The sequence below is a fragment of the Schistosoma haematobium genome, chromosome ZW (assembly GCF_000699445.3).
Source record: "Schistosoma haematobium chromosome ZW, whole genome shotgun sequence".
Taxonomy (NCBI): domain Eukaryota; kingdom Metazoa; phylum Platyhelminthes; class Trematoda; order Strigeidida; family Schistosomatidae; genus Schistosoma; species Schistosoma haematobium.
In genome coordinates, this window is record NC_067195.1 from 741,122 (window position 1) to 791,713 (window position 50,592).

Genomic DNA, 50,592 nt, shown 5'->3' on the forward strand with positions numbered 1-50,592 from the left:
AACACAGATTGCGATTTGACCTAATAATACTTTACAGTATAAGGAAAAATGATTCAGATATCAATTCACCACGCACTTTTCCTGAGCTAGAACTAATCATTTTAGATGATATTCTCAGTGCCTCAACTACGACAAAGTAGTTCTTTTCTAAAGTTTCTTTACGTGGATTAAGTGGCAAATCACTCGACTGCTCCACCAGATTACGTAATTTCAGTATCTTCTGCTGACGGATTCATAAAGAGATTAGATATCCACAATACTAATGATTCTGAGAATTGAATCGTCGCTTGAAATCCTATCTTTACTTTTAAGAACCTGAGACTGACATCAAAAATCAATTCGTTTAGAAGTCTTTCTTAAAAAATGACGCACTATCTGAGGCGAAATAATTGAGGGATCATGTTTTGTTTTTTTGTATCAATGAGTAGCCTTGTTCACACTACCGCAATACATAAAAGTTCTCATCTTACGGTATAGACTCTGTTGACTGTTGGATAGTACACATATGGATGTTGTGATTGATAGTCGGGATTCAGTGAGTAATCTCGATCAATCCCGTTGGGGCATAAATCTAGACAATTTACTGAATGATTCTGACGGTGTGGAATTTTTCAACAAATTTCTTTCCTATAAACATTCTGCAAGTCATCTTCTTGATTTCTGGTTTGCCTGCAAGGGCTTCCGGTCAAATGCTGACTTGTCCAATCCTGACAAGCTTTTTCAAGTCGCTAAAGTTATTTATAGGACTTATATAAAGTCAGGTGCTTCACATGCAGTTCCGCTTCCTTATATTTTAAAACAAAACATTAATGAGTGCCTGTCGTCCTACCATCATGGGTACAAAAAAGGTCTTTCTTCCAATGCTTCTGTACAACCCCCTGATCGGTGTCTGTTTGACTCAGCACAGAATGTTGTAAAAAGTCTTCTGGAGCAAAAATATTATCCCGAGTTCCTTACTTTCATTGCATGTCCCAGCAATTTATTATGTATAACTTCAAGTGGACCACTCTGTTCTGACAAAAAAACACGAAACAAGTACCTCGAGTTTCTTTATTCAGACTATAAACTGGAAAGTCGTCGATCAAATCGCACTAAGCACAAGTCATTTTCTGAATACAATAGGTTTTCTGCTGATCAGTAAGTCCTATAATTGTTTTCTCAGTTTTATTTATCCTGTTGAGCATGAATGTTTAGTGTGTAGGTTTGCCATATCACTCCTTGAGTACTACTTAGTTGCCGGTCCATATAATCCATCTCAACCCTCCGTCTAACCAACTGTTTCCGAATCATCATTCGTTTACTATGATAAAGTCAGTTCTATCACTAGAGTTATTGGGATGTTAGATACTAGGTTTAAATGGACGTTTTACTAAAGCACAGGACTCAAATTTATTAACTAGCTCCTACTTAATACCCATGTTCATATTTTCAGATGAGATTAAAATTCCACTTGGGTTTTAGGTATTGAGATTCATGTTTAGAGTCGAGATTCGCCAGACTTTTCAGACTGTTTTATACATAAATTCACATGGTTTTGCAAACCAGCTACGATTTTTTTATCTGACTTACTGATATTCACAATAACATTAAAATAATAAATATAGCCATGATATCTTTATGTTCGCTTCCAACGTTTTTTTTCGATGGAAAGCACTAAGTTGATTAGGCAGGGTTCTGGTTTTAACTTAGTTGAAGGCAGCGGTTCAACCCGTAAGATCCCTTTATACAGTTCAATAAGTACTTGTACTTGGCTTCGCGCTGCCATAAGGTTGAATGATACTACCTGGTACCAATATAAATTAGTTAGGATATAGTTTTAACCTGTGATTTACTGGTTAAAAGTGACTTAACTAACAATTTTACAGTAGTAAAAGTTCAACAATCAATCCGTAACTCAAATTTTAACTAACTACGTCATAATTTACTTGCCAATACTTTACGAAGCTGAGTTGTATATATGAAGGGTTAGGACTCCTTGATTGATACTTAGTGAGGTATACCTCTAATCCTGGGTTATATTTGCATATTATACCATCTTTGGTGGCCAATGTATGATTTATTTAACTTACTGTTACTAAATGATTCGATATTTCAAAGACCGATTAATGTTAGCACCATAGAAATGCCAGAAATATTTACGAAACTGTTGGTAAAAAAGAATAGGGAAGAATCTCTTCCTAATGTTTAGTCATTTTGAATCCATATTTTATTTCCACCAATCAATTACGGATTGAATATAATCGATACCAACTCAGGTCGTAAATTATATCGCTGAAACATGAACACATATATATTGTGCGAAAGAAATGTTAAATATGATCTCAGGTTTAGAATAGAAACACTAAAGAGTGAGTAATAGCCCAATACGTGATTATAAGCGCAAAAGAAACTAATTCCTGGTTTTCTTAAAAACTAAATTATATGACGAACTTTTAGCGAGGTTGATGTCTAACCAATAAACACTAATAAAATATCCAAGTTTTTACTGGGTAAAATTAACCGAACTAAAACTAGACAACCATTTATTGGAAGTGTATATTTAATTATTACTTATTTGAACACATAAATATTGGTACAAGGGGGAACTAAATATATATGCGCCACACAAAACAATGAGAGTGGGAAAAGAAAAAAGAAGGTAAAGTGCGTATAAGGAAAAGAAGAAAAACAATAATAACGACCACAGATTAGTGTAAGGTGGTGTAATAATAATAACGGAGGAGACAGAAAGGTACGACCACAAGAAATCTTTCGGTTAAGGAAGATACAGCCACTTTTTACGAAGAAAGTAAAAGAAGGTTACAGCAGGATCGCCACTGACTTCTATTCTGAGCCATATCTTATAAAGTCTCTAGCCATTGTGTTGCACCATCTCTCGGACCCCAACCAGGGAGTCGTGAAGGACTAACAGAAGCCAGTCCTTTGCGGCTTTCTTTCATACCACGACACCATGTCATGCACTGACCACCTCTCCGCTTCTTCCAACCAGTCCCAGAGTCGGCAAATAATGCACGACGTGGAATTCTCTGGGACGAAATTCGGAAAACATGTCCAAGCCACCGAAGTCGGTGTTTCAAGATGGTGACACCAATTGAATTATCATCTCTGTGTCCGAACACACGATGCCGAACCTCTGCATTACTGACATGATGTTGCCACTGGATGTCAGCAATCCTTCGGAGACAACGATGATCGAACACAGAGAGTCGTCTAACGTCCTCAACTCGGAAAGACCAGGTTTCACAAACATAGAGCAAAACTGCTCTCACCGACGCGTTGTAGATCCGACCTTTTACAGCCAGACTGACATCACGAAGGCGCCAAAGGTGGCCCAGATTGGCATAAGCCGCTCTGGCTTTCACTATACGTGCATTGATCTCATCACTCACGCCACCACCAGCACTTATGCAGCTACCTAGATACACGAATTTCTCGACTACTTCTATCTGCTCACCATCCAGGGTGAGTACAGGATTAGAATCCTGCCAGTCTTGTAGAAGTACTTTGCATTTCGAAGGTGCAAAGCACATACCATACCCACGGACATTGATTGCCAACTGATTAAGTGCGAATTGCATGGCTTGGGCATTATCGCACAGTAAGACAATATAATCCGCATACTCAAGGTCGAGAAGTCTTTCTTCAGGCAACAGATCCACACCGCTATTACTTGCATCCATCAGAGCTGTTTCCAGGATGTCATCGATGGCAAAGTTGAAGAGGAATGGTGAGATTGGGCAACCCTGTCTAACCCCACTGTTCGAATGGAACAATGGTGAAAGGTGGTTGTATGCCCTCACTCTGCCTGAGGTGTTTTTATATAGGGCTTTTAGGATGTTAGTAAACTTCTCAGACACACCTTTCTTCAATAGACAATCCTAGAGAACAGTTCTGTACAACGAATCGAAGGCATCCTTGATGTCAAGAAAAACTACTACGGTTGGCCTTTGGTAAATATGACGGTGTTCTAACATTTGGCGGAGGGTGAAGATATGGTCAATACATCCTCGACCAGAACGAAACCCAGTCTGCTCCTCGCGAGTCAATCTTTCTCGGGTTTTGAACAACCTACGAAGTATGACGAAAGCCAATAGCTTGGACGCAATCGGAAGTAGACTCATCCCCCGATAGTTGTTACAGGAACGACGTGAACCCTTTTTAAAGATAGGGACAACTATCGACTCATTCCATGACGTTCGTACACTCTCTAATTCCCAGACTTTTGTAAACAACATTGTCAATTCCTTAGCCAGAAAGTAACCACCATCTTTAAAAAGAGCCGGAGGTAAGTCATCTGGGCTCGATTGGAAGTGTATACATCTCATTAGACGATTGTTGGAGAGTGGCGGCTGCAGTGGTTAGTGCAGTCGACTTTCACCTATTGATTCATATCTTTGAGTGACTTCTCACGTACTTTGGTTTGGACAACCGTTAGCCTTCACATTTAGTGTAGCTCATACCCAATTATCCGGTGAATAAATTAGTTTAACTTATTGCTGCTGGGTTTAACAACTCAATTCCTATTCATTAATTTTGCGTAACATTAATGTTGGTATAACGATATTAGCAACAGTCAATTGTAAAGGTAGTTCTCGACTAGAATGTAGCATTCGGTAAACCCTAAAATACTAAAAAGATTCCATTTCACCCCATGTAAATACGATGAAATATTTAATCTCCATCATCTAGTGGAGTCCGTCAGAATTGTCCAACTATATCCAGAAATGTTTCTAGAGGTAATGCCTTCATTAGATGACTTTCTAAAAATCAGTCACTTCCCTGGAGAATTCATTAGTTTAAAACAAATGACATAGCTCTATTTACTGGATATTCTAGTATGATGCAAAGTTTCGAACTCATTGATGAACAATATGGGGACGTTTTGGCCACGTTTCGCTTCTTACAAATGGAAAATCCCGCATCTGAATCTGTCTCCATTAGTGATCTGTCTGATGACGAGTAATAAGGTAGCAGAAAGAGTCAACCACTTTTACTGTCTTAAGAGTTTTGTTAGCAGTGATTTGTTGTTGAGTGGATAGTCTAGTTTTATCATGATTGTGAAGATCGTGTTTGGCTTTTGTCAGTCTATGTCACGTATAATGCAGTTGGGATATTTTTTCGTTGCGCAACAATCATTTCTGTATTGCTTAAAGTCTGGGACAGTGTGTTTGAAAGTTTTTAGCATTTGACCACAAATGTCCTTAAAGCATATTTCACGTACAATGGAACTACCAAGCAAGTAATACTAGAGTTTTTTTTCATTTTGTTAATTTATGCGAATCGTGGTAACTTGTGCTAGGTCCTGCATTAATTAATGACTGATTGAGTCTAATATCAGCTGTTTTACACTTTAAACTGTAAATTAAAATATCAACTACTTAACATCATCACTTTTTATAAAAACAAAAACCAGTTACTATAATTCTAGCCTACGAGACAAAATTTTGTATAATGGTGGTTTACTGGTTTTAAAACACAACTTATAACCACCATGTCACTGGTTAGAACCCTGATTCTCCTTGGATCGAGGCAGTCAGTATTATTAGCCCTTACAAAAGCAATGTAGGTTGAAACTAAATGTTCTAAAACTCTTACTTAGTGAATGGGGTACTATGAGACTGAACGTTCTTAGTTTGGCTGATACTTGTGTCAAGGGAATACTAATCGATATGGAAAGAGTAACTAACAGATTTTCACTAGATTAGTGACGAATATGATAACGGAGTGAGATACTGAAATTAGGCCAAGTGTTTTGAATGTTATATGTTAGAGACTTTGAGGTGTTAAGGGATTTAATTGATGAATTCAAAAGTAGGACTAAAAGTTTTCCTCGATTTTTATATCCGATATCCAGACATATGGGAATGGTAGTTAAAACTAGTTTCTTGCTGAAACATTCTTACTTTTGTATTGTTAACAAAATTTAATGAATTGTCCAGTAAAGAAACAGTGAGTCAGTCACAAACAACGTAAAACGTAACGTTGGTTCAAGTTGCCACACTTATCAGCACAGTGAAATGAAATTATCAGGATAACAGTCATAATAGTAGAAATGGTAACAGTATCATGTTAAGGTAAGAAACGAATGGATATACTCCATTGTAAATGATTTTAAGTCATGTTACCGAATATCTCCGACTATTAATTACCATAGTTGCTTAGAAATCAACACAGCTTAATTCAGCAGTCAATAACAACTTCATAAGCCTCTTTTACTCTAATCCATTTTTTGTGAGACGGATAAAATTATTTTTATACTAATTCTGAAAACATCTTTTGTGTGATTATTATTTATCTTGCTTAAGTGAACCAGAGTGGAATGTGGTTCGAACTTACAACCTAATTGAAGATATATTGTATACTGAACAGGTTTATGCCTAGTATATGTAGGCCAAATGAACAACTAATTTCATTTTACTAGTATAGGGGTTGTTGAGATTATTAAGTTTTTGATTAAAATCATGAACCGATTGATGTTGGATCACCGTTAGAAACCCGGAAGCACTGGACGGCCGTTTCGTCCTATTGTGGGATTCCTCAGCACTGCAGACCCACGATCCCGCTCGCGGGATTCCAATCCAGGGCCTTCGGTCTCGCACACGAGCACTTAACCACTAGACCACTGAGCTGGCCGGCATCCAATGGTGTGAATGTCTAACTTCAACTAGTCCATGGAATTGATCGACACATCCACCATTGTCATCAGTGAGTTACTATTTCACAACAGACCCAGTTGAACTCCAGTGGTCACTACTTCTCACTAGAACTCCAGGATATACCTCGTGAAGCCAGTCACTAGTGAGCATATGAGCATATAATATCCACAAAACCCATCTGATATATATATATATATATATCACTTACGGTTTTACATATAGTTTATGTAAAATTAAGGTCATTTGACAAAAGAAACTAATCTCTTCATAATTCAATTTTATTCTTTGATCTAAACATGATTTTACCATTTAACTTGTTTCTACACTTTTTATGTGTTTCTTTTACTAATGTGTAATAGTAATCGGTGTAATAAGCAAATAGTGAATAGACACACATAGTTAGATACATACACTAAATTAGTAGTATCGTATTGAAAATAAGTAGTAGTAGTAGTAGTAGTAGTAGTAGCAGATAGTGACTACAGCAACAACAACAACAAAAATAATAAACGCTCTTTTACCTAACATTTACGCTTCTGTTTTTTTTATATCAAGAATATCAACATCATAAAAAAAGAACATTTTATGCCGAAATGGAAACTTTCGACGCTCACTCACACACACACACAAAGACATTTATACATATATGTATGCATACATGTACGATCAAACAAATTTTATGTCAGTACACTAGACATAAAAGCAATGAATGTTTTAAGTGCACACGAAAGTATATGCGGGGGGGGATGTGAATGGATGCGTGTATGTGCATATGTTAAAGAGTAAAAGGGTTATTTTATAAGAAAACGTTGAATATTTATTGTCGGCATCTCACATCAAAAGACACCACCTATGATTCTATCTATCTATCTGTTTGAAGAAATGAGAAATCACACATCAAAGTAAACAACAAACAACAACAACAAAAAAATAGCGACAAAGCAATAAAACTAGAGAAAAATTAAGCGTAACGTTTTACAGAACAGAGAACATGCGCTTGTGTGTAAGGTAGTGCACGAGAAAGAGAGAGAGAATGAGAGACTCATAAAATTCCATTTTGTGTGAATGATATTCTCTTAAATAGAATAGAGGATTTTTATGACTATTTTTTTTAATATTTTGTTTGCTTAATTTTATGTAAAGGTATATTGTGATGATGATAACGATGACTTTCGTTTTATTTTTAACAATCTATATACAGAAATATATTTGTATCAGAAGGGATTTTGTGAAGATTGTAGTAATTTCAATAGTTGAGATCATGAGTCCATTGAAGCTAGATCATCATGGAAAACCTGGAAGCATTAGACGGTCGTTTTGTCCTATTGTAGGACTCCTTATCAGTGTGTATCTACGATCCCGCCTCGTGAGATTCCAACATAGGACCTATCATTCTCGAGCCGGAACGGCCGTCCAGTGCTTCCAGGTTTTTCATGGTGGTCTAGCTTCAATTAACTCATGATCTCAACTGTTGAAATTACTACAATCTCCACAAAACCCCTTCTGATACTAATCAACATATGTTCACTAGTGACTGGCTTCAAGTGGTATATCCTGGAGTTCTAGTGAGAAGTAGTAGTGACCAGTGGATTTCAACCGGGTCAGTTGTGCGATTGTAACTCACTGATGACAATGATGGATGTGTCGGTCAATTTCATGGATTAGTTGAAGTTAGACATTAACACCACTGGATGCAGGCTAGCTCAGTGGTGTAGTTGATTAAGCGCGTGGCGCGAGACTGATAGGTCCTGGGCTCGAGTCCCGTGAGGCGAGGTCGTGGGTGATCACTGTTGAGGAACCCCACAATAGGACGAAACGGCCGTCCAGTGCTCCCAGGTTTTCCATAGTGATCTAGCTTCAATTGACTCATGATCTCAACTTTAGAAATATATTTCTTCACTTTCTATGAAACAATTTGAAAAATCAACCAAATATTCAATATAAGGATGAAATTCAGAAAGCAGTTGGTTACTAAAAATGAGAGAAGAGGTTAAGTGGTCGATAGTATTTGTGTTATAAGTTTTGGCCTGTGTGCCCAATTAGAGAACAATGAATTATCGACCGGAGCAATGACGACGCATGAAACACGTACAATCAGTCTACAGTACTTGTCAGTCCTACTTCCTACCTAGCCCAGCCAGTTACGTCCAGAACACCAATCTAAGCCTCTGAGATGTTGTTGTGAAAAGAAATCTTCCCTATATACATGTGGTGATAATATTAATAACTAATCCTCTTAGAAACGATATAACTTCCTAAACTGATAAAAAATGGTTTATACTTTCAAATGCATAAAATCTCAACCGAAGTAGGGTAGTTTTCAGATATCGTCGATTGTGTTATCTACTTCTTGCTTCTATAAAGTTATCGGCAATTAGACTGAAACCTGTTGTTAAATTTAGACTTTCAATGATGGATCAGAATCAGTTACAATGGAGCAGATCCATTCCCTTTTTATCCTTCCTTAGATCTTATGCTCTTAATTAACTTTCATGTTTTATTTTCAAAACTCATTTTTTCTTCCCGAATCATACTGTCGGTGTCTAACCTTTTCTGCCAATCTGATACTGTTACCATTTCTACTATTCTTGCTATTGTTTTAATATTTTCATTTTGCTGCGCTGATGAAGTGTGCCAAGTTGAACCAGCTTTCTTATGTGTCAGGTTGTACGTTGCTTGTTAGGTTTAAATATTGGAAAATCGATATCATTGATATATTTGAATAATTCCCACTACTCTTTTGTAGTAGTGAGTTTGATATTTGGAACACATAATTCTGAATCAATACGCCAAAGATATTGGTATTTTATGGTAAACCTTTGGAAAACTGAACATTTGTAACTGTGAGGTCCCAATAGTCCTTGGTGATTTTGTTTTCCAGTGGTTCACTGTTTGATATCAACACGCGACTAAGAGGTTATTTCAAACACATAAAAAGGTAGTGCTTGTATGTCATCTTGATTATTGCTCTTTTTTGATATTCATTATTTTAACATGTCTCAATCACTTACTTCTTCAAACTATATTGTTGATATAAGGATTGAAGCCAGTAATTGTTTTCATTGTTTAAGCTTGGATTTGGTTGACTCTTTGAAAAAATATGTATTCCATTTGACTGTCTATCATAGGATGTGTCAATGGTTCAAAATATCTGTATCAAATCATAGTTTTTTTTTAGTTTTAATTTAGTTTACAAAGTCTATTTATCATTGCATATCATTTTTTTTAGATCTCCTGGCGCCAAGAATTTTCATCCCTTATTCACTCCAGATTATAACCTTGCCAATAATAATAATAATAATTGTAATATACCTTCAACTTCGGAACAAATTTCTACAAATCCTTTTGTTCGACTAACTACCAGTTGGACATCTTCAACAATCCAATCACCAATTATTCATTTTGCACAACCTGATTTTCACTATGATAAGTCAAGTAAATCACATCATCACCATCGATCAATTAGTCGTCATCAATTCTTTAATATTGACGATCATTCACTACCTGGTAATATTCCTAAAATGCCTGCAACAGCGAATGATTCCATGTATGTTGTTCTAGTTTTTATTGTTATTATTATTATCATCATCATCATCAGTAGTAGTAGGAGTAGTAATAGTAATGATGGTTGTATTGTACTATTTGTTTTTATACGTGATTATCGATTATGATGCCTTTTTTCCTCCTCATTTTGTTAATAAATATCTTTCTCTCAAATTGTTACTTATTACGTGGTGGTCATTTTGTATTCTATCCTTTCTGTCCGTAACTTGTCATGCACACTACCCATACATACATTTAGTACTTATCATCTCTTTGTATGTGTGTGTGTGTGTGCTTATGTGTATGTGTAAGATCATTTCATCTTTTCTTATGTAAATCTCACATATATACAAGAATAAATAAATTAGCCAGTTCCAAAAGTGTGTACAATAGTGGTATGTACACGTGTAGAAAAAACAATGTCCAATAAGAAATATCCGGCGTTTTATTCTCTTTTTTGTATGGAAAATTGGGCGAATAGATAGAGTTATATGTTTACACAATATAGCTTGACACCAATGGAAATTTTGTTGTTTTTGTTTTGTTAAAGAAAATAATGATAACTATCTATCATTTCAATGTTTTTCATGTATTCCTAGTTGAGTATGTGTTTCTTTTCTTGTTGTCATGATGATGATGATAGTACTTTATTGATATTACAAGTATTCTGCATTATATTGTCTGTCTGCTTCCGTTCTAAGTTCTATCACGAAGCCTTATCTATCGAATTATATAGAAGCTAAATTATAATATTTACTTATTTATTTAAACACATAAACATTGGTACAAGGAGGTACTAAATAGATATGCGCCACATAGATCATTCGATTTGTGTGAGGGCTGGGATACTGCCTGGGTACCCAGACCGAAGCAGGTGGTTTCCTTAGGGGGTCACACCCTAAGCCTTGGACCTAAAGGTCTAACCCACAAGGCAGTGGAGCATCGTGAAAAGATGCATTCCCATGGTAGCCAGTGACCAACGATTGGTTCATACGCTATTTGTTCCTCTAGGATACTGGAGCCCATGTGCACCGTTGGTTTGGAATCCGGTTAAATCGCTGGACATTCGCTTTTCGTCCTCTTAATTTCGTAAACAACAGTGATGCAACGAGAAGGCAGTGAGTAGGACTTCCCTGACAGAGGCTGTATACGCGTGACCACGTGAGAGCATTTCGAGAGGGGGGGAGGGAGGGCGGGCGGTCCCATCCCACTCTCAGCCATACCATGGCATTTGGGGGCCAAATCATAATCCGTTAAAAGAAAGAAGTAAACCAGTGAATGAATGTTTTCAATACGTTTATTGACTAGAACAATAATCTATGAATATTTCACACGTTCATATGAAGTCAGTTGTGAACTGAATAGTCCTAGTATATATACATTTCTGATTCATAACTGGATGATATAAGTTTTCAATTCTATCAATTCCATAAGAATTGATTGCAAATATACATTGCTAACGATTGTTACTGATAAGTCGATTTAAAATAATGTTGTATAGAATAGCTCTGACTGTACTATAGTCACTCATATTTGAAGTTTGTTAAACTAGTGAATAGAATGCCGTTCAATGATGTTCATATTTAGTGTCTGATTGTATCAGAATATATGTATTAAATAAATAAATACAATATAGAGTCAGTTGCCGACCTCGAATACGATTGAATTCCCGACGGCAAATCTCAACTTAACTAATATCTAAAAAAAAAAAAACACAACCAATCGTCTACTTATACTTTTACTACCTCTAGCACTATGGGATTTGATTCGACAATTGTATCTCTGTGTTAATGTGGTATGGCAACTCGAATTGATGTACGTACGTACGAAGTTCTGCGTTGTTGCCGACCGACTGACTGATCATCTAACATATATATATATTGGTGTTCCATCTAGTAGAACAAAAAATTTCTAGAAAAAATAAGCAAAATTAAATGTCACTTAACAAACAATTAATCAAGGTATATGAGTTTTGTAGGTCTATACATTTTTTAGCAGAAATTACACTTGATTATCAGCCCTAATTCTTCATTGATCATATTACAAAATATACCACAATGTCAAGTCAATGAAACGAATAGTTGTACCATAATTGATTCATGAATTGTTTCTTCGCCTAATGACTAACTTTCAAATAGATGCCTGATATTTCAATAAGGAATAGAATGAACAAGCTGTGAAACGCATATGAAGAAATTCAAACACTTTACTTCTATCTGAAGTTTGTGCTAATGATGTCGTTCAAAAGAACGATGAAAGCTCCACGACCAAACTATCCAGCTCAGAGAACAAAACTCCATCAAAATGGTTATTATCGATAACATTAGAATTGAGATGATTTATTTATTGAAGTTGAAAATGTTGTCAATTAAATCCTGACTAACTGAATTCATAATCTGGTATTCTTTGCAGAACGTAAACGTCATATGTATATACTGTTTTAGATACTATGACAACACAGGTATTTCAGTACTTTTTGATATTCAATGTTTACTCCAATTAATGTTAATCCCTTAGGCAAAAATTCATCATCTCTAAATTGAGTTAATCCTCCAGTATCAGTCACCATTCAACATAAAGGCGAGAGATCTCTTGATGCTATTGTCTCCCTCCCATATGAACCGTTGAAAAACTATAAAAAAACACGATTCATTTATCAACATGATTTGTGACTACTCATCAATAAGCATTAACTGTTGCATCTTGAAGTGGAACTCAGGAAATTCAGGTCTACGGTTTGTTTAACATTCAATACTCTCAAACAACTAAGTTTAAACTTATCAAAATTCATATTTTTAAGCTTAACTGTTTTATGGAATCATCCAATTTACCTTCATATAAGTATTGGAATGGTAAAACTGTAGTATACTGGTTCGTGTTGTTAACAAATAATTCCATTCATTAATATTAGTATTATAATTATGTCTAGTCAACTATGTACAGTCTGCTACTACTACGACTACTACTACTAAATATGTTTTCTCAAGGTGAAAAATGCCGCTTAATCTTTTGATCTTCAAATTTATTCGAATATGTACACGTACATATATATACATACCTTACACGTAACAGAGTAGTTCATTTCTTTCTCTATGTATTGGTTAGTTCAATTTTCTTTTATACTCCTTTATATGTAACCATAAAGTTTATTTGATATTGTAAAGTTGAATAGAACAATATAATACTCACATTGAGAAAAATCAGTCCTAGCATATACTACTATTATTACTATATTGATAGTAACTGATTATTAAGAGAATTTCATTGATTTACATACATGTGAATTGAGTGAAAAATTCTCACAGATTGAAATCATGAGTCAGTTGAAGCTAGACCACCATTGGAAACCTGGAAGCACTGGACGGCCGTCTCGTCCTAGTATGGGACTCCTCAATAGTGCGCGTCCACAGTCCCGCGCCCCGCGGGATTCGAACCCGGGACCTACTGGCTTCGCGCGCGAGCACTTAATCATTAGACCACTGAGCCGGCTGGTATCCAACGGTGTTAATGTCTAACTTCAACCAATCCACGAAGTTGCGCCACCATATACCATTGTCTTCAGTGAGCTGATATCTCACAACAGACCTGGTTGTACTTCACTGGTGACGGCTTCTCACTAGAACTCCAGGAGTATCTCTTGAAGTCAGTCACTAGTGAGCAGATGATTATTGTCAGAAGGGGTTTGTGGAGATTTTAGAAATTTTCACAGATTGAAATCATGAGTCAATTGAAGCTACTGCGGAGGAGTCCCATACTAGGACGAAATGGCCGTCCAGTGCTTCCAGGTTTTCAATGGTGGTCTAGCTTCAACTGACTCATGATTTCAATCTGTGAAAATTTCTAAAATCTCCACAAACCCCTTCTGATAATAATTTTCCTCGATGAATTTTAGTATCATTTAAGTCATCATCGTATTAAAAAAATATTGTGAATATGGTGTCTTTATGTCTCTGAGTAAGTTTCTATGTTTGTCGTCCATGTAGTAATAAGTAAACGGCTCTATATTATACCTAAGTAATACTTTTATTCATTCTACATCTATACTACTAGTAACCAATATTCTTTGGATGTATATCTTACCGTCTCTATATATGGGTTTCTGTGTGTGTGTGTGTGCGTTCCGATGCAACTATTCACTTTATTCTTATTATTGTAACTACAAAGCGATTTTCCGACACACAAATGTTTCAGTTATTCAAAGTAATTGTTTCACTAAGAAAATAGTGATATGTAACAAAAAAAGATTCTTTTTTTCTCTGGTTTTATCACAACAGAACACAAAAGATAATGATACATATTAAGTCAATATTTTAGTCATAGATACATATATAAACAATAAAGAGAAAAGAGAATGAATACCATTATGTATATACAAATAAAAAGATCAAAGGTAAATTCATTTATGTGGTGTGTATGTGTTATAAAACGCTTGCACCATATAGATTGACTAGAAGTTATTCTTTATTGATTATAGATTTTTAAACCGTTATACGGGTTAGTACATTAAATGGTTAAGACATTTTGGTTTAGAACCGAGTTGGTCATAAGTTTAAATCTTGCTTGTATGAATGATCCTCCTAGGGGAGTTGGAAAAGTCTTATTTCAAACCAATAGTGCAGATGAGCTACAGAATTTCGAGGTAACAAATGGTGCATGAACTAATTATTGATCACCGGCTACCATGGGAACTGCATCTCTTGACGTTACTCCACTGCCTTGTAGACTAGACCTTTAGGTCGAAGGTTCGTGGTGTGGTGGCCCTATAAGAAAACCATCTACTTCGGTTTGGACACCCGGGCAGTATCATAGCCCATACACAAATCGAATGATTTATATGGCGCATATGTATTCGGTGCCCCTTTGTACCAATATTTATGTGTTCGAATAAATAAATTGTATGAAATAGTACACAAGAATGTTCAAACCATCTATTCTTCCGATTCCTTAGTTGATTGTTATGTCTAGATATCACATAATAAATGTAAATCGAAGCGTAATTTATGTGTAGTAGCTGTCAATGTAATTCAGAGAGTTTGTTTCATCTGATCTGGAAATCGCTAACTGGGTGTACCTGCATCTCAGTGTTGATATTCAGACCGGGACTCCAAATCCCACTACCTTACGTTTCTAATGTCCGATTCGTTGTCCACTGAACTTTCTGAATCTCATTCCTAACCACTACCCAACTTTGCTAAAATCGTTGTGAATATCTAACAAAACATCGGCAATCTTCTCATGATGCACATATTTCTGAGATGACGGATCATTTGTAGTTTTTAGTACCAACGGGAAGACACATATGTATGTTTTATAGGATACGTTAAATATCAAATAATTCAGCTAGTTTTTTATAACGTGAACATCAGTCTTTCTGCATAGTACACTGTGTAATGTTGAGTTATGACCCAGTAAACTAGACACATTTCAATATTTAAGTTTACTGAACTTACTGAGTGATGTCTATTAAAAAGTAGTTTGAAAATTACTTTTGATGATTGGAATTTTTAACGCTTATTCAACAATATTTAGCATATATTTATACGTTATTCCAGTACTATTAAGTGGATTTTGTTACCTATCAATCACTTCATGGACTAATCTCATTTCTTAATTTGATTACCATTATCATCTCTCTGATATACTCGTATGTTGATCAATTAGTAATTGGCTATTGTGTATGTGTAATGCTTATCCCAAATATTCCAACAGATGTAACTTCATAGCACTACATGTGCTTGACAGTCTTACCTCATATGAGCAATACTTCTAAGAAACCTTCAAAGATAGTAATAAACTTCCCCTTTGATGATCAAGCAATTCAGGTTGACCAAAGCCAGACAATTTATTCATAAGCGTGATGAAATTATATCACCTATCTATTAACAAATGAAGATAGTAAAACTCAAGATTGTTAAAATCGTCAATGCTCTCCACTGTTTTATTTTCTGTTATCAGACTGGAGACACCCAGTAATTGCATATTGAACTTAGAGGGAGTGAAACGTTGTCAAAACATTCCCAGATTGTTAACTGGTGAACTTAGAACACTGTATCATCTTAGAATACATAACAAATAAAACTGTCGTTTCTATACTTAAAATTGATTAAAAAGTCTTTAATTAAGCTGTCAATAATCTATGAAAAGTTGTCTAGTGATGGCATCACCTTCAGGAAGATATTCATTAAGCAACTAAACATAAATATATATAATTGAACAACCTTGATGGATACTGATCGAGGATGATGGTCAAATCTTTTGTCTTATAGACATAGAATGAAATGAAACTGTCCTAGTGTTTTTGAGTGTATCAAGGAACACCTTTTACAATTGTTAAATATTTCTAATATGTATATATATAGATTTTTGATTTAGGTGGTATATGAAATTTAACTATACCGTACACATTGAGAGGACACCCCTTAAACTTACTTTAGGGCATTTATACAGGCGAAATACGTCTAACTAATTCTATTAGTTTTTGATTGAGATCGTGAACCGATTGATGCTAGACCACCATTGAAAACATGAGAGTACTGGACGGCCGTTTCGTCCTATTGTGGGACTCTTTGGCAGTGAGCACCCACGATCCCTGTCATGGGATTCGAAGCCACGGCCTTCAGTCTCGCGCACGAACGGTTAACCTACTGGACCACTGAGCCAGCATCCAGTGGTGCTAATACCTAATCTCAACCAATCCACGAAATTGCGCGACCATCTTCCATTGTACTGAGGTAGATACCTGTTTCTACCCGACACGGATCGGCTCCAGTGGTCACGGCTTCTGACAAAGATTATTTTTTAAAAAGAAATATACTACTAATAAACTGATTACGCAATCATTTTGTTGTTATGTTTGAGTTTAAAAATACATGATAGATCATGAACATTTATCACTTATGCTGTTTTCTTCTAACTTACCTTACCCTACCAAGTGTAATGTTCTTTGTACTTTCACAAATAAGTCTGTTTAAATCTATGTATCAAGCTTTTTTTCGTGATGAATTCGTTTTGTTTCATTGCTTTTTTTCGTTTTCTACAAAACTCTATCGATTTTACTTATTCAGACATACACTACCACTACTACTACTACTACTGTTAAAAACAATAATCATAATAATTTCTCTGCGTCTTTAATAATTTTTAACAGCTGTATTGTTGTTGTCTACCCTATACATTCATTGATATGTATTATGCATAGTCACGGAAGTGCATTCACTGTTTGTTTAAATGTTAGTATACACATATATACATATTGCCGCGATTAATCCTGTCATAACTAACTGATACACTGTCATTTACCAACACAAATTGGTTGCGTTGATCACTGCGGTATATGCAACATGCATACATACTCTATTCGTTTTAGTGTTTTAATGAAATGAAGACAGTTTTACTCTCTCTCTCTCTCTCTCTCTCAATCTAATAGGTCTATTGTTATTACTATTAGTATCATGAATATTATTATTTATATTGTTGAATGTTGTTACAAGCAGAATGATGATAGTTAAAGCTTGTTTTTCTAAAAAAAAAAGCGGTGATATGTGTATAATTCAATATGAAAATCCACGTACATAAATACACACACACACACACACTTCAACATCAAAAACAAATCTACTTTATTTTTATTTGTCGGTTAAAAGCGTCCTTTAACTATGGCGGCAATGGCGGCGACGGTACTTTATGACAAGCCTTATGTATTATCTATGTGTTTATGTGTATATATACATACATACATATATACACACGTGGAAAACTTTGCCTCTTTTGTCATCGGATTATATCTACATAACTGTTTCTATGTATGTATGTATGTATGTTTACTTGTGTTGTTTACCTATTGATTGTTTGTCCACAAAAAATCGGTTTGTTTGTTGTCTGTCTGTCTGTCTATCTATCCATGTTATGTTTTTGTTTTTGTTTCTGTATTATGCACATTTTCTATAAATGTTTCTATGTGAATGTGAATGTGAATAGCCTTTATAATATTTTGATTATTCTACTTTTCAATGGAACATGTACAAATAAAATCCCGGTAAACTTACAAAGGAATATTTTTTTAAATTTTATAGATTTTCTAATCGCATAACAATTCCACGTACATACACACACACACATACATACAGAGGGGATTCATACATTTGACCTAATTTATTAAAATGAAATAATCTAAAGTGTGCTTGATTAAGAGATAAGTGATATGATTTTGTCATAGAATTTTCTTTGTTTCGTCATAGTTCAGTATCGGCTTTTTGTTTTCTTCGGTGGAATCAAAATCGATATTATACCTTAATTGTGAATAATACCATATTTGGAAAAAAATCAAAGGCATTCAAAGGATGGTAGTCAGTAGGAAACTCTAATATGACACGCATGAAATTGATCACTATCCAGTGATCAGTCAATTGTCGATGAATTTCTTAATCCTTTGATTGTTTATTTACAGATTTCGGAGGAAATCAGTTGATTATAGGTTAGATTAATCTTTCCATAACTAGTATCGATGAGAATATAATTTATGGACGGACCAATCATGTATAAGATAACCGGTATCGGATTTTTGCGTGAAATTCACTCATCTATTTGGATAAATAGAGTTTTGGCATTATAGCTGATGTCAGTTCGTGATGAAAAACCGAAATTTAATTCCTAAACTTAATCATCAACTGTAAACTATAATTGTAATTCCCCACACAGGTTTATAACTCTCATTTGGTCCTACTTATTAAGTGGAAACTCTCAAGGTCAGTCTAATGTCGCTCAAAGGTTGTTCATAAATTATCATCTCACCCTAGTATCTAGTCTCCACGTCATTGAAACCTATGCGTCAACAGATACCTCAAATTCAGCTAAAAGTATAGAGAAAACAGAGAAATACAAATCATTACAAATAACGGTTATTTTGATATATTTCATGTTTACTTTCTCACTTAAATTGGTATCATTATTTTTCTCATCACTGTCCTAATATGATATGTAGCAACTTGGGCTAAAATATCTTTACATCAGGCCCACCGCTGATTATAACTGATGGATTGAATTCACTAACGAAGTATTTGTACGTTGTATCCGTCATAGAATAGTCTCAGTTACAGTATTATTAAAAACCAGAGAACACTAGATAGATGTTTCGTCCTAGTATTGGGACTCTTCTACACAGTACAATACACAACCACTCCAACTGAAATCAATATATGACAAATACAACCAGTCTCTTAGCTGGTAGCTGGAGGTAGTCAACAGGAAACCCTGGATCCAGGCTTCGTGCTACTTGGCACTCGTCAGCAAGGTGTACTTGTAATCTTGAGGGAACTGGTGCTCCCTGGCGCATTCGATCTCGTGTCACCCAGCTTCACAGTCAGAGACGTTACCACTGAGCTATCCGAACCGCGACCGACCTCTTGTAGGACTGTGATGTAATCACAATGTCGAGTCACCTAGACTGGTGACCACATTGCAACATAATCGATAGCATTCGATCTGCACTAATAATAAGAACTAGACACGCATGACATTGATCACCACCCAGTGATCAATCAATAGTGACAACCAGTCTTTATAAAACTTCATTTAACCAATCGTTTGTTTAATTCATTTATCTTATTACATCTAATTCTTGATAATTAATATTGTTGTTTAGATTAACTGATAGTCATCTACAACAAATAGACAATCATGCAAAAGATACAACCAGTTCAAAACGACAACATGATAACAACAACATTTGTGACAGTCAATCACAATTCACAAATCAACCGTGTTTTATGAATAATAATAATAATAATAATAATAATAATAATAATAATAGTAATGATAATCCACATCCTGGAAACGGTTCAAGTCAATTATTAACACAAGCACCTATCACATCTTCATCAGTAATAACAATGCAGTCAGTGAATTCAACATCAAATAATGTTGATTTACCATATGTGCATTCAATTAATTTACGACAAACACATCAATCGGATAATCTCATAAAAGAGTCTAATACTACTGCTACTACTAATAATAATAATGATAATAATCCTCCCAAAATAAACTGGACAATAAGAAAACAAACAAATTTAGCTGAATCAGATCCAGTTTCATTTGTTCAATTATTAACAGATCGATTAGAGAAAATAAAAGAATCACGTGGTAAATTAGAAAAATTAATGTCACTTGTTAATCATCAGGTAAGTTGTGTTTTACTTTTATTTTATTTTATTTTGTTTAAACACATAAACATTGGTATAAGAAGGTACCAAATAGAGGTATGCGCTACATAAATCATTCGATTTGTGTGTGGGCTGTGATACTGCCTGGGTGCTCAAACTGGAGTAGGTGGTTTTCTTAGGGGGTCACACCCGGAGCCGTTGACCTAAACGTCTGATCCACATGGCAGTCCCATGGTAGCAGGTGACCAACGACTGGTTCATACGCCATTTGTTCCCTCAGGATCCTGAAGCCCATATGCAGCATTGATTTGGAGTGAGGGTTTTCCAACTTCCCTAGGTGGACTCTCTGTATCCACCAACGCGGTTAGATCGCTGGACATTTGCTTTTCGTGCTCTCAATTTCGTAAACAACATCCCCGCCATGAGAAAGCAGTGAGTAGGACTTCCCTGGCAGAGGGGCTATATACGTGTGGCCATGTGAGAACATTTCGATAGGGAGAGCGATCCCTCCCCATTCTCGGTCGTACCATGGCATTTGGGGGCAGATTTAACACTATATGAAACGCTTCATTTACTGGCCTTTCTTCATAGTTGGGAAAGCTTTTACTGACTTATTTCGATATTTTGAATATCGATTTGGTGATTATTGATTATAGCATGTGCTGATATTGTCGATTTAATTTGTAAATTTTACAGTTCTACAGTATTATTAGTTCATTTTGTGTAGCTTAAGTGTTCCTTGGGACAAGTCTAGGTTTCACGAGAAGACTCTCTAATGTAGAACTAATCACAATCGCCACAACCTAAACTACAGACAAAATTCTATGTTCATTTAAACGCCCCTCAAATGCCCTGATACGGACGAGAGTGGGGAGAGTCAGTTCTCGCTCTCTCGAAATTCTCTCACATGCTCTCACACACAAATATAGTATTTTTAGTATCATCATTGAGAATATGCTTCGAAAAACGAATGGAAAGTCGTGTACGGAGGAATACTGGATCTAAAATGTAGGCTATGATAAAAAGTGAACTATTCTAAACTTAGTCCTCAATCTTACTGTGCAACCCAAAATATAAAGAGAGTGATTGTCTAACATGGAAACCCTCAAAATCGTCCAAAGAATGAACTCAAATAAACCATTTCAATATCAATCATCATGCGAAAAGCTCGGTAGAAAACTCGTCCGTTCTGGAGCATACATTTAGATTCGGATTATGCTCTAGTGGGAGTATGTGTTTGCATATGTCTTGCCCAACGCAGAAGAACCACAACGGGAAGATTCTTTAGGGTTCGACGCAACAATGAAAAAGTCAAGTGTTTATTTTATGGACAGTTAGAGAAACACTTAGTCGACTGTTAGAGAACCATTCAACTTTATATAACTTGATATGATGTATAACTTTAATATAAGACTACTTAAACACTATTGTACACCTTAAATTGGACGTCAAAGTTATGGCTTAGCCATTCATAAGAATATCAAACATTTCGGTTACATCATATCCTCTCAACCAAGTAGTTTGATTGTGAAGTTTTCTTCATTGTTATTTTTAACCTCATCAGTGTTTACTTCAAGTAGTTTTTTTAAAGAGAAAATCATTATTCTGTTAACCGATTCTTACTAATTATCTTCATAGGTCCCGTTAATTTCATGCAGATTTGCATATAATTGTTAATTGATTGGTGAGACTATAATTTATGGACGACTATTGAGCGACGCTAAAGTAACCTTGAGAGTGTCTACCTACTTACTAGGGCTAAATGAAGGTTATGAAGCAGTTTGAAGAATAAGGATTATGATTTACATTTGATGGTTAGGGTTAGGAATTAGATTTAGGGTTTTCATCACAAACTTACATCAGTTATAATGCCAAAACAGTCAGTCAGTCAGCTACAACGTAGGACCAGGCACATATATGCATCGGTCCAAGTTGCCATACCTCATTAACACAACAAGATCAACACCAAATTTATAGAAGTAGTCACTTCAATGGTAATGATATATAAAAGAAGGATTGCATATAATGATATAGTACAGGAAGAAAGAATTAGTTGATAGAAAAAAAGATATGAGGCAGTTTTAATCTCTTAGTTTAAACGAAGACACAGAGTGTATACACCGACTCCATTGTGATCGATCGATTCTGAACCATATCACCAAGAATCTCCAACCATTGGTTACGATAGTCACATGGACCCCAACCAAGTAGTCTGCATCTACCAACATGGCTCAGATTAGAAGTTAGTGACTCTATTTATCCCAATGGATGAGTGAATTTCGTGCCAAAATCGAAGACCTTTTATCCTAATTCTGATTAGTTAGGTCCATAAATTATAGTCTCGCTAAATTGATTTTATTAAATTAACATCTAGTTTTTATGTGACTACTTAGATGAACTTGAAACAATGTTTTTATCTTTTAACATTGAATAGGTTGATGATAAACATCCAACAGAGTCTAAAACTACTCTACCAATAGGACAAACTGATCCAAATGAATTCATGTCTGCTGTTAATCAACATAATTCATCACATCATTTAGATCAATCAAATTGGTCACAATTAAAATCTAATTCGTTTATAAATACTACCAATAGCATAATGAATGAAACAAATTCTTCAACTATTCAACAACCTACATTAAATTATCCTCATAATTCTACATTGATTATGAATACTGGATCACAATTATTGAATAATGTCAATAAATTTCAAAATGCTCAAGAAATATTAGATGATCATTGTTCACGAATTTGGGCAGATGAATCCGATATGAATATTGACACCCAATTATTATTATCATATTCAAAAAGACAACAAAATGATTTGATGCATACACCATATCCTTCAATGTTATGTGATGATACACTTGTAAATTCAATGAAGCATAATACAACTGGTATTGTACGCAGTGAATCTAATGTTAAACAGTATGAAATGAAAAAATTAATGGAAAAAAGTACATTTGCTACAGTAGTTGTTTCGTCTACAGACTCTTCTTTTGTATCTTCAAATAATAATAATAATAATAATAATAATAATAATAATAATAATAATAACAGGACAGAAATATCGGATAATTCTCATCGAAGACGACATATTACTGCTTCTGGTGGTAATGTGACTTATCGAAGTTTCAGTCGACCTAATAAATCTGATCTACGGTCTATCGCTTCATGGGATAGTGGTGTTGTAAGTAATTATTATGAAAAAAAGCATCGTTTACATCATCACCATCATCATCATCGTGATGATTTAGATATTATGGATGATACAGTAGACACTGTATCAATTTTAGAAGCGGCTAGTTTGCAAGCTTTATCATCATCAACTACAGAGTTAGCTCTTGTCAATGGTGAAGTAACTGCTAAACTAGTTGAGAAAATTATACGTCATTATCCACGTGGAATATTCGATGGTGACGATAATTATGTTAGAAAGAATCATACAAATGCAAGCGAAGAGTCATATTTTAAATCAAGTCAATTCAAAGAAACCTCAAATCCAAATTATGCATATCCGTTTAGTAGTAGTAGGTTGAGACGAAGAAGTAAACAATGTGAATCTTTTTACGAATCACCGTCATCATCACTATCTTACCCAATCCCTGGTGTTAATTTGAATTCTACATGTTCTGTTAACAATACTACCACTACTACTACTGGTACCTGTCAACAACACCCTGGCATAATGATCCCATGTGAATGTCATCGTTGTATTCATTGTACACATTCACCATCAGCATTAAATGATCATTTATCAGCAAACTATTGTAATTGTAATTATATTCATCAATTAAATGATAAACCTCAAAATTCTACTACTTGTCATAGTCAACAATTGCCCATTATTACTGCTTCAGATACATCGAGTACTTTTGACTCAGGAATATCATCTGCATACGATCAACTACCTTTAAGAAAACAAGTAAACAACAATCGAGAAAATCGAAGCCAGTATGTGTTTATTATTATTTTTACATGATTACTAGTATTATATTGGTGGGGGGGACCTTTAAGTAAAAATATTCACACTTTTTTTGTTGTGTGACATTAAAATTATCTACCGAGTATTATACTTTATGAAACATTAGCCTACTATCAGTCAGTCAGTCAATAACAACGTAGAACTTCGTACGTACGTACATCAGTTCGAGTTGCCACACCACATTAGCCCAGAGATGCAGTGGTCGATTCAAATCCCGTAGTGCTAGATGTAGTAAAATTATAAGCTGTAATCAGAAAAATTAGGGTTTGAAGATGTTATTCAAGGAGTATAATCCAGTGAAATAAATTTGGAAAGAGAAAAAAGAAAGGGACATGAAGAATTCAGAAGATTAGAATTTAGGAGAACACAAAGAGTGTATGCACCTGCGCCATTGCAAACGATTTTGAGCCATGTCATTCAGGGTCTCTAACCATCGGTTGCTATCATCTAGCGGTCCCCAACCAGGTAGGTAGTCTACACCTACCAACATGACTCGGTCCACTTGTCAGTGACTTCATGGATTTGTCCTATGTTTTGGTCTGGCCTCCCCTAGATTTCTTTCAACCTACTCCTATACAACAAAACATCTCACGTCGAGGCAGTCGGTGGTTGGGCATACGTAACACATGTCCCATCCTTACCTAGTACCCGTTTCCTAACAACTGCATTACTTACTCGATGGCCCCAGGATATACGAGCAATATTTCTAAGACACCTATGATCAAATACTAGTAACCTACGGATATCCTCTACTCTTACCGGCCATGTTTCACTGTCATAAAGTAGGACGGAACGAGCTGCTGCGCAGCAAACCAGTCCTTTAGTTGGTAAACGGATATCTCGCCATAAATGACGCAAGTTGGCGAAAGCTAGTCGAGCTTTCTGTATCCGTGCTGAAATTTCGTCACACACCAGACCACAAGGGCTGATGAGACTTCCAAGATAAGTGAAGCGATCGACACGCTCAATTACTTCACTGCCTATCATTAGTTCGGGTGTCGATGCAACCCAATCCTGAAGCAACATTTTGCATTTCGAGGGGGAGAAATTAGCCTACTGTAGTCACCTTCCTATTTATTACTAGTTATTCTTGTTGTTATTAAGGTATGTTGTGCCATTTATGTAATTCTCACTAAAGTTAGTTTCATATCGTTGATTATTCAAGTAATAATTCTCATCTGATCTAAATATAAACCAACAAACCTCACTGTTTACATCTAATGGTGACATTATATAGTTTTCTATATCATGATGATGTCAACAAAGATTGCCAGATAGTTTCTGTTAAATTAATGCGATTGTCAGACTTATCTGTCATTGATAAATCTAAAAAAACTACGTTAACTGGAACATTATGTCTCTGTTGGGTTACTCGGTAAGATCAAAAGCGGAAACTCTCGCAGAAGAAGTCTTACTGTCGACTCTGATAGTAGCTTAATTATGGATAACCAGTAACTCAAATGATCGTGCCTTTCTAAAGATGAAAGAAATATTTATGAAAGTGATCGACCTTAAAATAACACACATCAATTTGTTTCATTGGTTTTTGATGCCGATGATATGTTTCTGTAGGTTGTGAAACTATAATCATTTCTCCAGATTGATAAGATCCTCGAAACTAAATCAATTTTCAATTTAGATTTATCCAGAGATGAAGTTCTACAATGTTGGCATTCAGAATATGTCGACCTCCGCACTACACTGTGAAGATTGTAAAACAAGAGGTGATATGTTTTCAACTTGATGGTGAGATTTGGTATACTGAATTCTGATGCAATAGTATGTTTGGTGGCAGCTTGGTGCACATTTGTGTAATTGACCTCGAGCCACTCTTTTTAAAATGAAAGCTAATGATATGAATTTTGTTCAATCGAGCTAACTTGAAGTACGGTGAATATCGAGTTCGGTTAGTCAGTCATCTACAAGGTAGGACCAGGCATATATATGCGTTGGTCCAGGTTGCCATACCTCAGTGGTAGTAATATTATATAAATAAAGATTGCATATAAGGATATGATACAGGGAGAAAGGATCAGTTCGTATAAAGAAAAGCATTGAGTAATTTTAACCTCACGGTTTAAGTGAAGACAAATAGCGTATACACCTACGCCATTGTGGTTGATTCTGAGCCATGTCACCCACAGTCTCTAAATGTTGGTCACGATAGTCACTCAGTCTGCATCTACCAATATGGCTCAGATCAGATGTTAGTGACTTTATGGGCTGATATCAAGTTCCTTAACAATAAGTCCTCAGCTTCTGGACAAATTAATGTAGGGACTGTGAAGCTCTCGGTCTAATTGGTACACGTCAGTCAGAAATATCTAGAATTTCGGAGAGGCTGTTGCTCTTCATGGGATTTTAAAATCAAACCACTGTCTCATAGTCAGAGTCTTTACTATTGAGCTATTTTGAAGCAATCTGATTATTTGTTATGAAATAAAATCCCTAAATAATTGTATTTAGTTTAGTCGGAATTTATATATTGTGAACTTCAGCTTAGTTATTATTAATATTATTATTATAGGAGCCTTCATAGTTGGCAAACAAATCCTAATTTCAAGGACAAACATCTTCCCACTCCACGAGGAAACCGTACCCATTCTGCGTCAAAATCCATGTACGACAATAATGATAATAACAATAATAATAACAATAGTGTTACTACTACTTATACACGTGAGTGCCCTCTAACAAACTGCCTCATTTCATCGTGTTATGAATTTGATTCGAAACAGACAACAACTGGACAACAGTTTAATCAACATACTATGAATGATTTACACTTATGTGATTCATGTTCTTCAGTACATCATCATTATCATAACATTCGTCATCATTATCGTCATTCTCATTTTCTTCACCATCATTCTCACTGTCCAGAATTGATGATCAATGATTTGAATTATAAATATGGTAAGTTATGAAATTTTGATTGCTATATGAATGTACGTTTTTCTTCTTTGAACAATTCCACCCCTAACTATTTAATATCAATCCTAACTAACCTCAACACAACCATCCAACTGAATAGATATTTGAAAATGTGGATTGTGTGTGTGAGGATCCGGAACAAATGCAAGATTCTTTGACTAAGAAGTAATTGTCAATGATTTCATCCTAATTTGTACTTCCTGATCGATGGGAATCCAAATTCCGAAAAGATTCGAGCCTGAAACCTTTTTACTTCGTCGGCAACCCAGTATATCTGGACCACTGAGCCAAGATCCAGTTATCATCGTTCCCGAATTCAATGTATTCGCAATCCAACTGAGGAGTCGTCTAGATCTTTTCAATTATATCTGTCCTTCTGCTAACATCTTCACACTCCACTGGTTACAACTTTTGATTAGGATTTCAGGAATCATATCTCCAAGCTAGTCAGTAGAAAATTTATTGAGTGTTTGTTTTGGAATGTAGTCAAGCAGTAAAATTCTAGACGACCTAGCATCTCGTCCCATTTAGGACATGGTATCTGTGTATGCTTATAACTCACTGTTACTGATGTTTACATTGACACTTGAACCCATTACTTCCAGTATTAATCTATTATGCTTTAAGCAACTGAGTTCAAACATATACTAGTTTTTCCACATAGAGTATAATATTATTCTCGTGGTTTTTTTTAAATTACCGCTCTTGTCAGTATTCGCGACTATGTCCTGAATTTCATCTCTATCTAAAAGTATGGAAAAATTTATAACTAACGCTTAAATTTCAATAGTTGAGATCATGAGTCAATTGAAGGTAGACCACCATGGAAAACCTGGAAGCACTGGACGGCCGTTCCGGTTCGAGACTGATAGGTCCTGTGTTGGAATCTTGAGAGGCGAGATCGTAGATGCACACTGCTAAGGAGTCCTACAATAGGACGAAACGACCGTCCATTGCTTCCAGGTTTTCTATAGTGGTCCAGCTTCAATTGACTTATGATCTCAATTATTGAAATTACTATAATGTCCACAAAACCCCTTGTGATATTTTTAGGTCCCGATAAACATAATGAATGGTAACTCTGGGATCCTTTTATGGACCAACACTAAAAGTATATTTTTATCGTATAATTGTTAAATAACTAGACTATTCATATTCACCTTCCTCTTATTATAAGCTTTATTTTGACCTATGAACCCATTATTATACATTTTACCATTCTTAAATTATGCCCTGTCTATTAGTCACTGCCTCCCACATTCACAGCCACATTTGGCCAAATGTTATTTTCTACTTTATGCTACGTTGTGGTCTGTTTGATTGGTATATAAACTCAGTATGTTTGAAATATAAGGATTCTGGACTTAACTAACTAGGCTAAGCAGGAAGCAGGACCAATCAGAACTCGAGACTGCTCGCATGTGTTTTATGCGTCGTGGATCCGATCGATAATTCACTGTTTCTGATTAACGGCTTTGGGCAATCACAGATATTAACAATTAAGTGTAATATCAATTTTCTTCTTTATTTTACACACAACAAGTACATATGTGTATTGTATATTTATTTTATTGAGATCTTGAACCAATTGATGTTAGACCATCACAATTGAAAACCTGGAAGCACTGGACGGCCGTTTCGTCCTATTGTGGGACTCCTCAGCAGTGCGCACCCACGATCCCGCCCGCGGGATTCGAACAGGGCCTTCGGTCTCGCGCGCGAACGCTTAACCAACTGGACCACTGAGCCGGCATCCAATGGTGATAGTTTCTAACATCAACCAATCCACGAAATTGCGCGACCAACTTCCATTGTACCTAAGTAGATAACTGTCTCTACCCGACAAGGATTAGCTGCTGAAGTCCCACAATAGGACGAAACGGCCGTCCAGTGCTTCAGGTTTTCAATTGTGATGGTCTAACATCAATTGGTTCAAGATCTCAATCAAAAACTTAATAATCTCCACAACCCCTATACTATATTGTATACCTGTTGAAGATAATGAAAGTTATTATTCTTATATAGAGGTTGTCTTTTATTCGATTCGTTTATTGATATGAGATTAAATGATAGTAATAATATAAATGAAATATAATCATCATAATCAGTAGTTGTAATTGTATAGTAATGAGATTAATTTTCTTCTATTTTCACTTTTCTCTTGTCGTTATTTTGTTGTTGTTGTTGTTGTTGTTGTTGCTATACTGATATACATAAATGATTTCAAAAGAAGCCGCAAACTGTTTGTGATTCTCTTTTCCTTTTTTTCTTTCTTTCTTTCTTCCATTCATATTTGCATTTATATTATGAATTATATAGTCCCTTTGAAGTGCTTCTTTTTAACTAAACTGTGTTTTTTCTTCTTCTCTTCTTTATATCCATATTATATATATGTGTATATGGAATAGTTTATCTTGTTTATCTCTTGTTATTTACTATTTGTCCAATAGAAAACACTTTTTACCGTCCTATTTACTTTGATGTTTTTTTTAATTTGTTTATTTGTTGATGTGATGAATACCGGTGTCTATTTATTCTTTATGACTATATACATACACACATACACACACATACACATACATACATACATACAATTCTCCGGATATTGTCTTTATCCTTGTGTACTTTTCATGTATTGTCGACGTATAGAAGATATACGTCTACATCTAATACTAAATTATAAGTTTATATTATTAATTATGTCGGTAATTTCTTTGATCATTTCAATAATAGTTCTATTTGCTTTGTGTTTCTATGTGTATCTATGTTGGTTTTGGTTTGTTTAGGAATTAACAACTGATGAAATCTATTTCGGTTTCAATGTACTTTTTCTGTCCTATATATATATATATATATATAGACTAACAATGTTGCTTTTATGATATTCACCGCCACTGATTCGCCCTAACTCTCTCATACATCCGCATATATATATATATATATATATATATATATATATATATACTTAATGAATGAAACAATGTTTTTTAGTTTTTAATTCGTTTGTTTTCCTTTTTTTCTATTTTCTCTTTCTTCTTCTTCTTTTTCATTATCCGTTCCTCAAAATTTTACCTTTTTTTATTTTTAACACAGAAATGGTAGTGTAAAAGTCGAAGGGATAATAGTGAATACTTAAACTCCACTTAGATGTAATCATTATGTTTAATGTTAAGAGTTAAGAAGGTTGGGGGATGATGGAAAGAGTAAAGATTAATGAATGGGAAACAGTGGAACAAATGATCTGTGTGATTGTTATAGATAATTAACTAATTTTTTTTCTTTAAATTCTTTGATATTTTTGTTTCTTTTAACCTTTTTAAATAAGATAAATTAAAATTTTCATTATATATTACTATGTTGTTGCTGACTGACTAACTGACTGAATTGTTAGTATAGGGATTGTGGAGATTATTAAGCTCTTAGTTGAGATCATGAAGCGATTGATGTTAGACCACCTTTAAAAACCTGGAAGCACTGAACGGCCGTTTCGTCCTATTGTGGGACTCCTCAGCACTGCGCATCCACGATCCTACTCGCGGGATTCGAATCCAGGGCCTTCGGTCTCGCGCGCGAACGCTTAACCTACTGGACCACTGAGCTGGCCGGTATCCAATGTTGATAGTGTCAGTAGTACATGTTGTGTGTACGTACATACGAATTTCTACGTTGTTACTGACTGACTGACTGACTAACTGATGTTGTGTGTATTATGCATCATAGATAGAATAGAATACAGGGATTATGATTGTTTTCTGTGTGTTAGAGAGAAACTCTTACCATTTTCATATTGTGAACATTAATACTAATTACAAAGCATTAAATAATGTGTTGTAGTTCAGTGAAGAGATCTCTTTCTGAACGGCGGATTCATTCACGAAAAGCAAAAGAGTGTACAATCATAATTATATACTTCTCCTTAGTCTACAATAATAATTGTTGGTGATAGGTTTGCTGATGATGACCAAATCATGAATAATATCAAGTTTATGAATGTAGTTGTGTAGATTTTGAACATTTATAAGTTGTATTTATTAATGATTGATATCAGTTGGGATACCATCGACAACTGGAGAATAACACATAGCTGTTGCATCTATTTGCACAACATAGATTGACTTTTAGACACTATATTCAATATTGGATTGTACTGGTTAGTTACCAGTACATACCCTAACTATCAAGTTTTACATACCTAGTTCTCAATAATCATATTTCTGATCTACTCTCATCTTTGCTATTACAACACATCAAGCTACATCGTTCTTATAATTGATCTACCTCATTTACTTCGGAATTTATCCTTGATATCCTCAGATCCAGCAACTGATTGATTTCACAAGGCACTCTCAGTAGTAGTTAATGCATTCGGTTTTCAAACTCTAGGTAACTTATTGAAGTCTTATATTCACTCATTTTAATTTACACTATTAACTACAGTAATCTATTTACTTGTTTCATAATGACTTACATTATAAAGGGAAATACTTTAAACAGCCCCCAAATGCCCTGGCATGGTCAAGAGTGGGGTGGGCCCGCCCTCCCTCTCGAAATTCTCTCACACGGCCACGCGTATACAGCCTCTGCCAGGGAAGTCCTACTCACTGCCTTCTCATGGCGGGGGTGTTTACGAAAATGAGAGGATGAAAAGCGAGTGTCCGGCGCTTCAACCGGATTCCAAACCAATGGTGCACATGGGCTCCAGTATCCTGAAGGAACAAATGGAGTATGAACCAATCGTTGCTCACCGGCTACCATGGGACTGCCTCTCCTCACGATGCTCCACTGCCTTGTGGATCAGACCATCAGGTCAACGGCTCCGGGTGTGACCCCCTAAGGAAACCACCTGCTTCGGTCTGGGCACCAGGGCAATATCCCAGCCCCCCACACAAGTCGAACGATTTATGTGGCGCATATATATTTGGTGCCTCCTTGTACCAATGTTTATGTCTTTAAATAAATAAATAAAATACTTTAAAGATATACCTATTCATGTTATCATTATCATCATTGATCAATTGCCTATATTTCATATTGGTCTGTTTATTTGTGATTGTGTCTTTCATACATCAATACACCACATACACTAAATTGATAGCTTTTCATTTGTGTACATGTAGGTTGTTGTGTATGTTCAAATGCCCATGTGCATGTTCACTTATCTTATAGTGAAAATAAGCAAAACATAAACATAGTTGTTATGTAATGGAAAATACATTAAAAAAGAAATACCTATATATACTGTCTTATTGAATAGAACAATAATAATAAGAATAACAACAAAACCACTACCTTTTGTTGGAGAGAGGGATTATTATGACTTAAAATTCATCCTTAAATAGAAGGTAACTTAGTGTTAGTGTTGAGCTAATTACTTGTTAAATTAAAGCATTCGACTTGTCTTTATGGTTGTGTACTACTATGGTTAAAATATAAACTATGAATGTGAAAATGAACAACAATATTGATATTACAGTTGGTCTCATTAAGATTATATTCTGCTTCATTCCGCTTTCATTTTGTTGTGTGTGATAAGATTGATTCATTGTAGTGTTATAGGTGCAACACAGTGGCTAGAGACGTTATCAGATATGGCTCAGAATAGAAGCCAGTGGCGATCCTGCTGTAATCTTCTTTTACTTTCTTCATAAAAAGTGGTTGTGTCTCCCTTACCTGAAAGATTTCTTCCGATTGTACCTTTGCGTTCCCTCGTTACTACCACACTATCTTACACCAATCTCTTCGTTATTGTTCTCTTTTTTTTTCTATTTCTCTTCGAATTCTCATTGTTTTGTGTGGCGCATATATATTGGCGCTCTCTTGTACCAATATTTATGTGTTCAAATAAATAAATAAATAGTGTTATAGGTTTAACTTATCAAACATTTATGGTTTGTCTGTGGTAGGCTTTCTATAGAAACATTTATTATATAATGTGATGAAAGGTTACTCTCTATTTGTGTATATTTCAAAATAGATGGAACGGTGTTTATCCTTATGAAGTGATTTTTCACTGGTTTAGACATTTGACTTTCAGTTATCACATTAGAAGTTTGAACTCCTCTTCTACTTGAATATGAGTAACTTAATAGTAACATAAACATGCACAGAGTGGATATAAGCCAAATACACCAATCTGTAAGTGACGATGAGTTAACAATAATGTCCCAATAGTTGGCGTAGAACTATCGGTTTTCTGAAATTATACAAAATCCTGAAGCGATTCGCTCATTTATTTTATTTATTTAAACACATAAACATTAGTACAAGGAGACAACAAACAGATATGCGCCACATAAATCATTCAATTCATGTGAGGGCTGAGATACTACCCGGGTGCTCAAACCGAGGTAGGTGGTTTTCTTAGGAGGTCACACCCGGAGACTTCGACCTAAAGGTCTAATCTACAAGGCAGTGGAACAACGTTAGGAGATGCAGTCCCATGGTGACTAACGATTGGTTCATACGCCATTTGTTTCTTCAGGATTCTGGAGCCCATGTGCATTATTGGTTTGAAATAAAGGTTTTCCAACTACCCTAGATGAATCCTCTGTGTCCATCGACCCAGTTAAAGCGCCGGACATTCGCTTTTCTTTTTCTCAATTTCGTAAACAACAGTAATGTCATGAGAAAGCAGTGATTAGGACTTTTCTGTCAGTGGTTGTATGCACGTGACCCATGTGAGAGCATTTGTAAAGGGAGAGCTAACTCTCCCCACTCTCGGCAGTACCAGGGCATTTCTGGGATAGGGGTATTCATTATCTTTCTCACACATTGACTGACTGATTGCCATCTAATTATCATTGTCTTAATTATTAAATTCATGTACATTAATTTTGTTCAAATTTATCATGTTCATTTGTTATTTATGAATGTTTACTATTTATTCGCCTTATATAAGAGAATTTAAAAAAACAAAACAACTTTTAATTAAAGTATTAAAACAATTATACAATCTGAATGTATAATTTATTTGTGGCGCCAAATATATGTGCATAGATACATACATATAGCCTCTGTGTGTGTGTGTGTGTGTGTGCGTGTCCTAAGCACCAAATACGGATATAACTATTGTGAATACACCAAATGATGTGGAAGCAATCAGAATCATTAAACAAATAGAATATAGTGACAACTTGATAGATTATTATAAAAGTATATACATTTACAAAGTAGTAGTAGATTGAACATATTTGATTAATGTTTTGAATATTAAAAAAAATTAAGCGAAATCATCTTGTTAGATTGTTTCTATGTTGATTATTGTATCCATATACACGAAATGAGAAATAAGAACAGTTTAGAGTAAAAAGAGTGAAGTGTTTATTTAGAATTAATTTGTAACCACTGGAAGATGAGGGATAGTGTACATTAGACAAAAGATGACAAATCGATTGATAAGGTTGTCAATCTTTACCTACTGAAATTAGTTGGGACATGTATTACGTGTATACCTAACCAAAGTCTACTTTAATATCCAGTGCTTGTTGAAGCAGGACTAAGTTGTGAGAAAAAGAAGGTGGCTAAATCAAAACGTGTTTTTAGTGTCTGATCCAGATACAGACTACCTGGTTGAGGTCCGCTCAATAACGATGACCAGCGGTTAGAGACGTTGGATGATGTGAGTCGAGATCGGTTTGAATGAAGCAGATATATTCATCATTTATCTTCTTCTAGATCTTGAATTCCAATACTCGCATAGATACGTTCTCACTCCGGACTCTTGAACCGTATTTTCAACATTTAGTTTTTTTAAAAAAAATTCTCATTGCTACTGATGATTATTTCGACTTCTGGCCCTAACTTTGGCCAATACACACACATATATATATATGTACCAGGCTCTAAATTGATTATCACTGGTAGCCATCCACAACTTGAGTTCGATCTTCTTTACATCTTATTCAACTTGAATAAGTGCGTAATAACACTAAACTCTACTCTTTAGAAAAACACACAGAAATCCTCATTTGGCTACTTTTTGAGCTACATTTTCAAATTCAGTCTTAAAATGAAAAAAGATTTGAAATTTATTTCTTCAATCTTTCTGACTGTGATTATAATTTCAGCCATGTGTATGTTTATTTTAATAGATGTGAATAATGATTGTAAAAAGCCAACAAGTGGTAAATTACTTCAACACTGGTTACAATTGCAACAAAATTCATCAGAAACTTTACATACACCACTTCGACCTACTACTACTACTACTACTACTACTACTACTACTACTAATGATGATGATGATGATGATGAGCAGAAAATAAAATCTCTATCTTCAGATCATGCTGTGTTGTTGTCCAATGATAATTCACAAGCACAGATTAATAAAAATGGTAAAGAACCATCATCATCATCGTCACATGGAAGAAAATCACATCATCATCACCATCATCATCATCATAGTCATCGGAAATCTAGCGCACATCGTATTGGTAATAATAATGTCAATATGACTACTAATAGTAGTAGTACTAATAATAAGAATCCTAAAAATTCAATGAATGTTGACAATAGTTTGGAGTTGAACAACAATATTCGACTGGATTTGGACGAAAACGATGATGATCATGATGAAAATAATACAAGGTTAGTTGATTCTCTACCATATTTTATTCGTTGGCAAATAGTAATAATATAACTTGTTTATTAATTAATGGTATAGGATATTCGAATTTCAACCACTGAAGCAGGCAATGAAGGGTCCTAACTACCTTTCCACGATCATAATATTATATTATCATCATCGCTGTCTCGTCGCACTTATTTAGAACTATAAACGAAAGTACGTTAATTAGTCAGTCAGTCAGTAACAACGTAGAACTTCGTACGTACGTACATCAGTTCGAGTTGCCATACCACATTAGCACAGAGATGCAGTTGTCGATTCACATCCCGTAGTGATAGAGGTGGTAAGAGTATGAACAGTAATCAGAAAGATTAGGGTTTGGAGATGTTATTTAAAGAGTATAATCCAGTGAAATAAATTTGGAAAGAGAAAAAAGAAAGGGACATGAGGAATTCAGAAGATTAGAATTTGGGAGAACACAAAGAGTGTATGCACCTGCGCCATTGCAAACGATTTTGAGCCATGTCATTCAGGGTCTCTAACCATCGGTTGCTATCATCTAGCGGATCCCAACCAGATAGTCTACACCTACCAACATGACTCGGTCCACTTGTCAGTGACTTCGTGGATTTGTCCTATGTTTTGGTCTGGCCTCCCCTAGATTTCTTTCAACCTACTCCTATACCGTTGAACATCGCACGTTGAGGCAGTCGGTGGTTGGGCATACGTAACACATGTCCCAGCCATCTCAACTGATGAATTTTCACTACGTCATCAATTGATTTGCCATCCTTACCTAGTACCCGTTTCCTAACAACTGCATTACTTACTCGATGGTCCCAGGATATACGATGTACTTTAATTAGGAAATAAACAACTGTCTTATCAGCACTTGTTAAGTGTGGTTTAATAAATAACATGTGTTATTCTACGGTATATTGAATCAAAATTCATGTTAGTTCAATCAGTCGATCAGTTATACACAACTTGAAATCTGACACATGCCTCAGTTCAAGTTGCCGTACCACATTAACACAACACGATAGAATTATTTCAAGACAAATACCAGAGTAATAGGAGTAGCAGTTAGTTGATTTTTGTCAGTAATGTGTCTACACTCTCGAGAAAAATATTGTTTTTTGTATGATTCTAACATGTAGTTGATGATTGACCTTCTGATCCATATAATTTAACTAACACGAAGAACTAAGTAATCAGGATATTTATTAGTACTATCCAAACAGTGTTAATATCTCAGTCCTACTACATAAGATCAATTTCCATTCCCAAGAAGTTCGATGGTAAAATCCCTTAATGTGTACCGTAGGTTCGAATCCCACAGGAAGAATTAATTCTTCAAAAACTGTAGATATATCTTCATGTGACTGATAAGTCTTGTTAATTTGAACGCTTTATTCGGTTCCTAAGCTATTCTGATAACCCACAAGCTAGAACTATACAGCGATTTGAACTCGAGAGAAAAAGGCGTAAAATAAGCGAAAAACACTTTACTCCAAAGGTTCATTTTTGTACAGAAAAACACGGGTATTTATAGATGTTAACATCTGTTAAATCAACATCATATTTTGGCCAATCTACTAAAAGATATATTATGCTACTGACCAATAGTAGCACGCCATGTTGACATTCTAGAAAACTCCATCATGCTCTGATTGGTTAGGAATCTTGGCCTCCTTTAGGGCCTCTGGAGGCTCCGTTGCAGTTCTCGGAAAGCCGACTTAACAGTGACAAATATCAACTAATTTGAACCACTGAATCAAGCCAAGGTTTTAAATGCTTAAAACTAAAGTTATAAATAGAACATCACAAAAACTTATCCAAATCATGATTACAAAAACACAACATAGTAACAATGATGATGATAATAGTCAGTTTTAAATTTATCAAACAACATATGGATATATTGAATAAAATTTTTATGTTTGATACAATGTATTTATTCATCTTTCAATTAACAATCCTCTAAAGAACTAGTTCAAAATTGAGTCATAAAACAACAATCTTTCTTTTATATATCACTACCATCATTGAATGAACTACTTCTATAAATCTGGTGTTCATCTTGTTGTGTTGTTAATGAGGTATGGTAACTTGAACCGATGCACATATGTGCCTGGTCCTACGTTGTAGCTGACTGACTGACCATGATGCTCTGATTGGTTAGGACTCTTGGGCTCCTTTAAGGTCTCTGGAGGCTCCGTTGCAGTTCTCGGAAAGTTGACTTAACAGTAACAAATATCAACTCATTTGAACCACTGAATCAAGCCAAGGTTTTAAATGCTTAAAACTAAAGTTATAAATAGAACATCATAAAAACTTATCCAAATCATGATTACAAAAACACAACATAGTAACAATGATGATGATGATGATGATGATAATAGTCAGTTTTCAATTTATCAAACAACATATGGATACATTCAATAAAATTTTTGATGTTTGATACAATGTATTTATTCATCTTTCAATTAACAATCCTCTGAAGAACTAGTTCAAAATTGAGTCATAAAACAGCAATCTTTCTTTTATATCACACACTACCATCATTGAATGAACTACTTTTATAAATCTGATGTTCATCTTGTTGTGTTGTTAATGAGGTATGGTAACTTGAACCGATGCACATATGTGCCTGGTCCTACGTTGTAGCTGACTGACTGACCATGATGCTCTGATTGGTTAGGACTCTTGGGCTCCTTTAAGGTCTCTGGAGGCTCCGTTGCAGTTCTCGGAAAGTTGACTTAACAGTAACAAATATCAACTCATTTGAACCACTGAATCAAGCCAAGGTTTTAAATGCTTAAAACTAAAGTTATAAATAGAACATCATAAAAACTTATCCAAATCATGATTACAAAAACACAACATAGTAACAATGATGATGATGATGATGATGATGATAATAGTCAGTTTTCAATTTATCAAACAACATATGGATACATTCAATAAAATTTTTGATGTTTGATACAATGTATTTATTCATCTTTCAATTAACAATCCTCTGAAGAACTAGTTCAAAATTGAGTCATAAAACAGCAATCTTTCTTTTATATCACACACTACCATCATTGAATGAACTACTTTTATAAATCTGATGTTCATCTTGTTGTGTTGTTAATGAGGTATGGTAACTTGAACCGATGTATATATGTGCCTGGTCCTACGTTGTAGCTGACTGACTGACCATGATGCTCTGATTGGTTAGGAATCTTGGCCTCCTTTAGGGTCTCTGGAGGCTCCGTTGCAGTTCTCGGAAAGCCGACTTAACAGTGACAAATATCAACTAATTTGAACCACTGAATCAAGCCAAGGTTTTAAATGCTTAAAACTAAAGTTATAAATAGAACATCACAAAAACTTATCCAAATCATGATTACAAAAACACAACATAGTAACAATGATGATGATAATAGTCAGTTTTAAATTTATCAAACAACATATGGATATATTGAATAAAATTTTTATGTTTGATACAATGTATTTATTCATCTTTCAATTAACAATCCTCTAAAGAACTAGTTCAAAATTGAGTCATAAAACAACAATCTTTCTTTTATATATCACTACCATCATTGAATGAACTACTTCTATAAATCTGGTGTTCATCTTGTTGTGTTAATGAGGTATGGTAACTTGAACCGATGTATATATGTGCCTGGTCCTACGTTGTAGCTGACTGACTGACTGATTATTATTATTATTATTTGACATGATTTCAGTGTATCGGATTGAAATTGTTGTTAACCAACCAGGTTAAAATGTGTCGGACATTCGCTTTTCATTCTCTCAATTTCGTAAACAACAGTAATGCCATGAGAAAGCAGTGATTAGGACTTCCCTGTTAATGGGTGTATCGATATGACCATGTGTGAGAGCGTTTGGAGAGGGAGTGCTGAATTCTTCCCATTCTTGGCCATACCAGGGCATTAGCCTATACCTATAATCTAGAAACAATTATGAGAAAGATTAAACATTGACAATAAAATTCGAGAGGACAGAATGAAAAGGCATTTATAAAGGAATATACTGGTATGCACAGTATGCACATATGCCAATAGCAGATTGATCAATTACAGTCTTAAACTTCAATGAGAAGATACAAGCCAAACAATACCAAGTGAACTAACTATTAGTTGCACTAGTAAAGATTTTTAAGGTTTATTAAATGATAATGAGTAGTTTTGTTTATTTTTGAATTGAATTAAGCGTTTTAATCATCAAAATTTGAGGTTTAAAGCATTATTTTTATAAAAACTTTCACGTTCCAAATGCCTTGGTACAGCCGAAAGTGGAGAGAGTCAACTCTCCCTCTCTAGTTGCTCTCACAAAGTCAAGTCGATACAGCCATTGTCAGGTATGTCCTACTTACTGCCTTCTCGGGGCATTACTATTGCTTACGCTTTAACCGGGTTGGTAGATATGCAGTTTCACCTAGGGCGGTTGGAAAACCCTCATTTCAAACCAATGGTGCATATGGGCTCCATGATACTAAGGAAACGAAATGTGTATAAACCAATTATTGGTCACCGGCTACCATGAGACTGCATCTTTATACGTTACTACACTGCCTTGTGGATCAAACTTTTAGGTCAACGCCTCCGGGTGTGGCCCCTTAAGGAAACCGCCTGTTTCGGTTTGAGCACCCAGACAGTATCTCAGCCCTCACCTAAATCGAATGATTTATGTGGTGCATTTCTATTTTCTGCCTCCTTGTACTAATGTTTATGTGTTTAAATTAATAGTAAATAATCGTTATTTTATTAACTTTTTTTTAAAATTTAGTAGTACACGTTTGGACTCTAAATTATCTTCATCATCATCTGGAATGATGCAACAGAGTTGCCATACTACTTCCACAACTGGTTCATCAGGTCCTGGATTAGTTGTCGGCTATTATCTATGCGATGATCCTGTTCCTTATCGAACTGTTTGGACTGGTGGTTCACATAATCCACCTCCATCTTCTTCCATTTCTTCCTCTGGTCTATTTGTTGAAGTTAATGATCAATCAGAAATTGTAGACAATTTTCAAACTAAACTGAGTAATCAATCTTTGTTAACATTGGGACAATTTAAACAATTGATTGCTAAAAAAGGTGTTTATCGGTAAGTTCTTATGATAGTCACTTTTTTCTGTGCTTGTTATTTTGTAAGCTCACTGAATCTTTTTTTTTCAAATGACCCTGTTTCTAAGATGTAAATATAGAGGATAAAAATTTATTATATATGCGGCACACATTTTCATCATCATTATATTTGTGTATGGACTGTGATACTGCCCGGGTGCCCAAACCGAAGCAGGTGGTTTTCTTAGGGGGTCACTCCTCGAGCCTTCGACCTAAAGGTCTAATCCACAAGGCAGTGGAACAACGTCAGGAGATGCAGTCCCATGGTAACCGATGACTAACGATTGGTTCATACTCCATTTGTTCCTTCAGGATACTGGAGCCCATATGCACCATTGGTTTGGAATCCGGTTAAATCGCCGGACATTCACTTTTTGTCTTCTCGTTTTCGTAAACAACACCCCCACCACGAGAGGGTAGTGAGTAGGACTTCCCTGGCAGAAGCTGTATATGTGCGGCTGTGTGAGAGCATTTGGAGAGGGAGGGCGGGCTCACTCCACTCTCGACCATGCCAGGGCATTTGGGGGGGATAAAAATGTCAAATTGTATTCACCTATGCACATATTGGAATCTCATAGTGATGACCTCATTGAGTAAGACAAAGTTTAATTCTAAGAATAAAAAACATGATGAGATTTAAGCAATGTAATTTTGTTTCCCGCACCATAAAACTGGGTTTGGGTATGTAGATTTGATCAAGAAGAGTTTGTCATGAAGGATTATCACTAGTTTCTATGAAATTTAAAGTATGGACGCTATTTTTTCTTTTGTAGAAATAAGATGCTTCAGTTAAATACATGGACAAATTATAGCTCTCGACCATTTAAAATACTTGACAAAGAGGGATATGAAGTGTTTGAATTTTTAAGTGCTACACATTAAATTGTAATATGACATGAATTGGAGTGTTTTATCATTATTATTATGGTCTATCTTGCTCTGAATCTTAGCTAGTTTTTCTCATCTCCAGTTCACGACAGATAATTGGATTATATTTGGATACTTGAATTACAAGCATTTGACACATTCACGATCCTGCCTCACGAGATTCGAACACTGGACTCGCTCGTGTGCGATGAAACACTAGACAATATATATGTCTCAATCATAGTTAGGTCCGAAAGAGTGGCTCTTAGCTTTCACCTAAAACTCTAACCAATAAACCTTACCAGGAGGTATATATATTGTATTGTATTTGTAATTGTAACAAAAGGAGAACGATGAAAATCCCTCCGCAGCCTTTTTGTTGGACAGTGCTATCATTTCTTTGTTTCTTCTCCCTGTTGTGTATTTTAACCTTTGTTCAGATCTCGGTTAACAACACCTTTTGTTCTTCAGTTTTCCTCGTCTGAACTTTTATTACGTAATTTTGATTAAAGACTTATCCTTCGTTGTCTGATTTTCTATTGCATGTTGCCGGACTATTGACAGTAAGGTCGTGTTTGACTAAGCTCACGGTCACGGCGTAATTCAGTGTGTATTTGTCAACCTTTGACTGTCGGTTTGGGAAGATTGCTGGAATCCCTGCAGATAGATATCTGATCCCATCTTTATGGGAATATTTTTTATTGATTCTCAGGTATCGAACCCTTTGGTATTAACCGTTTCTTTTATTGTTCAGCGCGCTACTTTGCGTTAGAGAAACTTCTGACTGTATAGCACAAGCTGTACCGTTTGAGGTATTTTGTATTTTTGATACAATTAGTTCTATTTTCTAAATTAGAACCGTTTAAATTAAGCACAGAGTTTGTGTTTTGATATAATTTAATACGAGTGTCTCAAAAACGATTTGTAAGCTATACAGTAGAACGTAGTCTGACCTATTCGAATAAATTTTGGTTCATCAGTCCTGCATTCAAACCGAATACTGGCAGTTCGGTCGTTACAGTATTGTTGAGACTGGGTTTTTTTTTATTTAGTTTTTATCGTTTATTAAGGAAACAAGTAACACCTAGTTGTTTTTTTCTTCTGACACTATTTTCTCTGTTTTCATCTTTTTCCCCCCAAATCGATTTTTCTAGTATCTGGTCTAGTCATATCACAATTAATCCATATTTAAACTATACACACTGTACTATACCGAATGTCTATTTCTAATCTTTAATGTAATTTATTCATTCAGTTTGTTACAAGTGTGTGTGTGTGCGTGTGAAAGAGAGAGAAAGCGTATATATGTATGTGTGTGTGTGTGGAAGATTAGAAATAACCGAATGATTATTATGTACATATATATGAATACATCAACAACTGACTACTACTACTACTACTACTACTACTACTACTACTACTACTAAGTTTCCAGTGTGCGAAAATGCTCTTTACTTGTTAGTTAGTTCGTTAACCCATAACTGGACAAATGTAAACCTCAATAAACAACGAAAGTTATTCTATTTCATGTCAATTTTCCCACAACAATAATAAAAATTATATATATATATCAGAAGTTAATGTCTAACTTTAACCAATCCATGAAGTTGCACCATCGTATACCATTGTCTTCAGTGAGCTGATATCTCACAACAGACCTGATTGAACTCCACTGGTAACGGCTTCTCACTAGAACTCCAGGAGTATCTCTTGAAATCAGTCACTAGGACGTAATAACCGTCCAGTGCTTCCAGGTTTTCCATGGTAGTCTAGCTTCAATTGACTCATGATTTCAATCTATGAAATTTCTAAAATCTCCACAAAACCCCTTCTGATAATATGTCAGAAGTGTTTTTCTGGATTTTATAGTAATTTCAATAGTTGAGATCACTCTAATATTAATCAACATATGCTCACTAGTGACTGACTTCAAGAGGTATTTCCTGGACTTCTAGTGAGAAGCAGTATGCAGTGGACTTCAACCGGACCTGTTGTGAGATAGTAACTGACTGAAGACAATGATGGATATGTCGCTCAATTTTGTGGATTAGTTGAATTTAGACATTAACACCGTTGGATGCCGGCCGGTTCAGTGGTCTAGTGATTAGGCGCTCGCGTGCGAGACTGATAGTTTCTGGGTTGTAATTTTGCGAGACGGTATCGTGTATGCGTACTGCTGAGGAGTAGTTCCACAATAGGACGAAACGACTGTTCAGTGCTTCCAGGTTTTCCGTGGTGGTGTAGCATATATATATATGGTTGTGAGACATGTTCCTGTTTCTAGTTATTGTCACGTTTTTGTTTTATTATTCTTATTCTGTGTTTTGTTGTTGTTTAATTCTTCTTCGTTATTCTTTTGTAGATATTTTTTCAAAAAACCCAATGATGAATTTGGTACTGGTGTAGTTCATGAAGAATTAACAAATGATAATGCTATTCTACCATTATGGGAAGGTAAAGTTGTAGCACGTGTAGAACGTGCTGATTAATAATAATTTAAACCGTTCAATATTCTTCTTCTTCTTCTTCTTCTTCTTCAGTGATCCTTTCCTTTTAATTTTATAATGAATAATCTATGTATTTGTTTATTTCTTTTATGTGCTATGCTACTCCCCCTCCTCCTCCTCCTACTACCATTGCAACTACCTCATATATCTTATCCCTATTAATTATTGTTCCTGCCATATGTACACTTCTTTTTTGTTGTGTATACATGCATTCATGTATATCTACCTGCTTATTTACTTGTATGTATGTATGTATGTATGTATGTATGTGTGTATTGATATAATGATTATGTAACTATCTATTTAGTATCTGTACAAACTATTCTTTTAATTAACTTTGTGTACAGTTGTATGTTTTTTTCTCTTTTCTTTTCTTTTCTTTTCTTGTAAATACAATATATTATGTTGAAAATATTGGAATCCTACTGTGTACTATCATAACGACTATTATTTACAATTACAGACAAATTGTAACCATCACTGATTCAACATATACCCAATACATAAACCATAATTGTTTCGAATATTTTCATATCAATATCTATTTCGAACACTTTGTTTATTAGTAATAAACTTTTGTGTATGTGTATGTGTGTGTTGATCTGTATTACAGTTTGGGTCTGTGCATTACACTTCACTTCACTCCAACAACAACACTCACACACACACACACACACACTCTCTCTCAATAATCCTCAAATTGTACGTGTATTTGAAAGAAAAAAAAGAGAAGTAATTGCATATATAATTAATTAATTAATTAGTTTCAGTTAATTTTGGTTTTTCTCTCTCTCTCTCTCTCTCTTTCTGTTTTTATTGTTATGGTTCTGGTGAAAGTCATGGAGATAAATAATATAATTATATATTCACTTGGTGTTGTTTACTTGTTATTTAGGACTGCAATTGATCAGTCTCATGTTGGCATATATGCATCCGATATTGCCTAAAGTAATAAACCTTATAGGCAGTGGTAGGTAGTGGCTAGCAGTGGTATTCAGAACACGCGTTTCGTCCTATTTGGAACTCGTCAACTGGATGTACCTTCATCTCAGAGTTGATGTTCATTCTGGGACTCGAATCCCCATTGCACAAGCAAATGGCTATCAGGATTCAGTAGCTAAGTGGATAATGCGATGGCGTTTGAAGCGAATGGTATTGGATTTGAGTCCCTCCAAGAGTGAACATCAATTCTGAGATTCAGGTACATCCAGTTGACGAGTCCCAAATAGGACGAAACGCGCGTCAAACTGAATTCCACTGCTAGCCACTATCCATCTTTGAATATAATTATATGTTTCATATCCTTATATGTTCAGGGTTTATGCATTGGTTTATATCCTGTGTTATATTGCGAATTGGATGGGGTCATAAATGTAAAACCCGTTCCAATGCAAAACAAATCACTCTAACTTGTAAAACTGATCAATTCGATATGCTTTTCAGTCAATCGAATGTATATCGAGATAATTTTCAATAAATAATCCCGTGTAGTTCTTTAATGTAAGACTGAATGTTCATGATTAAGACATTGTTGAGGACGTAAGATCCCCAGAACTCACTTGGAAAAGGTCCTAATTTTGTAATTTCATTCCGAAAATTTGAATTTTATGTTTTCGCGCCAAGAGACGCTTAGTTGACCTACAACTTACATTTCCTACTCGGCAATCCTTGACTATCATTGGTTGGCGGATTTCTTTAGTACGCTATTTTGTGGCTCTCTCAAAGGCATTTCTATCATTGTATAAATAAGCTTGACTTATGTGCTTAGTGACTTCGTATTTTATGGGTGCTTATAGGATACATTCTCTACGCCTCATCAAGACTTCTTGTTCTAGTTATCAGGGCCAATGGATTAGAATAGCCTATCGTATCACTGTATCGTTGACCTTCGTTCCGTTTACCGAGTAAGGTGAACTCGTAATAGCATTCACGACATTTCACGCAAAAATGCAACCGATGGATTTCAGTTTCTCGTGTAAATGTCTAACCTCTTGACTAGTGAGTCGAATAGGTGATTATTTATTTAGATAGGAGTACTCCAGAAATTTAATGAGCAACTATGATCAATCTAGTTCATATCCAAACTGATCCACACAATATCAATATAATGTAAATAAATATAAAAAAATACAAATCATTCTTTCCTTTGCACTAATAAAACTTGTGTTAATTTAATTTCGGTTACTTATTTACTCTGAAGAAGTAGGTTACATTAGGTCACGAAACATCAGAGGTAATTTTTTCCACTCATCAGGATGTAACAAAGAATACATTGATTACTAACTTTTTACCCAGTGCTCAATTTATTTGAAACTATCAAGTTTAACCTTGGAATTGGTACCTCAAGAATGTATCTGCATCTCAAAGCTGATCTTCACTCTCGGACTCGAACTCAGTACGATTGGCTTTAAACACCATCGCGTTATCCACTCAGCTATTGAGGCCTGATAGCCACTTGCTTGTGCAATCGGATGAATTTAAATTCCCTTGGTATTGTTTTGCTGGAAACTTCCTATTGAGGTTTAAGGCTGCAGTTGATCAGTCTGTTATTTGTATATGTGCATACTGGGCGTATTGCCTTATTTAGCAAGCTTTATAAGCAAAGATGGATAGTGGCTAGCAGTGGAATCCAGGACACGCGTTTCGTCCTGTTCTGAGCTCATCAGCTGGATGTGCACAGTATGCACATATACTAATAAAAGACTGATCAATTACAGTTTTAAATCTCAATGGGAAGGTTCAAGCAAAACAATATCTAGTGAACTAGTGTTAATTATTGTGCTCATAATTAAGATTAAAGCTTGTTGGTTAAATCTTATGCAAGAGTTTAAGCGCGAGCTCCTGAAGAGTTTCAAAGATATCCAGTTGTTATTTGTTTCCTATATTTCTGCTGCTGATATCAGTTCGTCAAATGAATTGTCTTCATATAAGAAAGTTTCCATAAACCAACCTATATCAATAATGTTTATAGGTGTACGAAGATTCAAATTAGGCTTGGTATTTCTTTCTAAACAAATCTTGTACACCTTTATTATTATTATTATTTATAATCATTTCAAACAAATTTTATCAGTTTTGATAGAGGTTAAGTGGAGAATGGTTCGATTTTTAGATGGTATTCACCACGGATTGATTTCCATTATGGAATCATAGTAAACGAGTGTGAGAGCAATGAGTAACTATTTCATCCACATAGATAACCACACTAGCAGTTAAACTAAACGAAATTTGATTCAGTGTTCTGATAGTTAAACGATTTTTCCTAGACTAGAAGGTTTCGAACTTGATCATTAGTGTTTATTACTGAATAGTTTGAAAGTAACCTGAAATGTTAAACAGTCTAATGTTAGTCCGTGAGAAATACCCCATACAAACGTTTACTGAATCAGAGAATCCTTCACTCCTCACTAATTATAAATTGTGATATGGTAATTACCAAGTGGTTTTTATTCTAAGAAAAAAAATAGTTCTCCGGTTAATATCAGTCCACATTTAGGGTTATCTACAAAATAAACATACATACACCTTCACTCAATTCTCAACCATCCATACACTGGTTTGTATGTTTATGACGAATGTCATGAAATCCTATTAATCGTTTGTGAAACTTCCAAATTAATCTAATAAATTTATTATATGATCAAATTACTAGTCAGTGTAATCATCAAAAATATATAGTTGAAGCATTTTCAACTTTAAGTCAAACAAGTCATTTGTTCGAACCCCAGATCAGTTAATTCAATTTAACATCAATGGTTGTGATCATGAGTCAATTGAAGCTAGACTATCATGGAAAAATTGGAAGCACTGAACGGTCGTTTCGTTCTATTGTGGAACTACTCCTCAGCAGTACGCATACACGATACCGTCTCGCAAATTTACAACCCAGAAACTATCAGTCTTGCGCGCGAGCGCCTAACCACCAGACCACTGAGCTGGCCGGCATCCAATGGTGTTAATGTGTAACTTCAACTAATCCACAAAATTGAGCGACATATCCATCATTGTCTTCAGTCAGTTACTATCTCACAACAGACCCGATTAAAGTCCACTGGATACTATTTCTCACTAGAACTTGAGGAAATACCTCTTGTGGATATTATAATAATTTCAAAAGTTGAATTCATCAGTTAATTGAAGCTAGACCATCATGGAAAACCTAGAAACACTAGAAGGCCGTTTCGTCCTATTGTTGGACTCGTCAGCAGTACACATCAATGTAGTCAATCGAGTAATATTATCATCCCTCACCCTTATCTAAACCCAATAATTGGTCATTGATTACATATACAAACATACATACACACATACATACCTGCATACATACACCTATACATACATATAACGTTTTAATAGAGAAAAGGAATATCAGTAAAATAGATCATCAATTATACATTCTTTGACTTGTATCGATAGTAATAATAATAATAGTAATAAACAAAAGTAGATTGTTTAATGTTTATCTCTATTTGTCGGTATATCGGTAAATTCCTTTACAAATCAGTAATCTTTATAAGAAACAATTTAGATTATTAACTGTATATTGCGTTTTAATAATAATGAATGAATGACCTTTAACTGTGATATATACTACTTATACTACTTATATACACATAGATGTAAACGAATAAAAATGTCGGCAAAAATTGACCTTCATAATTCAACAGAAATCATTAATAATCTAAGTTGATAGAATCTGTGTTTTGTTGTTGTTGTTGTTGAATAAGCAGTTTTATTACTTAATAGTTGAATTCATGAATCGATTAAAGATAGACTACTATGAAAACGTTGGAAGCAATGGATGATTGTTTCGCTACTAGTATACGACTCCTCAACAGTGCGCATCGACGATCCCGCCTCGCGGGATGTGAACCCAGGACCCATCGATCTCGCATGTGAACTATTAACCTCTTCAAATGGTTCAAATCGTTGTGAATGTAATAGAAGAAACTTTCGTTTAATGGGCTTCCGTGTCTAGTAGCAGTAGATCACTAATACATCCAGGCAGGAACCTAGGTATATTAAAGAGAGAAATTGATAAATCATAATAAGATATTATCCTTAGTCCTTAAAAATAGGTCAAGTCTTAAAAGACTCCTGGGAAGTCGCTTAGACTAGCTCAGCTGGCAGCTAATTCCAGCATTTGACAACTATTAAGGAGTAGAAGTTGTCTACAGTTCGTTCTGCTGTGTTGTGTCTCTAGTTTCTGAGTGTTACCCCTTAGGTTCCTGTAGGATTTAAACTTAAGTATATGTGCAAGAGGATGTTCAGACGTGTTAACGATACTGCAAGCAATTAGGAGGTCACCTCTAGGATGCATATACTCTGACGACTAAAGGTTTAGTGGTTGGAGGCTCTCTTCATAGGGCTTGAATTTGAGTCCTCGTACTTATTTAGTGCCTCGCGTTAGATACGCTCCAGTGTGTCCTTATCCTTTTAGAGTGAGGGACGAAATACTATGTTTCCTTATTCTAAATGGGAACGGATGAAACTATTGAAGATTGTATGGAAAGTTCTTCCGTCAGACTGGCCAAAAATGGGCATCAACGTTACCAGTGCAAAGTTTGCTCGAAAGGAATTTTTGTCACAGTTAACGTAAGACTTTAAATCTTAGGGTACCAGCACTCCTAAATCTTTCTTAACTCGGGATACTTCTAGAGAAGAGTTTCCTAAGTTGTAACTGTAGTCTGCATCATGTCGCAGATGGACTACTTTACACTTTGAAGTGTTAAAAGTAAGTCCGTTGTCGTCTGCCCAACTTTAAAGTCGAGCGAGATCCTCCTGAAGTGCATGTATATCGTCTCGGTTGCGTATCTCCCTCCAAAGTTTCATATCATCAGCAAAATGTAATAAGTCAGACGTTACCTGTTGTGGAAGATCGTTTATATAATTCAAGAAAAGAGGTCCTAGAAATGAATACTGGGGGACCCCACCATGACATTCCATAGCTCGAGAGAATTGGAATTTAGCCCTGACCTTAAAATGTCGATTGTTTAGATATGAAGTGAGCCAGTCAATTAGAAGTGATTTGATACCCAGTCGTTCAAGCCTATTGATAAGACATATATGATTGACCCTATCGAAAGCTTTTGAGAAGTCAAGGTAAATGACGTCAACCTACCCCTTGCGATCAACAATGGTTGTCCACCTGTCCACCGCAGTCAGCAGGTTGGTTATACAAGAATGACCCTTCCTGAAACCATGCTATTGAGGTGAAAAGAAGT

The 50,592-nt window shown here is 35.3% G+C and overlaps 2 protein-coding genes across 2 annotated transcripts; one reads left to right on the forward strand and one right to left on the reverse strand.

Moving 5' to 3' along the window:
• The first annotated feature begins 432 nt into the window (after positions 1-432).
• AXIN2_1 (Axin-2) lies at positions 433-45,668 on the forward strand. Its single transcript, XM_051210139.1, has 8 exons — positions 433-1,137; positions 9,886-10,203; positions 19,840-20,377; positions 22,794-24,316; positions 26,875-27,263; positions 35,372-35,867; positions 40,651-40,974; positions 44,224-45,668. The coding sequence occupies exons 1-8, from the start codon at positions 506-508 to the stop codon at positions 44,348-44,350; spliced, it is 4,347 nt and encodes a 1,448-aa protein (XP_051070103.1). The 5' UTR covers positions 433-505; the 3' UTR covers positions 44,351-45,668.
• On the reverse strand, positions 2,841-3,680 carry MS3_00002543 (uncharacterized protein; the record flags this gene model as incomplete). The annotated part of the gene is made up of 1 exon (XM_035731846.2): positions 2,841-3,680. The coding sequence occupies one exon, from the start codon at positions 3,678-3,680 to the stop codon at positions 2,841-2,843; it is 840 nt and encodes a 279-aa protein (XP_035589812.2).
• Positions 45,669-50,592: the final 4,924 nt, after the last annotated feature.

Excerpts from the sequence above, each read along its gene's own strand:
- AXIN2_1 (XM_051210139.1), top strand. The coding sequence starts at position 506 with ATGGATGTTGTGATTGATAGTCGGGATTCAGTGAGTAATCTCGATCAA. Across the intron at positions 1,138-9,885 it reads AATAGGTTTTCTGCTGATCA|ATCTCCTGGCGCCAAGAATT; the intron begins GTAAGTCCTATA and ends CATTTTTTTTAG. Across the intron at positions 20,378-22,793 it reads TGTCACTTGTTAATCATCAG|GTTGATGATAAACATCCAAC; the intron begins GTAAGTTGTGTT and ends AACATTGAATAG.